At 41.7% G+C, this 61,111-nt stretch overlaps 2 long non-coding RNA genes across 2 annotated transcripts; one reads left to right on the top strand and one right to left on the bottom strand.

The window, feature by feature from the left end:
* Positions 1 to 4,923: 4,923 nt before the first annotated feature.
* Positions 4,924 to 7,639, bottom strand: LOC120372394. Its single transcript, XR_005584941.1, has 3 exons — positions 7,476 to 7,639; positions 7,178 to 7,311; positions 4,924 to 5,018 (listed from the first exon to the last, which is right to left on the bottom strand). It is a non-coding gene; the product is annotated as an uncharacterized LOC120372394 (long non-coding RNA).
* A 13,316-nt stretch (positions 7,640 to 20,955) lies between these two features.
* On the top strand, positions 20,956 to 33,405 carry LOC120372392. The gene is made up of 3 exons (XR_005584939.1): positions 20,956 to 21,054; positions 28,223 to 28,353; positions 31,190 to 33,405. It is a non-coding gene; the product is annotated as an uncharacterized LOC120372392 (long non-coding RNA).
* Positions 33,406 to 61,111: the final 27,706 nt, after the last annotated feature.

Raw genomic sequence — 61,111 nt, 5'->3', positions numbered from 1 at the left:
CTGTTGCGTGTAGCAGGGTGTCAGGTCTGAAATGCATTTCAGAACCCTTCCTACGAAGAACTGTCACAGCCACTACATTGGATTCTGCAGAGCCCTTGCCTCATTGATGGTGAATAAGGCAGCTGTGTATGTGCATGCACCTCCTTGCGTCATTCAGTTAGGATGCCATGCAAAGAATGAGACAGGGAGTCTCACAATGAGGATAAAATAAGGGTGAACATCTGCCACATTCACTGTGCACTGTCTAACTTGCACTTGAACGATGTCGGTGTAACTGCAGAAAAAACAGTATGGGCGTGTATAATTAAAGAGCCAAATTCTCTTCTCATGTACATCAGCCCAATTATAAGTGAGAAGAGAATGAGGCCCCTGTGATCTTGTACTGATCCCAAACTCTCAGACTGACCTGATCTCCCTTTCAGCCATACGACTATATAGACAAGAAACCTCTCAGGGCCTGTTTGTCCTCTTTCTCCTCACCTTCCCGCCCCACAGCTTTTAGCCCTGCTCTTGCTTGGGGCTGTGCAATTCATAAAGCATACCTTTGTGCCACTGTACACAGGGCATGTTGGCACAATGAATGTACTTTCATGGGTTTGTCAGGAACTATTCATATTTGAATGCCCCGTCTGCTGTGTGTCCGGCTTTGGATGTGATCCATGTATCAGTTCCTCTGTGAGAAAGAGAGGTGTTTGCAGGGCCCATGTTTGCTTTTAAACACTGCTGGCAGCCTACTGGGTGACCAGGCAGCCAGTGAGAGAGAGTGAGTGTGCATGATTGTGAGTCTGAGACCTCGGGTGTGAAATCAGTTTGGATATGATGATTACTAGATGTGGTGTGCATGTCTTTGCTCTCAATCTCTCTCCTCCCACCCCTCCCAATCTACTTTATTTTTAATGCTGCATGAAATAGACACCTTTTCTCCTGTGGAAATAATATAACTGAAATGCAACCCCACTGCACTAATGTGATAATGAGACTAGGGTGGGAGTTTTGTCATTGGCTTCAAAAGGTTCAGGATCAGGCCCCAGCTGCCTACTATTAATTCTTGCGGAGAAAAATATATTTTGAATATGAATTTTCAGGATTATGTAAAGATTTAAAGAGCATTTTTCATTGCAACACTTCTCTGCCCCAAATTGGATAAAACAGTCTAAGTAAGCAACCCTTTCTCGTCTCATATCCGTTTCCAAGCATAATCGCCTCTTTATGACCAACATTACATGTTCAGTATAAAGCATAAGACGGCCTATTAGCTATGTATATTGTTTGCATGCAAAAAGAGTAAGCTTCTGGAGGCATCTGACAAGTACGATAGCTGGATGTTTCGATACGTTATCACATGAATCGTTTTAAGGTTTTTACCCAGTTTCCTAGAAAGAAAAAATAACTTTTTTTTTCCTGAAAAACCTTAATCCATTTCAATGTTTTTCCAGTGGAATAAGCACCAAGAAAACAAAATCTCTGGTTACAGTTCAAGTAGCACAAATCCCAGGTGGGAGCTAGGCACCCAGGTCCCTTTAGGCCCCTTTGAAAATCTCAGCTTCTCCAACAGCTTTAATTCCTTTACTGATCCCCAACTATGAACAGAAAGAGAGATGTGGAGTCTGACTGGTGATACAAATGCACATGACTTTAAAACTACCATGGTGAAGACCTAAGGCTCAGACTCTCTGGTCTGATGGCATTTATTTATTGTAGAGGATGGGTATGAACCATTCTGCACCCTTGTAAACAGATTTGCAGAGTGTCGTTGTTCTGATTCGGGGAGGGCTCAAGCTGTGCCTGGTAGGGCTTGTCTACGTGTGGAAATTGACCAGCTTAATTTAGCAGTATCATTATTCTGCTTCAATGAGTCCAGTATGTGACCCAAGAACCTCTTAATGCCAACTGACAAGGAGGTGCAAAGGGTACATGTATCTCCTGATTCTGGTTCACCAAAGAATCTCATATAAGCTCTTAAATGAAAGCCAATGTCACACTGGTCATCAATATCATAGTGAAATGTAGGTACAGGTACTATGTAAGGAGTTGTGTATCTGTACTAGAAATTTATGTTCTTAAACATGTAAATTAAAAGCAGGTCACCAAAAGGTGATGTGTCTTAGACTGGTTCCTCCAGACAGGAGGCCAGAATTGTGTCACTCTGTAATCTATGAATAAAGACAATGAACTTTGGGGGATTTCTAGAAGGCAAAGATGGCATCCTGCTTCTAGGAAGTAAATGGGCAGCACAGTTGCATTCTTCAAAGGGGTTTCTCAACCTGCCTGGGTTAAAAATGCTGAAGAGGACTGGAGATAAAAATCTCTTTTTGACAGGAAGTTAACTTTAGTGTCTAGAAGGAGTCTTCTTATTTTGTTTCCAATATCCTTACTCACTATCTCCTGAATCTGTAGAAGAAACTTTATTCTTCTTTTCACTAGAAACATACCTGACTGCTGTGGCATTAAGCAAAGCACCGTTCCTGAGTTGAATGTTAGAAGCTGGTGTGTTCTGGTTCCTCGGGAATATCAGAGCTGGTAGATTTGCGAGTGTTCAGTGAGTAAGCGGCTGTGGTCTCAGGAGTTGGTGTGTGCCTATCGCCACTGATGCAGAGATACTGAGGCCTGGAAGGCAGTGCTTGTGCTGCTGGAGGCTGTTGGGGTCAGGGAGCTGCTCCACATTAAGCACAGACAAGACTTCTTCATTCTAAGGGCAAGTAGTGGTGAGGTGCCTCTCAAACACGTGTACCCCATGGAGCATCACTGTGGGGACATTCCGTTCTGGAATAAACATGACTTTATTGCAGAATAATTACTTCCAAAGCAGAATAAATATTCTGCTATAGCTATGCTAGCCAATTTCCGCTTCTAGACAAGCCCTAGATGGGGAGTCAGTGCTGGCACAGTTATCACCTAATGAGTCTCTAGTTTTATAGCTAAGACAGCACAGAGTAACTGGTGGAAACCTCTAGTGCCAATAAGATACTTAGAACTCAATCCTTGTTTCAGTAAGTACAGGATTAGGTCCTCAGGCAACAAGATAACTTTGACGGTAATGATCAGGACTCTCCCAGCATGCTGTACACACTGTGCACACAAAATATCGTAGGTAGTGGATCAGCTTCAGACACAAACAGGAAAACATTTACCACACCATGAAGTCATGCACTTCCTTCTGTGGTGAAGTTTTTCACTACAAATCGGGATCTGGCATAACAAGACTTCAGTGAATACATACGATAATAAAAACATAAGAAACAACCCAAGAAATACAGGTTTGATGATAGTAATCTAGATGAATGGGGTTTTTAGACACCATAATGATGTTAAAAGTGACAGAGCAGGGCTAGGGGTTTGCAGGCTGCGAATGTGAAGAGTCAATGAGGCCACAGGTGCGCTCAGAGTTCAGACGATGAACAAGACTGCTTTATTGATCGACGCAAAAGATGGTGTGTCTAAAATTATCAATGCAAGATTCTCCCGTTGAAAGACTTCCTCTGGGGATTTTGCTGATTTTTGTTTTTAAGTGGTGGTGGCCCCCTGTACTATAGCTTTCCTGGCTGATAACTGCAGACTTAAAACTTCTGTTAAAGACGCTCTGGGCTTTCAGCTGGTGAAAAAAGAATACTCTCTCTTAGAGGCATGTAAGGGATTCATTGCTAAAAGGCAGCACAGATGAGGATTATTGTTCTAGATCAAGTTTGTAGTTAGATAAAAAACTTAGACAATTCTTAGGGATTTTAGCTTCCTTTGTTTGTTTTCGTTTTCTAAAATGCTAGAATTACTGTAGCTCTGCTGTTGTCCATGTCCCCATCATGGTACTTTTTCCATTAATGACTTGCTTCCAAAGACATTTTTTTTCTCTCTCCCTCCCTTGCCCCACCATGTTGGTTTTTTTACTCATTTATATTGTAAAATAGTTACTATTGATCTTGTAATGTAATGAGTTATGTTGCTTTGAAAATAGCCTTCCTCTGATTATAAGGTAAAGTAGCCTGTAACCATCCAAATAAGAAATACTCTTAATTAAGTTTCATTGCTTACTCTTGAACAAATTCAGGGCTTAATCTGACAAGATGTTGCGCATCCTCAATTCCCCCCATAAAGGGGAAACATCTTCTGAAAGTTGAGGGCACTCAGCGCTTTGCACGATCAGACCTTACTCAGGCAAAACGCCCACTGACCTCAATGGGAGCAATTTTGGCTGAGTGAAAGGTAGGGCAGTAGGAGAACAGGCATTAAGTACTAAGTAATTCATGAGGAATGAAATCATAGCCCTTTGGTGAATATTTTTACACATATCTAATAACAATGGTACACATGCAGTTGGAACACCCTGGGAGATCTTGTAAGAGAACCACCCTTCCTGTTATCCTTCCTGTTTGTGCAGCAGTAGCAATAGACAGACTAAGTGACAAGCAGAGGAACTGCTGAGTGAATCCAAACAGGTTTTCATCTGAAAACTGAAAATGAAAATTGTACCATTCAGATAAGAGTTGGCAAGTACAGTAAGTAATATATTCATTTGAAACATCCCTTATGGCTGGTGGTCTGCTGTTGTGGTAGCAGAACAGTGAAATCACACACAGTTGATCTGGGCTAGATAAACCCAAGTAAATCCACTGTCAATACCAGGGCCACAGCTGATAGGGCAACGTCTAATTCATAGAGTAGCATCAGATTCCACAGAAATCCTCATTCACCCATGCGGCTTGTGTCATAACAGAAGACGACAGGGGAGACTGGAAAGAACAAAAGCAGTTTAATTTAAAGCTGGATGGACATCAGACCAAACTTTAGGAGCCTTCTTGTTAGAGCTTTCTTGGGAGCGGCAGTGCATCATCCACCAATTGTCAGCCAGTGCAGTGTTTCTGAGGGCAGCAGCAAGCATTATGGGCTGTCGCCCCATACAAGCATGCAGTGGTTCCAGTTCAAGAAGCCCCACGTGGCACCCCATGCTCAGAGAGATTCTGAGAGTGTACCTGACGTGTCTCTAATAAAGTGGAGTTTTAAATGAACATCTTCATTTACTGCCTCTGTGGAACAGATCATGATTTTTTTTTAAAGTACTATAAATATCTCAGTTCTACAGACACGAATATATTTACAGCCTATGTTGGACCCTATAGGAAAAACTAGAAGCAGTAATAGTAACAATCTAAGATTTCTCCTCTATTTTGAATGAGGTAAGGTTAAAAGCCAGTACCACCTTCTTATCCTTGTGAAACCTGTCACAAAGGGACTCCATTTAGGTCTTAATAAGCCTCTGGCTTAATCGCAAATATGAATGCTCAGTGGTAGTTTAATGCCTGATCTAGATTATGTCAAATCCCTGCAATTTCATGTGTCAGTTGCTAAATCTGCAACCACTTATCACTAAAAGTGATAATGGTATACAATATGTTGGAAAACAGGTGACATGCTATTAAGGCATTTAAAAGGCCATACTCTAAGAAGGCTTTTCTTAATCATGAGGGAAGCAAGCTGCTCTTGTAACACACAGCATCACAAAATGACAATGGTGGATACGGAGCCTGATTCTGATCTCACCGTAGTTCTATAAAATATAACTTTCTACTGATTTCAGTGTAGTTACTGCTGACTTACACTAGCATAAGAAGCAGCAAAGAATCCTGTGGCACCTTATAGACTAACAGATGTTTTGCAGCATGAGCTTTCTACCCCTCTGATACTAGCATAAGAGGAGGAGAAGCAAATTGTGTTCAGTGTGTGGTGGTGTGTTTGACTGCTTTTCAGTACAAATTAAATAACACGTAATCTTAGTTTAATGAAGTCATTTCTCATGATCAATGTCTATTTTACTGGAAAAAGCATTAAAAATCCTATCTAATCCATTGTCCAAAGTCTACTGGAGTATGCAGTATGATATTCGTAGCTTCTCTTTTGTAGCTTCTTCAGGCAAGCTGCCCTGGCAGTAGTTAACATGTAGCTCTGAACTAATTTGAGCAGGAGATACTGGGAATATAGGAGATACAGGGAATCGAGCAACACTGAGTGTTTCTGATTAATCAGAAACCCCTGCAAAGAACTGAGAGTGGGAAATTTGTGGGCCTGATCCTGCTCCCACTAAAGTCGTGGGAGACTTTCCACTCACTGACCACAATGGGAGCAGGATTGGGCACATATATTAATATACTTTGTGAAATCTTGGCTCCACTGGTGTCAGTAGCAAAACTCCCACTGACCTCAATGGGTCCAGGATCCTTACTATTTTATGCCTCCTAGAAATGGCCTAGGAAGAGCCTTTGACCCAAGCCATAGTTTTTTCAGTAGCTATTGGGAAGAGAGACACAAGGCCCAAACCCGCATTTCTCATTTAGGCAAAATTCTCACTTCAGTCCATTGGCATTTTTGCCTGAATGAGGAGTGTAGTTGAAGTCTCTCTCTACAGAAAGAACCCAGCCAGGAAATGTAATATAACACAACCTGACTAGTATCAGAGGGGTAGCCGTGTTAGTCTGGATCTGTAAAAAGCAACAGAGTCCTGTGGCACCTTATAGACTAACAGACGTATTGGAGCATGAGCTTTCGTCAGATGCATGTCTGGCTAATCAGTTTAAAAAAAAAAAGTATATTTTTTTCATAGGAGGCAGTAGTTGCATTCCACTGTGCATCCAACTACCTGCAATTACTAGTATATTAGGTAGCTGGTAGGAGTCGTGTTTTTTTTTTTTTAACTTGAAGTCAAAATAGTTCAGATGAGAATTCTAGCATTACCATCACTTCTTAATCACTAGCTTCTAGATGATAGTTTTATTGTCATTTGTTAAAGGTCTATATTCTACTCTCCTCCATTCTCAGGGGCTAACTGCATTCATAATATATACTTAGACAATACTGTAGGGGGCTGAGGGGTGTGGTTTTTTCTTTTTCTCTACCAAACGGATCACACAGTAATTTTGTTTTTACTATCAAATATCTAAAATTTGTGATACTGCTCACTTGTAAGCTTTTGTTTGTGTTTAACTGCTAATTCCCAGATGACAGAGGGAAAGAATGAGCAAAATGAAGTGTGTGTATGTGTGTGTGGGGGGTGTTATTAGGAGATGACGACGTCATTAAACTGCTTCCCAAACCACTTCACCTTAACACAGTTCCAAAGCCTTTGAAATATTGTCTCACATTCATCTGGGCACTGGGTATATATACAGCCAGCATAAGATAGTGTACTCACCACCTGTAGTGCCCCCTTGACAGGTTACAATGCTGCAAGGGGTCTTAGTCTCTGGCACCTCGTGCAGGCCATCTGCCACTCACTGGTTCTTCCATCGCTCAGCCCTCTTGTCACGTCACACACAATTCAGTCCCCTTTTGGGGTAAGAGAAGGAGCCTTCAGCTCTGCCCCACCCACACTTCGACCCAAAGGACGGACTGAGAAATGGCCAGTCTTTAGCCCCACCCCAGGCTCAATATTCCTTCTGTTAGGGTTGCATACCCCTTGCTCAGGGGTCGGTAGGGGAACCCAGGCTTACCCTCCACTCTGAGTTACAGGCTAGGGATCCTGTATTAAATAGCCAGGTCTGTTTCTTCAGGCATGCTGCTGTTTTCCAGACCCACTCTCTACTTTGTAGCCTCCTTGTGCTGCTTCCCCACAACCTGTGCTAAACACAGCTCCCTCCCTTTGGGTTCTCGGGCCTTTGGCTTTTCCCCAGGTTTTGCCATCTTCTCCTTTCTCTGCTACACTAACCACTCTTCCTCCCCTCTCAGGCTCCACTGAAGTGCTTTTACCAGCCCCTAGCATAGGGCCTCCTCACAGGAGCCTAATCTCTTTCCTGTGGATCCTCCTAATTGCCTTCTTTCCTGTTCAAGTCCTGCCTCAGAGCTTTCCTCTCTCCTAGGAGCTTGACCTGTTCTCTGGGTTTCTCTCCACAGGAGAATCCTATCTGCCCCTACTGAGTTCTGCCAGATGCCTAGTGATCCTTACCTATCTCCAGGCTGCCTCTGGCCAGGAGACAATCCATCAATCACAAGTAAATGTATTGGCTCTTAACCCGTTGTCTAACAGGTGATGGGACTAAGTCCCATCACAACCATGTTTTGATGGCTTCACTCATGTTGAATAGCATCTTACTCCACTAGTACTCCCACAGGCTTCAATGGGTCTCTCTGTGGAGTGATCTTACGGCAACATGAATAAAGCTCTCTTCTCCCATAGAGAAGGTTGCTTTTTAATACAATTATTGTAAGATGGCTGAACTTCTGGGTGATAAAATACTGAGTCTGGTCCCAGTCTTGCGCAAACGCACTTCAGAAACTTTACTTGTGTCAGTACATATGCCTATGTGTTTGCATGATCAGGCCCAAACTAGATACTTGATTTTAGTAGCTGTAACAGACATTTTGGTATGATCCTGAGAACCTTCCATACACAGACTGGCACTGATTTAAAGGAAAGTTCCACATGAAGAGACCTTGCAAGATCAGACCATTAATTTGTGTTGCAGTGCATTTTAAAGCCTGGAAATAAACTGAGCCAGATTCAGTTCTGTGTGTTTCTCCATTTGTAAAAATTGTAATGATAAGAAATGCTTTGTGACATTGTTTCCTTTCTCTTTCTTGATTAGTTTTCAATAACTTGTTACCTTACAGTATTGTTATGGAGGAAATCAACTGCTTTTTGCTTCCTATAAAGGAACTTTAAACAATAGGGAAAGTGAAATGGTAACGAACAAGGTAGAAAGCAGCAATAAGCTTACACAAGCTGCCTCAATGCTACAATAGTTTTAGCTTTGAAAAAGGCCAATCCCCCCCCCCCCAACAATGACCGTTTTGTTGTTTTTAAAGTTTTATGTCAAGATCCTTTACTTTAAACTCAACAAAATAAAAATTAGAATCTATGAGCGATGTTCATGCACAAATGAGGAAGTAAATAAAGCGGAACTATCTATTAGCTTAGTATATATTGAGAGGCAAATTCTTCCTCTTTCCCCCAACCCCCTCAAGCACACTATGGGGTTACTTAGGTGTGATGGAACTGAACCAGTTCTGCTGCACAGGGTGGGGAAGACTGGATTCTGGAAGGCTCAGGAAAAGATCCACACTCTTGTGAGCCAGGGAGCACAATTGTTTCAATATTTGGGTGCAGAGGGCAGAGCAGAGACATGCTGGTGTATCCACCATTATGCAAATCCATCTGCCGTCATTAAGGAATGAACTGGATCTAGAGCACAGAAGCTGTGGAAAAATTTCAGCCAAGATCCTCAAAGGTTTTGAGACACAGAACATCCATAGATTTCAATGGGTGTCTAAATACATTCAATGATTTGGGCTGAAAGGGGCTGTCTACACCACTCAGCCAACACCCCTCCCCCACCGCCACCACTACCAGTGCCCAGAATAGACAGTGCTGTCTGCGTGCTGAGTTCTAGGATTTGCCTAGTGCTGGACAACATTTTTCAAATTAAAAGGTTTTTTAATTGAAATTTTTTTTGTAAACATTGTCCAAATTTGTTCTGTGCTTTTTTTCCCAATAGTCCCTCCCATTTTTACTGAAAGTCAGCAGAATTCTTCATTAATCAAAAACCTAGTTTTGTTTAAGAAAAATGGTAACACTTGAACAATGTTTTTGATTTCATTTTCAGTAAACATTTTGAAAATATTAAATCATGAACAATTCTTTAAAAAGAATTCATTCCAAATACTTTGAAATAAAAACTTAAAGTTTCCATAAAAAATATTTAAACCCTGGGCTGAATGCATCAGTTCTTACCACTAGGACTCAAACAATACTATATTAACTGTCCCTATTTTTAATTTTATTCATGATTTGTATAGATCACATTCCAGGGAAGAAACTTGAGATCACTGATTCCTAAAACCAAAATGTCCACTGTTGCCATAAGAGTTTCAAATTTTAGTTAGGACAAAAGCATGATGCTTTTATTTGTGCTAAATTCAAATCCTATTGCGAGAGCTCTCCATTTGATATGATGCTTGATTTTCACTCAGTCTTATAAAATGCTTAAATTAAAGGTTTTACATACAGTTGGATATTGGAGTATGAGAAGTATTAGTTCTATGTAAGTGGTAGCTGCTTTAGAAGTGTCTGCTCAATGTACAAGTAAACTGAATTAGATTTTTCTTATAAATATCAGTAATTCCTGTAGAATTAAATGGTGTGGTTTATTACTGTATGTTTTATTGTGCACAGAAAATCAGTAAGAACTAAGTGCAAACATAATCAAGTCATAAATTCCATTTATGAGGACGTACAGGGCTTATTCAAGTACAATTCAGCATGAAATACTGACATTCAAAACCAAGCCAAGATTAGCTCAGAAGATACAGAAGTTGCCCGTCACTGCAGAGCCAAGTATATTCTCTCTCTCTCTCTCTCTCTCATAAAAACCAGACAAAATACCCTGAAATTACATATCAAATCAAATTGTAGTTTCAATGAAAATGATACTCATTCATCAGCTCAAGGTTATGGCTTTAGCAGAGTGACATCATAAATCCATGCCTTCTTCAGTCGCTGGAGTTTTGCCTGAGAAAGGAGTTCAAATTTAGACCTACAGCATGCACAGGAAATGTGACTACTTGGGCTTAACACACAATCCAAAAGGAAAAGTGTTCAAAATCTGTGACTGAGGGCTAGTCTACACTAACACTGTAAATTGGTGTAAGTTACACTGGTTCAGTTACATAACTGAAGTCAACATAATTTAGGGAGAATTATAGCGGTATCTCGACTGTGCTATGTCGATGGGAGACACATAGCTTCCACCACTTGGGGAGGTGGAGTACAAACAGACAGGAGAGTGCTCTGCCATCAACTTAGCATGTCTTCACCAGAACCGCTAAATTGATACCGCTGCATCAAATGCAGAAGTGCCTGTTTAGCCAGTAGTGTAGACATGGCCTTTGTTTTGAATGGAAGACGGATGTCTGAATACCCTAGATGGCTTGAAAATCTCAGACAAAGCTCATTTACATCTAGCTACTATGAAAAGTTGATGGCAGATTTATTTTGCTTCACAATGAAGCCACCATATGACTCTCTCTCTCAACAAATGAGAAAGTTACTAACCTACACCTCTTCTCTTCTCAGCTGCTATTTCAGAAAGCCTTCCATTAGAGAAATACACTTAGAATGGAATAAAGCATATATTGTGAAATGGCACTAAGGAAACACATGTTCTAAGTGGTCAATAGCTATGGTGATATCCTGGTGAAGTTCAGTGGGTTGGAGCTCATTTGGTTCACTGATTTCATATCACAAATTTGTTGCACCTCCATAATTAGTAGTTATTGACTAGTCTGCAGTGTATAGTTTTCTAGTCATGTCATTATAAAAATATGTAAGAGAACCTATCAATAAATCTAGGTAAGTGATAATAAAATATAGGCCAGTCTTTTATTGCCAGTTTCTCCCAAGTTTTGTGTTGAGTAACTTGTATTTTTTTTAAATCCTTTCATTGCAAAGAGTCACCACACTGTGTGTCTTATTGGTTAATTAACTGCATTCTTTTTTTTAAAAAAAGAGGGGGGAATGTACTTTAACTTGGTATTAAAAACAGGCTGTGTCAAGAGTATATTAGAGACATTTCCTGAAATGTAGCATGATATTGAGCTTTGTCTCAAACTGCAATCAGGAGAAAACATAGCGTAAGTAAAAATCAAACCTGGACTATTGTGGGATGTTATTATTAGCTAACTTTGCAAAAGCAGACTTCCCATTTACACACCTTTTTACAAACTTATTTTTCAGTCTCCACAGTTATGCAATGCCAAAGTTGAATGGGGGCAGGCAACCTGTCTTTTCAGGGAATAATTAGGCCGTCCATTGGGAGTCGAGTCTTTCCAGTGACTGGTGGAGCAGCTCTTTAATTTACAATATTATTTGAATGAAACACTCTGAATATTTGTATCAATTTAGGCATTTGTATTTCATTAGATACAAATGAAAAAGAAAATAAAGGAGAAAGTAATTGTGACACGGTGATAGTCTGAATAGCTTCAGACCTCAGAAGTCATGAAATATAGTTGGGAATCTCTTCTATTGATGCTGACCTTTTATAGTGCAGGATCTGCATGAACAGCAAGCTGTAAAAAGAGATAAATGCAGGTAAATATAGGGGAGCAATGTACAGGGTTAGTTAAGGTTTATGAAAATCTGTTTGGAAGCTTAATTCCACATTTCCACCCAGTAGCCTGCTTTTTACTAAAACAGGTCCAGAACTACAAGCCACTTAATTAAAGAAGAGCCCAAAGGAGTAACTTGTTAGACATAATAAAAAGTAAAACTCTAGTCCATAAAATATGCTTACAGGATCTCAGTTTACTGTCTCATGAAACAAAATTCAAGGCCAAGTTTAATTCTAGGTGTCCTAGTAACTTCACAAAAACAATAGTCATGTTAGTCTAAACTCAAGGATATCAATTAAGTAAACAGATTTACATTGTCTCTTGAAGTTCCATGAAACGCTTGCTGAGCTAGGATTGTTTTGAACAGCAAGTAATGTGAACATACGAGCAGGGAGTTGCATTATAGTATTTTATCCCCTGTGAGACTGAAATAATTAAGTAATGAAAATTTATAATTCAACGGTACATAAGAAATATTTTGCTGCTAGCTGAGGATACAAATGAAAAAGAAAATAAAGGAAAAAAAAGGAAGTAATTGTGACACGGTGATAGTCTGAATAGCTTCAGACCTCAGAAGTCATGAAATATAGTTGGGAATCTTTTCTATTGATGCTGACCTTTTATATAGTGCAGGATCTGCATGAACAGCAAGCTGTAAAAAGATAATTTAGCAGAACTTTTGATCTTCTGCCTGCAGAAATACTTTAAATTTAATTTTAATGAGACATTAAATAAGAGAATGGTATCTAGATCAATGGAGAATACCTCAGGCAGCTTAGGTGTTGAGATGATATTGTTATCCTTGCAGAAATGCCTCAATCTTGAAACCAAGTTCAGAGAACTGGACCTGAAGAATAAAGATGACGTGGGATGAATATGCAGCAGACTAAACCATGTTTAACTCAAACACAGAAGAAGAAAGATGACCGTTTAAGTCAGTGGTTCTCAACCAAGGGTCCAGGGCCCCCTGGGAGCTGTGAGCAGGTTTCTGGGGGTCTCCCAAGCAGGGCTAGTGTTAGACTCACAGGGGCTCAGGGCAGAAAGCTAAAGCCCCACCGTATGAGGTCTGGCCAGGGGCGGCTCCAGGCCCCAGCATGCCAAGCGTGTGCCTGGGGTGGCAAGCCATGGGGGGCGCTCTGCCGGTCACCGGGAGGGCGGCAGGCAGGCTGCCTTCGGCGGCTTGCCTGTGGAGGGTCCGCTGGTCCTGCGGCTTCGGCGGACCTCCCGCAGGCGTGCCGCCGAAGGCAGCCTGACTGCTGTGCTTGGGGCGGCAAAATGCCTAGAGCTGCCCTTGGGTCTGGCACCTGGGGCTGAAGCCAAGCCTGAGAAATTTAGCTTAGCGGGGGCCTTGTGGCGTGGGGCCCCAGGCAATTGCCCTGCTTGCCAGGGCCAGCATTAGGAGATAGCTTTATATGCAGAAAACCAGTTTCTGTGGCACAGGTGGGCCGTGGAGTTTTTATATCTGGGGGGGCTCAGAAAGAAAAAGGTTGAGAACCCTTGGTTTAAGCAAACACTTTAGACTCTGCTATACCCCAGTTTGGCAGACTGATACATGCTATTATAGATCTGGAAAAGGTTTGAAGGAAAGATTTAACATCTGATTAAAAATCCTTAGAGGTCTGAAGAGTATCATAAAGAACAAACATCTTAAGATAATTTAAAGGGAAAGAAGGCACAATCCTGTCATCTTTATTCTGTCAACATTGCTAGTAAAGCCAATTGACTGAGTAAGACACACAAGACACACTTTTCTTTTATGAAGGACTGCATGATTTGGCTGCTTGTGATGTTCATACAGGACCAGGAGAATTGTAAAGTGTGTTTTGGTTTTTTTTTCTAATTCTTTCTTCTCTTCCTTCCCTCCCCCACCTCGCCTCCATCAATAGTGATTTGTGATTGATCAACACAGAGTCACATAAACGAATCTCTCACCCACCACTGAAATATAGTAGGCTCAGGATGGAATGGGAAAACATTGCACAGTGAAATTACACAAAGTATGACTGGAATTGAACAATACCTTTTGATTCAGCTGAAACTACAGAGGAAAATATTATAGACAGGTGGAATATAATTTCTCAGAATAGATCAGGGGTTGGCAACCTCTGGCACGTGGCTTGCCAGGGTAAGCACCCTGGCAGGCCGGGCCAGTTTGTTTATCTGCCGCATTGGCAGGTTTGGGGGACCACGGCTCCACTGGCTGCAGTTTGCAGTCCCAGGCCAATGGAAGAGGCGGGAAGTGGCACGGGCTGAGGGATGTGCTGGCCGTGGCTTCCCACCACCCTCATTGGCCTGGGACAGCAAACCGTGGCCAGTGGGAGACATGGTCTGCCAAACCTGCTGATGTGGCAGATAAACAAATTGGCCTGGCTCACCAGGGTGCTTACCCTGGTGAGCTGTGTGCCGGAGGTTGCCGAGCCCTGGGAATATATCCTGGCCATTTCATAGGCATTAACTTTCCTCAGGAAAAGTCCCATAATAATATCCATTTGGTAAGATTGCTGTGTCACATATGTTTCATTGGAGATCCTAGATGTAAGGCAAAAAGGGACCATTATGATAATCTCTGAATATGTCTCATCCAAAATATGGCACCTTCAACAGTGAAGTGACCAAAGCACCATGTTCATTTTCTCTCTCAGCAATCTCTTATCCAAATGAAAATCCTCCCAATTTCACAAGTTTAAATTGTTGAACCTTTTGCACATTAACCCTAGGGTTAACTGTGGCCAAGAAATATGTTTTTAAATACAACTGTCCTTATCCATATTTAAGACACAATGATATTTAAAATCCCATTAATTAAATAGGTAATAATTGGAGATATACCAATCTCCTAGAGCTGGAAGGGACCTTGAAAGGTCATTGAGTCCAGCCCCCTGCCTTCACTAGCAGGACCAGTTTTTGCCCCAGATCCCTAAGTGGCCCCCTCAAGGATTGAACTCACAACCCTGGGTTTAGCAGGCCAATGCTCAAACCACTGAGCTATCTCCCCCCCGTGTGGGTTAATCTGTTTTCTAATATAATGCATTATTTTCAGTGTAGACAAAGGCCTTATAGGTTCTTTTGTCTTGAAGCATAACTTTTTTTAATCTCCTTTACGCATACAAGTTTCATTTCTTGTGCCTCTGTATATCCCATGCAGACAAGCACACAAGTAGCAAACTAAATACCTTTAAAGAGCACAAAATTCTAAAGTGCTACTGGAATGTCCATATCACAAGGAGACAGAATATGGATTATATATTTGACAACAGAACCTATGGTCAAAATTTTCACACTTGGGAATTTTAAGCACACAAATACAATGTGCAAGCATTTAGAAAGGGTCTGATTTCCAGAGATGCTGAGCAATTGCAGCTTCCACTGACTTCAATAGGTGTTAAAGACATTTAGCACTTCTAAAAGTCAAGCCAAAGGGGTGTCAGGTTTGGCACATACCCTAGAAATGAGGCACCTACACCTGTGGCCACTTTTGAAACCATCACCCTTTGGTCTGAATGAATTTGTTTGTTGTTCCAGGTTAGAATGGCTCTTGTAAGCATTTGTCAGCTTAAGAATTTCTCAAGAACTATGTAACTGTGGCTATTTATTTGCATTTGTGTAATTCACACTGCATAATTGGTCACTTAAATCATGAGATCTGTTCCTGCTTCCCTACTGCATGACTCTCAAACCCAAATAGAGCTTTCAAGGTAGCTATATGAATTCTCAGTGAGAATTTGAAAAAGTAGTCATGATACTTTTCCTTTCCTATGGACATGTTCATGAAGCGCAAATAAAGCGGGGTACTGCCTAAATGAATTTGCAGGTTTGATAGAACAGACATTCACAAATAAAATACTGTGCAGTTTTTGCCTAGTGCTGGGTGCATAGGAAGTAAGAGGAGAGGCATAGCAGAGAAGAGATGCTTGCATTTTATGTGGTGTGGAAGAGAAACCAATGTAGAAAAGGTTGAAGACACTGTCAAAGCAGCACATAAGCAAAATAATCTTTGCTGCTGCTGCATTTGGATGGACTGGAGAAAGAGAGATGGGAGCTGGGGAGCCTCATGCCTAAAGGTGATTGCAGTAAAGGCTGGAAATTAGCACAGCATGGACATTCTTAGCAGTAAGGATTGGGAGGAAAAGATTTTTTAGAGATGTTAGACAAATCCTGCCCCTATTTTCTAATGCCTGAATGTAAAAGGAGGAGAAGGAAGTAGAGTCATAAATGATTCCAAGGTGCCAAGTTTGGGTCACTAGGAGGACAGTAGGTGTTGCCTGACAAAGAGAATGGGATGAGAGAAGAAAGGATAGAGGAGATACAGAAAGCAAGCCAGGGATATAGGGCTGAACTAAAGTAAGGGTTATATTTGAGAGTGATTATCTTACAAATGAAAGCTGAACCCAGGGGAAAAGATAATTTGAGGAAGAAAGTAGAAAGGGAGATGAGATCTCTCAAGTTTGGAGCCTTTGGGGACTCTTGGCAGAAGAAGGGTGGATGAATCGAGAGCAGTCACAGAAAGCCAGGCAGGGACAGGGGGTGGCGGCTGAGAAGGAAGAGAGAGGGGATTGTCTGACTGTCCAAAGCAGCAGAGAGATCAAGAAGAATATGAAGACAGAAATACTTATAAATGGGGTTTATTAGTTAAATTTCATGGGGTAAAGTATTTTCAGTTTTGTTCTAAGGGGACTCTTCAGTCCCCAAATTTACTTTCCCTGAAAGCTTCACAAAATGGTTATTTCTACTTTAAAATATGAAAAATGGAAAGTGCTGCTCATTTCAATGCAAAATTTGATCTTCATTTTAAAAGTGTTCAGTTTTGGCTTACATTACATTTTTAGTCCCCTTTTTGATCAAACAGTGCATAGCTATGCTTGTTTTTCTTGGAACTGAAACACTTTCATGAATTAACAGACAGTGAAATTGTGGCATTAAGAGGGTTTCAAATATTTTGCACAATTTTAATTTAATTCTTAATTCCTTTTTAAAAGAAAAATAAAGGTGCCTCGCCTGTCATAGAACAGAAGCTTGCAGGTTTTTTCTATTTATTTAACAAAACATGAAGCTATTGTTAAGCTAAAATACCACAAAAAGCATACCCAACTGATGAATTTAGAATAGATTTTACTTCCAGAACCTGATCCTGGGAACATGCAAACTAGTACTAGCATGTGTAAAGTTACTAATGTGGCAAGGTGTTTGCACGATCTGCACTCTAGAAACTAAAAGTAACACAGGTTGGTTTTTAGGCCCAATTCTGCAACTGAATCCATCTGGGCATAGCCTTCACTGACTTGATTCCCCATACCAGCACACAGGGATCCACCTAGGTGGATCTGACTGTGGGTTGGGGATAGAAGGAACCTGCAAACATTGACTCATGTTCCATTGTAATAGTAGGACTACTCAAGTGAGTAAAGTTACTCTCATGCAAGGGCCCAATAATGCTGCAGACACTTATGCCCATGCTTGACTTGGAAGAATTTTGAACATTGAAGTCAATGGAATGACCCAGTGTGTATGGAGAAGCATGTGTGTAAATCTTTGCAGGATCAGGGTCTAAGCAGTTGCAGGAAGGGGCCTTCAGGAATTCAAGTACAATGGTGGCTGGCAGCTGCAGAAGACCCTAAATTAGATAAAGATTGGGGGGTGGGAGGGCAGAATTACCCCAGATGTTTTAATGCTCAGCTACTCCTAGAATACAAATATTTGCGACTCCGTTTTAGTTTATAACAATTCTCAGGACAATACTTTGGTAGGACTGGTCTAAAGCCAGAAAGATTCTCAAGAAGCAAAGCAGATTAAAGGAACATAGGGAACAATGCAACTGGAGCAGATACTATTGTCTCGGTTCCACTTTGCAAACTGAGAAGTGAGTGCCAGTCTCAGTATGAAACGCACTCCCTCTTCCCCACCCCACCCCCCTTTTTGGGCCAACCCAAATGTTTGCATCTGCCCCTGAATTCCATGAAATTTAAACAAGCTCTGACTAGAGTGGGACACATACTGCAATAGTGTATTTGTGAGCATTCATTTGACTAAAGCCATTGATACACATCAGCTTCACTCAACAGTTTTTATTTATCTTCTGTGAGCATTAATACAAGCCTTGCAGATATTCTGGCAAATGTGCTCATTCTGCATGGCCATCTTGAAAGCTCTTTGAATTATTCTGCATCTGAGTTTTCCATCTTGTCTACACAGGGAAAATGACTGTCAGACCATTAGTGGTGTAGTTATGTCGCTATAGCTATACCAGCCCTGGGTGGGCATTCTATTCCAGAACCAGAGCGACTTTATTCTAATGTCATCTCTCCACTTTAATTACTCACCCCCCCCCCCAAAAAAAAGGTTCTCTCAACCACAGAAGTTGGTCCAATAAAAGATATTACCTCACCCACCTTGTTACCTACCAGAATAAAACAGAGCAATTTTGCTGAAATAAAATCCCTTTTATTCTGGGCCAGAGTACCTGCAGAAGGAGTTAGACAAGTATAGCTACAGCAAGCTACAATACTAAGCACTGATGGCCAGTTTTCCCATCTCGACAAGTCCTATATCTGCACTATCTGGGTGCAGAAACAATGCCATTTGATTGGGACAGCCAATTACTTGCCACAAAAGAATTGTGAATAATCAGAAATGGAAGCAATTTGTTGGTAAAGAACTCACAGGTTGATAAAATGCTCAAAAATGTCAAATAATGAATAAAGTCATTTTAAAAAGGTCTCTTTGTGGTTAGTCTGCAAACACACAAAAAAGGCTAAATTACAGAAACGAATTAGGTTGTAGACTACATCTAAATCACAAAACTTTAGATTTGACTACAATCCCAGTGCCAAGGACTCTGACTCAGATAATGTGTTTTTACTTCTTACCCATGCAGTAAGGAGTTTAGAAGATCAAGCCTCAAATCACTGTTCCTACACTTAGGAAACATCAGAGCATATCTGACAGTGAAGACATCCAGACCTATTTATAATATATAGGTAGGTTGGATTCTATTCTCAAACATTAAAAAGTGACACCAAAGAATGCCCTGTAAACAACACCACATTAAAGTTAGTTAAGCTACAAAGAAAATGTTAACTGTTGGAAGGAAAATATGAGCTGCAAAGTGGTTTCAATTGTGAATGGAACCACTCATCTGTTTTGGTTTTTTTTTTTAAAACCAAAACCACATTTGTTACCTCTCTGTTAAGTGTGTGCATCATGAGGCAATGGATCAGAATGCAAGACATGATTTTATTTTTAATTTCATGAAGGTTTGGACACAAATCACAGCCTGGTAGAATTGTTTTTTCTCTCTTTTCTATTGCTTAACATATTGAGGGATTGAAAAGGAGCATATGTGAGGACAAGGCTCTGATCATAAAGGCAGAAACTTGGCAAGTTTACAGATTTTGCTAGTTAAGTAACACTATGAGCTTCCTTAGCAGTCAACTCTATTTATCAACCAGTGCTTATGGCCTTTTGGAACGTTAATTGTGTCTAACTGAGCACATTAGATTCTGTAGAATGACCCATGGCCCCTGTAAACTGGAACTAGCTAATTTTATTTTGATACAACCAAATTGTGATTGTAAGTAACTGTTGGATCTCAGAGGACCACTTAAACATTGACTTGTATGTAGAAAAGCCCCCTCCAAAATAAATCCTGCCATCCATTTTTTAAATTTATAAATTTTATCAAATTATATAAATTCCATTAATAATACCTGCAGTATTGGAATGGTAATGTTGCACATTGAAGCATTCAAAAGTCAGGAAATGTCAAAGTTGAAGTGATCTGTGCAATCTTTAAAAAGAAGGGATAGGTAAATGGGTTCTATGACCTAGGTCTGAAATTTTAATTCTTAGTGCCTTCCCCCTCAAAATAAAAAGATACCTGGGAAAAACAAATACATATTTTGCAAAGACAATCTGTATCTCAGGTTATTAAGAGGAGTATGAGCAATCTGTAGGCCATAATTGCTCTTCTTGAAGCTGTGAATTTCATTTGGTAATGGTCATGTCTCCTCACACTTTTCTCCCTTTGATTACCAAAGGAATGTCCCAGTGTAATTTAATTTACTGCTAGTTTAACCTAATAAAGGCAAAACAAATTTTCAGGAGCCATGGATCAGCGCCTTGACATCTCCCTTTGATCTTCAGCTTCCTCAATCCACTGCCTTCTGTGCTACTTCACAGTTCGTTTTCAATAATTAATGTGCTTGGACATCATTAGAAGTACTATGACTAGAGGGCATCATAATTACCTGCACTGTGAATTCTTCATGAGAGGTTTGAAAACAAAACATTGACCGGCCTACACTTTGATCGATCTTGCCACAAAGAAGCATAACAGAAATCCATTCACCTAGCACTGTTTTTCTTAGCATTGCAGACAACATGGAGCCCCATGATGGGATATCTGTAGGATCCCTGCTGAGTCAGCTACAGAGCTTTGTGATTGTAAATTGATTGCCACTGCCATTTAACAGCTGGTGAGATGGTTCTCTACAGGTGTAACCTCCAGTTAAAAATGTTTGTTGGCATGTACTTTTCTATATATAATAATGTAACGGGTTCCCCTTCCCTACTAGCTGGGTTGGAGGTGTGTGTGGTTTGAGAGACAGAGAGGCATGGGGAATAGGAATTGAAACAATGTGTTCTTTTGAGGGAGGTGTCGTGTTGCCAGTTGTAGGGCAAACAGGCACTGCTGTGTGAGGGTTGAGGCTGCCTTAAAGTTATGTTAGATATTTTTAGACCATGTGGTCTTGCCTCATTCCTTTGGACATCCCTGATGTTACAATATTCTTAAAATTGAAAGTGTAGATGTATTATGTAAAGTTTATATTTCATCCTCCTTGCCTTCTTCATGTGTCACTTGTCTTCTCCAGCCTTGATCCTGCAAGAACTTACATGGGTACTTAACTTTATGCAGCGAATACTCTCTCTGAACTCAGCTCATTGGGACTACTCACTTTGCATGAAGAGGTGTGTGTGTGTGTGTGTGTTTAACTCTTTGCAATATCAGAGATAAGCCCTGATCCTAAAAACATTTATGCATGAAGTTAATGGAGCAAGTCTTGGTAGTAAAGATGAGCATGTGCATAAGTGTTTGCAGATTCAGGGCCTTAAATAGCAAATTCTTTGGGGGCAATGATGATATCTTAGTTTTGTATAGTGTTTGGCCACTTCTAGAAGATAAATACTTAATGTGAATTGACACTTCCAGCAATGGTAATGTGGCCTATTCTCCTCTTCTTTATATTGGTGTCACACTGGTTTGAAACCATTTACTTGATGGAAGTTATTCCTGGTTTACAAGTGGGTAACAGAGGAGAATCAGGCAAATATGTTTCAGAAGCAGCAGATTTACAGTGACTGTATTTTCAATGTTTATAAGTTACTTTAATGCCATTATTAAAGAAAAAATCATTTTTAATGGCTGTATTTGTGGTAATTGCCCAACACATTAGAGACTCTTATTTTGCTCAGCACAAAGCATACTTGTTTGCTTCCAGCCTAGATTTCTGTAAATGCTGTTAGCAATCTAATGACCTATCTAATGTGGTTCATGGAAAAAATTACCAGTAATTTTAGTTTATCCCAGATGAATTATATATTTTTATTAAAAAGCATCCTCCCACTCAAAGGAAACTTCTAGTACTAAGTTAAAAATTTTGCTAAACAACAACTTTTTAAAAATGTAGTGTTTGTAGCTGGTTTAGCCCCAGGAAATTAGAGAAAAGTTGGATGAGGTAACATCTTTTACTGGACCAACTTCTGCCGGTGAGAAAGAGAAGCTTTTGAGCTACACAGCGCTCTTCCTCTGTGTAGGTCTGTGCCTTGTCTGTCTCACCAACAGAAGTTGGTCCAATAAAACATATTACTTTATCTACCTTGTCTCTCTAACATGGGTGGCAGGCATAATTAGGCAAGGGGGCAAGCCCGTGTCCCACCCACGCTTTGCCCCAAGGCCCTGCCCTTGCTCCAGTACCAGATTTTCCATGGTGCCTGGCCAACGGTCCAAAGGGGCCCAGCCCGGCCTGCTTTTCTCTGCCTCTCCCCTCTCCCTCCTGTGGGGGCAGAAGCTTGATGCTGCCGGCTCCTGAAGCTCCTGCTGCAGCAGGGCAGGCTCTGCCGGCAACCAAGCTCCTCCCCCATGTCTTCCCCCAGTGTGCTACATTCCTTTCTTCTCTTCCTGCCGCTGATCAGCTTTTTGCCGGCAGGAGAGAGGAGGAGGGAAAGAGGCGGGGGCGGGGCCTTGGGGAAGGGGCTGGAATCGGGGCATACCTCCAGCCCCCTGCGCACCCTGACTCCTGCATCCCCCCCCCCTCACACACACCCTGCCCTGACTCCTGCATCCCCCCCATACACCCCCAGTCCCCTGCCCTGATTCCTGCATCCCCCACACATACCCAGCCCCACCACCCCATGGCCTGACTCCTGCACCACCCCCCCACAGCCCCATCCTGAGCACGAAACGGGAGCTTCTGCACCCCTTCCCCATTTCGACCTGCACCTCTCGTACCAAACAGGAGCTGCCCCAGGTAAGTGCTCCACACCCCAACCTCCTGCCCCAACCCTGAGCCCCCGTCACCCTAGCTCCTGGCAAGACCCTGCACCCCAACATTTTTTTACAATATTTGGAAAGATCATTAAGTGGACCATCAAGACCCACCGTGATTTTTCAAGTGGACTGTGGAAAAATAAGTTAGACTACAAGAACAATCAAGGTACCTGACTTTAGTTTCATTTACTTGCTATTACTTATAGGCAGAGGATGAAGGAAAAAAAGAATGAAAAACGGGGCCAGGGGGAGATAAGAGAGCATGTTGGTTTTCTTGGCTTGGTCCCAAGGAGGGGCCCCAAAAATGAAGCTGAGCACAGGGCCCCACTAAGTCTAAATCCACCACTGGCTGTCACATCACCTGGGCTGGGGATACTGTGTCAGCTGATCCCCAGTCTCCAACCTACCTGGGCCGTACAGCAGACATGGCCCTGCCCACTAGCACCTCTCCACTCCCTAGCCCGCCCACCACTTGCTTCCCCCCCTTAAGGCTTAGCCCTCTCACTTTTTAAAATGATTGCTTGTCTCCCCACCACACCCCCAGGCTTTTCTGGCAGCTCTGTTGCCAGGTATCCAGTTTTAGACTGGAAACTCCAGTAGAAAACAGGACCTGAGTATCTAGTTAGCAGTGCTGACTGGAAACTAAAAGTCCGGTTATAGGAGTAACCACATTAGCCTCTGCTCCTCCCACTCCCCCCCACCCCCGCCAAGGGCTGGAAGAGAATCTGTCCTGCTGCTGTGGGAGGAGGGGCAGTTCAGTGCAGAGAGAGGAAGAGAATGGGCTAGAACCAGGTAGGTGCCACTCTATGTGGGCAGAGGTGGGGTGGGGGAGCCTGTTTACCCCCTCCACAGCCCTGCTGCACTTGCAGTTTACCCCTGGCCCCTCCCTTGCTCCAGGGACCAACCCTAGCTCCCGCCCCACTGTGCTTTTGCCCCCAGCCCCTTTTAGAATCATTCCCCAGGGGGCCCACAAATATATTTACCGCCAGGACCACAAAAAGTTAATCCAGCCCTGCCTCGCTCCCTCTCCCCCCCGAAGCTGGCAGGGGCTCAGCTTGGTGCTTGGGCTGGCCAGCAGCCCGGGGGTTGGGGATGGCTGGTGCTGCTAGGGCAGGCTGGCCAGTGGCCTGGGACAGCTAGAGAAGATGGGCCGGCGCTTGGGGTGGTTCAGCCTGGACTCCTCTAGCCACGATGGGGAGGAGGGGAACTCGGGGCTATGGCGGGCGAGTGAGGTGGAAGGGGTGGGGCTTCTGGCAGAAGGGGCAGGGCTAGAGGGCTAGCTTCCCCCAAAGGGGAGGTTCATGTACCACCCATGATCTGCAACGTAGCTATTTCGCTGAAATGGATGAGAAGGAAATTGAATTCCAGTAGTTGGTTGCCACTGCAGTGTTAGAGAATCTTTTCTCTGAAAAGACTTGATTCACAAGTCAATTGTCTCTGCTTATCTTGTTGTATTCCCAGGAAACATTGGAAGGGTGAGTAGTAGTGTCCTATTTTATAATGTTTTCTGTTTGAACAAGAACATCACAAGTCTTCCTACAAAGAATTTCTTTTTCTTGGTCTTCTATGTAGTGTCTCAGCTTACCTAACACTGAAGATATTGTGTGACAATGCCTGCCATGATTTATAGATGTACTTCTCATCAATGCTAGTGCAAATAAGGGGAAATAAGAGACCTATATATTATAGACAGGGTCTCATGTATTCCATAGCCACAAACTGCTGCACAACACATCTCTTGCTGCAGAACTGAGCTCCAGAATCTGTTGTCTAACTCTCTCTCAAGTCTGTTAAATTAACCTTGAAAACATGAATTGAGTATTTTCCTCCTCAGTCTGCAGACAACCCAAAACAATAACTGTGAAAGGCCTGGCCTGCACCAATTAATCTCAAGTTGTATTAACCAACAGACAACAATTTCAATGCCACATTAATTTCATCTGCAGATCAGCTAAACATAAACATCTAGCTAACATCCACAACCACAAACTGCCTCTCGTTCCTCTCAAAGTGCTTAAAGCACCAAATGTCCCCACTCCAGCTCTTCAGTCCTCTCCATCTTGCCCTGGAAATTTTCTATAGTGCATCTGGGGATTGTCAATACAAAAACCTGTAGCACATTTGAAACTGAAATTGTGGGGGCAGCATAACGAACACCAAATTTTAATGTACAAGTAAGTAACACGAGCTACTGTACTGATTGGATTATTCATTTTCATATTTATTTAAAATCTCCATTTCAGTAACTTAAATGAAGGCACTAAAGAATCCAGTCTGCCACAGTAGAGTGATGTAGCTATTATTTATTATTTCTATTGCAGCTGTATCTATGAACCTTAATCAGGGCCCCATTGTATAAGGCACTGTGCAAACACATAGCATAAAGACCGTCCCTACCCACTGATCGCTCACAATCTAAGGGTATGGCTACACTTACGGTTTGTTGGTGTGCTGGTAGTGCTGGGGTCATCCAGCTGTGTGTAGAGCAGCTGTGTGTGCACACCACACACACCACTCACAGTGTGTGGTGTGCCACATTGCATTTTTTGCAGTGCTGAGTGCTGCATGCATGGCAGCTATCCCAGCCAGCATTCAAGTGCACCAACGTGCTTTTCAAAGAGGGGTGGAGTGGGTGTACTGTGACACAGGGGGGGGGAGAGAGAGGGGATTTTTTGAGCCAACACTGTGTGTTAGCTTGGATTGGAAAAAAAAAAAAAATGTTCATGAGCCCTAGGGTCTTAATTCTAATTGCAAACAGCCTGCCTCCAACACAGACTGCCCCTTTCACTCTCACTCCTGTGTGTGTGTGACAGAGGAGTGGGAAGAGAGAGAAGAAAAAAAAAAAAAAAAAATGCAAAAACTAACAGCCTGCAATCAACACTGTTTCCCCTGCCTCTCATTTGATCGTTCACAGCCAGGTACAGATAGTTCCTTTGCTGCTGTGAGTTGTGTTTGTTTTTATAGCAGTTCAGTTCAAGCTCGAGCTCGCTCGCTTCTGTTGTTTTTCACATCTCCTCCCTCTCTCATTTTTTTGTTTACAGCAGGTACAGAACGAGCTCCGATCGGAGCCGTTTCACAACAAAACAAAGAGAGGCTGCATAACAAAACAAAGAGATATATAAAGCATTAAAGGATACATTATTCTCCCTTTCACCCAAGCTGGTGTGTGGTGTGTGTTGATGACCATGATGACAAGCGCAGCAACACCAGCGCTGGATCTCTATGCTGAGTGAGGTGCCAGCCAGCGCTGCAGCGCTGCAGCAGCTTGCAGCGCTGGAAGTGCCCTGCAGGTGTGGCCACTTACTAATTGCAGCGCTGGTGGAGGCTTTCCAGCGCTGCAAATCGCCAGTGTAGCCATACCCTAAGAATTAAGGGACCTTGCCACAGAATTTAGGTCCAGTTTGCCATGGGGTACGTAGGCCTTGATTTTAGGACAAAGGAAGTGGTCCAGGGACTAAAAACTCAGGTTCTTTCTACATCATATCCCAGGACATGTGATGTTGAATAGCTCTCCTTAACGATGAGGCATTTCCTAGCCTCATTCTTTCATCCCAGCCAGAGAGCTGTGAGAGGAGAGGTTTACAAAGCTTTTACTTCTCTCACTTGTTGGTCAGCAAGGATAGGACAGGATCATATGTTTTGTGCCATTAAAACAAGATATCGGACTATTCCCAAGGTAAATTGCATTAAGAGATTTTTATTTATATAAATAACAAGAGAATAATGATGGATGAGGTTAGGCTGCTATATGCTGTGGGTGGGAAGGAGATTAATGATCTAGGTGTCATGGATCCCCAGGATTAGTGTTATGTCCCCATCTTTGGAACAGTCTCTAGGGGGAACCCTTTCAATGCACCAGATGCGCCCTTCTGCCCCCCCCCCCAGGGGGGTGGGTGTCTCACTCTTTCTCCAGGATGAGCCCTGCAGCTTCACAACCTTCTTACACTGGACATCTGAGCCTTCAGCACTCCTGCTTCACACTGTGAACTCCATTCAGCGAATCTATCTGAAGTAGGCTCCTGAAGGAGACTTGTACGTTCTTCAGGAATCAAAACATTTCTGCAAGCATTTGCAGGGACACTCACACAGCCATGTCAAAACAGAAGGGTTTATTAGTCAACTGAACACAGCAAAGGAAGTCCAGAGGTTAGTATAGAGAAATGAAGGTTAAAGTATAGCCCATTCTGGGTAGTCGGAGCCCAACAAAGCTATAGTGAAGAAGTGAACCCTCTTTGTCAAAGCTCTGTCTATCCATCTGTCTGACCACCGTCTTCAGACTCCCAGGTGTGCCTCGACTGCCTCCTGTAGATCACACTTAAACTTCCACCTCTCAGTCCTTTGGGGGAAACGCTGCTCAACTTCCTGAAGAGAGGTGGGTCAGTCTATATAGCCATTGTTTGCTAGAAGCAGATGTCCCAGTGACTGGATTTGCCATTGTTTTCATGGATTTTATACTGATATGGGGTCAGCCTCAGCAAGTCCCTTTCCAATGACCCATTTAGTCCTGGACAGCTAGGTGCCATTCACACCTGTGTTTTAGTCTTCCCCAGGAGCAAATGGTCCCTCTCCATCCTTGCCATCCAAAATGCAGCACATAGGGGAAACTGGGGCACGAATACACTTCATAAAAATATTACAAAAATTTCCCACTTAACTGCATGAGTTATGGCCCCAAAATTAAATGAATGCTTTGGCTTGGCTTTCAATAACGATGATATTCTAGCACATAGGCAAGATGGCTGCTGATGATGTGTATAGAGATGGAAATTACCAAATCAGAAGTGGAAGAAAACTGGAAGAGCTTAAGGTTTCAAATTTCCATCCCAAAATACTAAAAGAACTGTCACAGGAGGTTGCCATTCCAGTAGCAAGGATTTATCTTCCTATTTGAGTGTGGGGATATATGACTAGAGAACAATTAATGTCATACCTACATTTAAGAAAGGGGAGTGGGGGGGAAGTGATCTGGGTGATTACAAACCTATTCGTTTGACCTCAGCAGTATGCAAGGCTTTGGAACAAATTTTAAAGGAAAGAATAGTTAAAAGAATGGAGGTAAATGGAGAAAGAGATGTAATATAACATAGGTTTACCAAAGGTAGATCATGCCAAACTAACCAAATATCTTTCTTTAAGAAAACTGATTTTTTTAGATAAGGGAAATGCAATAAATCTAATATACTTGGACTGACATGGTACCACATGGGAAATTATTAATTTAACTAAGAAGATAAGGATTAGTACAGGAATTGCAACGTGGTAAAGGAACTGGCTAAAAGGAGGAAGGCACTGGGTTGTGCTGACAGGTGAACTTTCGGACTGGAGAGAGTGGAGTTCCTCAAGGACTGGTCTTGAGAGCAATTTTATTTAATATTTTTATTAATATTGGCAGAAAAAGTAGGAATGTGCCAATGAAATTTGGTGATTCAAGGTTGGGAGGCATTATTAATACAGAGGAGGATCAGAATATTATACAGGAAGAACTGGATGAACTTGAAGACTGCAGCAACAAAAACAGGATGAAATTTAATAGTACAAAGTGTGAGATCATGCACTTTTAGGGTCTAATTATAAAATTTCTGTCACAAGCTAGAGACTCATCACTTGGAAAGGGAAAAAAGAAGACGACAGACCTGGGAGTGTTGGGCAATCACAAATGACTATGCGCCACCAATGCAATGTTGCTGCAAAAAAGCAAACACGATCCTAAGATCCATCAGGTGAGGCATTTCCATTATAGCTACAGAAGTATAATGCTATGGTACAAGGCACTGGTTTGGAATACTGTGTACAGTTCTGGGCGCCAGAATTCAAACTGGAACAGGTACAGCGAAGAGCTGTTAGAATGATCAGGGAAATAGAGGACCTAATTTACAAAAGGACATTAAAATAACTTGGCTTGTTTAGCCTGGTAAAACGAAGACTGAGTGGGAATATGATTGCTCTCTGTCAGTACATCAGGGGAGAAGTGTGTGATAAATACTGGGGAGGGTGAAGAGCTATTTAAGCTAATGGACAATGTTGGCATACAAATAAATGGGTATAAACTGGCCATGAACAAATTCAGGTTGGAAATCAGAAGAAGGTTTCTAACCATTGGAATAATAATGAGGTTTTGGAATACCCTTCTAATAGCAGTCATGGGGTAAACAACTAAATTAATTTTGAGAGAGAGAGAGTCCAATTTATGAGTGTGAATGTATACCAATATAGCTATAGTGTTGTAATACCATGTATCTTAGGTCCAATTAAAATCAACCAGTAGAGCTAACATTTTCCGTAATGAAACCTTGCAACAAACCACGTGGGAACAAACTTGATATTAAATATTATTTGCAGAAATAACTGAAATAACTTAATTTGAGAAAAATAAACTCCTCGTGCTCTCTTCATGAAAAGAAATCAAGGTTAAATCCATTCAATAAACTTGCTATGAATTATTTGCTCACCTTTACATGGCAATCTGCCTAAAGGTCCACATGCTGCTATCAGCATTTTGGAACAGTGGCTAATCACTAGCAATTAACACTGTATTGTATGTGCTTTGTGTGCTTTTTCACTGTTTCAATAGTCCTACAAAAAGAAGTGGAAAATTAACATCATGAGACTGAGCACTGTGTGTACCTGCTAATAGCTCTTAGAGTTATTCCTGTACTGTCACTATGCAGAGTCCTCACTTGCTGTATTCTTCTCCTTCAATTTGCTCAGAGTGAAAGCCAGTGGTTTTGTTGTAATGCAAAAATACACAACAAAGGACTTGCTAGGGTGGCTAACGCTGGAAAACGCATATTTATGAGATATGTTTTACAATGTGTTACTTCTTACTTTTCATTTTGTTTAAAGTTCATCTAACTAAAGCCATGGGCACAGGAGCAAAAATATCATTAAAAATACATGCAACTTACAAATCGGACCAATGTCCAGAACACTCATCCCTGACCACAAATGACTCCTTACAAGCACTGCAATCCACTCAACCCTTCTTCCACAGTGTAAGAACAGACAAGCTTTTTAGTGAGACCAAGTGGTTGAGGTAATATCTTGAAAGTGAGGTGACCTGACAAAGAGCTCTCTGTAGGTTGAAAGCTCATCTCCTTCACCAACAGAAGTTGGTCCAATAGAAGGTATTACCTGCCAACTTTGTCTCTCTAATAGCCTGGGACCAATATAGCTACAATAACACTGCGAACAAAATTTTTAGCGTGCCTTGAACAAAAGCAATCCCAGCTCTCATGGTCCATCTTGGAAAGGCCCCCATGGATTCTGTAACTCCATGAAGTTCCTCTTGTGGCTCCCGCAAGGGGCAGGGTTGGGGATTCATGAAGGTGGGAAAGACTGGGAAGCTGAGCTCCATATATTTAGATCTTGGGGAAGTCATGTGGAGCTCAAGCTCTTGTGCAGTCTGCCATTAACCCCCTATCACAGACAGTGTGCCTGTACGCCTCTTTTCTGTCACTGTGGCCCTCTTTTCCCCCACCTCCCACTCCAGGGAAGACTGGGCAATGCAAAGGAGAGTTAATGCACAGATGTAAGCTCAGTAAATCACCATTACATAAAAAGTACATGCTGCAAGATTGTCTGGTTCCACAGCCTGCCATTACCCTTCCAAACACACGAGTCCCAAATGTGTGTGTGTGTGTTTGTGGTGCACGGCGAGGCAGATCCTTCTGTGGGTTCCCTGGAAGGGTGGGAGAGTACTATGTATCTGCTCTCCCCTCACCTGAAAATACTCCAGCCTTTCTGCCCTCCTTCTTCTCCTTCCTTTATTAATGCAATATCAGTTGGACTGTTTTAAGCAGTTATTAATTGTATTTCTGGGCAGGAAGAATAGTATGCTTAGGTAGGTCAGTGGACTGGGAGTTGAGACCTGGTTCAGCTCATGGATCAGCCCTGTCTCTCCACCCCACAACTGCCTGTCTCTTTGGATAAGCTGCTTGATGTGCCCTACTACACTTCAGTTCCCCAACTGAAAATGGGAACAATTCATTCCTGCTTCACAAGAGTGTAGTGAGAATATGAGACACTCACAGCTGTGCTCAAATGCTATCATAACAGGAGCCATATACGTACTGAAGTAGAGATTCCCGCTCCTCCAAAAAAAATCTGCCAGAACAGCTTACTAGATCTCAGTGTTATCACATAGAATGGCTCTTCTGTGCATCTCCAACTGTGAATCCTGGCTTAATCTGAATTTGGATTCATTTCTGCTGCCCATTTCTTATTTAAAATATCACATTTTGTTCTGTTTATATTTAATGTGTGTGTTTTTACAAATACGAACGAATACAGCCATCTTCCTCCCCACCAATTTTTTCCAGTTGGATTCTAATGCTTATGAAAATTAAGCCCTGCTACTGCACATAATTTTCATAAAATATTAATGGCTACATCGTTTCTGTGCTGTATGTGGAACATATAAGGTATGCAGATATGTATTTGAAGAAGGGGCTTTTGTGAATCCCACCGCTTTTTTTGGAGTGTGTAGCCTACACAGCAGAGTTTAATATAGAAATTGTTGCAAATATTGGACAGTAAACACTTTATTTTCCTGAATAGGACTCAGTGGCCTTGATCCTTGACTGCAGCTGGGGAGTGCATAGCCCAACTTGGGAGAAGAGGGTGTATGTCGCCTGTAAGCCATGTTCTTTGCTCCCCTAATACACTGGAGGACCAGACTGGCCGACTGACTCTGAGTTAGAGCAACCTTCTGATTGCTCTACCATCAAGCCAAAACAGCAGTGAGCCCTAGAATGGTGTAGACGGTGTTGCGCTTTTCTTCCCAGCTATCCCCCCTGTGCCAAAAGAAAGAGCAGGAACCGCTGCACTAGCTCTGTGAAAGAACTTCCTAAAAGAGGATGATCTTCCTGGCTTTAGGGCCACTTAGCCCCAATGCTATGGGGGGCAAAGTGACTGCTGCATGGCCCAGGATGGGGTCATGGTTTTAGTCAGTGTTTTTCAACTTGCTGATGGCAGTTAATGTTTAAAGGGAAGACTTAAGATGCAGAATCATTTAAAATGATGTTAATTCCGGGTGAACCCCAGCAGCTACGGAGTTGACTTTGGCTGGCCCCACACCGGTATACTAGGCAAGCAGAAAAGGTGAAGGAGCCCTTTTCCATCCTACAACTCACACGTAAGGTGCAGCCAGAATTTGTCTGCAAGGCTGTTTGCTGGGCATGTTGGGGATGAGCAAGGACTGCCAGGATACTCCCAGACAGGCCCCCTCATGGCTGATGGTAGACTATGGACTCTCCCACGCCGCCCTGGCAGAGAAGCACTTGGCGAATGCTAGCTATGCTTTCTCAAATATGTAGCTAGAATCAATTCCTAGATAAGTCCTCGTGGCATCAGTGGAGTCTGTTTATTTTTCAAAGGCATAATGAATCCAGGCAACACTGCTTGAATAATGCACATCTTTCCTAGTGTACCATCACCTTGTAGGAGGCAAAATTTGGTCCCAATTGTACAAACGATTGTGACAGATTTATGTTACCAATCTGCCTGGGCCGTCAGGTGATCAGGCTGAGGCTGCAAGATCTTTAGGGGAGGAGATGGAGGAGCACACCAAGTGATTAAATTTTAAAGCTTTTATTAATAAAATAACAGTGGAGAGTGCTGGGGGTTCCCCATGTCACTCAGAGGAAGGAAGAAAGTGTTAGTGCCCCAAATCCTAACCCACTTTCGTACTCACACCTGCACTACCCGAGGCTGGCCAAGCCTGGGTGTAACATAAGAAGAAGAGGGGGAAGGGTGGATTGGAGTTCTTGTCCTGTGCATGGGTCGTCCAGGGTCCACTGTTGATCTCCGATTTGCTTTGGCTTTCAGGAGGGTTTTAAGCTCTGGGTTCTTCTTGGGGCGTTTTGTCCAGGGACCTCTGTCCCTCGTGCTCTTTGTACCAGTCCATACTGGCTTTCTGTGGCTTTCTCAGCTTTCCCAAAACACACTGGCTTCAGGGATGCAAAAACTGTTGTTTTCCCCCAGGCTGGCCTTCGCTGTCCCACTTGTTTTTTGCAATCTCTACAGTCCTGCTCAGTTTAGTTCTCCTTTTCTCATGGCTGGCTGGGGTTGGCTAAGATAGGAACACAGCTGCAGACTGCTTGTCGAGTGCCGTGACCTTGGACTGGGGCCAGCAACTTATCTTCGGACTGGGCTAGCTGAAGTGTCGAGTTAACCCGTTCTCTGCTCTCTTCGGCCTCCCGCAACCTGCAAAGAAACCTTCCACTCCACACTCACAATGCCTTGTGAAGCTTGCAACAGTGTTAGTAACATACAATGCTGACTTGCCTCCACAGGGGACCCCCCTGAGGGAGGGGGCCACTGGGTCGTGACACTATTCCTCTTTCCATGTTTCTGAGCCTCCCTATTTGTACAATGAATCTATTTAATTGCTTGACTCTGTATATCTTTCTCCCAGTGTCTAAGAAGTTGGGGTGGTGATCTCTAAATATAGATGCACTGGGCTAAATCTCATGTTCTCCTTTGCAGCTGTATGAACGTCAATGGGGTTACAATGGTGAAAACAAGATGAGATCTTGGCCCACATGTTGAATTACACAAGAATGCAATGTGAATAGGTTTAAATGGGATGCAGCAATCCCCATTTTTATGCTGTGGTTTGCATTTAATCTAAGCAAAGTAGGTTTCACTAAAACATGTTCTGTATTTGTTTTTAAGCAGAGAATGTTTGAGGGAGGATGTCATATAAGCACACTTACATCTACCAATGTGATGTGTGCCAGCAATGCCCCTCTGCCATGTACGTTGGGCAAACTGGACAGTTTCTATGCAAAAGAATAAGTGGACACAAATCAGATGTCAAGAATTATAACACTTCAACCTCCCTGGTCTCTCAATTACAGACCTAAAAGTTGCAATTCTCCAACAACAAAAAAACAACTTCAAAAACAGACTCCAATGAGAAACTGTAGAATTGGAATTAATTTGCAAACTAGACACCATTAAATTAGGCTTGAATAAAGACTGGGAGAGGATGGGTCATTACACAAAGAAAACAATTTCTCCATGCTATTTTCCCCCCAACTGTTACTCACACCTTCTTGTCAACTGTTTGAAATGGGCCGTCCTGATTTATCACTACAAAAGTTTTTTTTTCTCCTGCTAATAATAGCCCACCTTAATTGATTAGTCTTGTTAGAGTTGGTATGGCAACACCCATTTTTTCATGTTCTCTGTGTGTGTATATATATCTTCCAACTGTATTTTCCACTGCATGCATCTGATGAAGTGGGTTTTAGCCCATGAAAGCTTATGCCCAAATAAATTTGTTAGTCTCTAAGGTGCCACTACTCCTCGTTCTTTTTTGCTGATATAGACTAACACGCCTACCACTCTGAAACCTGTTACGTATCCCGTTCTTCACTTCCAGTTACATTTAGGTAATTACAAAGAGACAATAATTATTTTTAAGGTTCCATAAAGAACACAGAGAAATACCAAGTGAAAGGATTCAGTCAGGTTAAACTCATGAGCCAAATCTTCATATAAACCAAAGTCAAAAAACCTGTATATTTACACCACCTCTCGATCTGACCCCATGTATTCCTCCCTTACTAATGTAAGGGTGAAAGTCACCCTATGCAGGGGACCAACCATAAGGCCTATTTTAAACTTAGGGTTTGAGGCTTGGTCTACGCTACAAACTTCTGCTGCACAACACTATTTGAACTTAAACAAAAATCTTTAAAAAAAATAATTAAAACAATACTATTAATATAAAGATTTAGAAAAATTTATTTAGTTAACAAAAACCTCATTTTTTGGTCTAGACTACAGTGTTCCCTATCTCTATTCCTGTGTACTAATTACTAACGTTCCTCCAGGTGAAAAGTGCATGATCTTCCTTAATACAAAGCACTTAAGCACACGCTTGAGTTCCCAAGCATGTGCTTAAGTGCTTTGCTGAATCATGGCCTGTAAACAACGTTCTATCAAATAAACTTTGTAAAACACACAAATTCCCACAAAACTTTTCCTAATAAAACTCATACATATTTTGAACCAAATTGTAATTGGCACACACAGGTGCTGGAACTAGGGGAGCTGGGGGTGCTGCCGCACCCCCTTAAGTGGTTTCCATCATGTACAGAGTTCACAGTTTGGTTCAATGGGTCTCAGCACCCCCACTATACAAATTGTTCCAGCGCCCCTGTCGGTTTCTAGACTGCATAGCATAGAACTGATTCCGTGCCTTATTAATGCAAGATGAAAATCTGGATATTTTTCACATGATGACTTTAATCACAGATTAAATACAGTGGAGCTTTTGTGGCAACAAGTATCCTTTGTATGCCTGATAATGATCTAATCAAATAGGACAATGAGGAAGAGAGAAAAAAAACTTTAAGATGCATGTCTGCATTCCTGAGTGGAGGGAAGTTTGGCCTTTGCCCACCTAATGGATGTCATAAATTGCTGTCAGGTGATGTGCTTTTCCCCTTCATCTCCTAGAGCAGGACCAATATACCGATAGCCCTGTCATAATATGCAAACCTGGAGTTTGCAACTCTGAGTAGGAAGCAAGTTTATTTGAAAGAAGTTAGAACCCAGCTGAGAAATAACTGGTGCTAGTTCTGACAAATGTAAGTGACTCACTTAAACAAGTTAAGGTTTTATAGGGCAGCAAAGATGTGTAAGTCTTTATTCTATATATTTAATATTCATGAATGCTGATCTGTTCAAGAGCTGTTTTAGGAGGGTTTTTAAATACTAATTAAATGAGAATAGGGATATTGTAATTGCTGTAGCTATTTTCTGACAGATTACATTGTAAAGAAGGTTCACGCAGAGCAAATGTCCAAATGCCTACTCAGCCTTAGAGTTACAGCAAGCTGTTTGCCAGAGATTCGAACTATGATGAACAAACACTAAGCTCACTTCTTTTCATCCATTTGACTCTCAATGTAGCAGGCCTCCATTCTCTTCTCCAAGCAACACTTCTTTCTTTTTCTAGCTTCTCCATTTTTCCTGGTGTCACTAATATCTCATTTTTTTCACTTTTCTGATTGAACTAAGGTTTTAAAGTGAGGGCTTCATTAGCAACAGGGTAGGGGGAGGGAATTAAAAAAACAGTTTGCTTTTTACAGACCTATTCAATGCCTGTCCTACCGAAACAGCAGAGTAGAAAATGTTTATCTGTGAGATATCGAGAGCAGACAACTGCCTGTTTGCTTAAGGCTACAAAATCCCTAGATTAGGCCCTGGCCTTTCTCGATATGAACTAACATTGGACACTGCTTGTCTAAACGATTGCCCCCAGGCTTTTATGGCACTAAGCACCCTTTCATCCCACTGACTTCAATGTAGTTTTCAGTACCTTGCAGCAACAGACTTTTTGCTAGAGCTTTAATTAACATGGATTTGCATTGAAAGAACCATAGAAGATTAGAGTTGGAAGAGACCTCAGAAGGTCATCTAATCCACCTCCCTAGGGTAAAGCATTCCAGTGCTTCACCACACTCCTAGTGAAATAGTTTTTCCCAATATCTAACCTAGATCTCCCCTACTGCAACCATAGGCACCAACTTTCTCTTGCGCCGGTGGGTGCTTGTGCCCTCACCCCTGACCCCGCCCTGACCACCCCTTCCCCCATTCCAACCCCATCCCCAAAGTCCCCACCCTAACTCTGCCCCCTCCCTTCCCCTATTGGATCCCTTCCCCAAATCCTTGCCACGGCCCTGCCTCTTCCCGCAGCGCACCGCATTCCCCCTCTGCCTCCCTCCCTCCCTGCTCCGTGAATCAGCTGTTTTGTGGTGCAAGCACTGGAAGGGAGGGGGGAAAATCAGGATGCAGTGGCCCGCTTGCGGAGGAGGCGGAGGTGAGCTGTAGCAGGAGGGTGGGGCGGGGCCACAGGGAACTGCTGGTGGGTGCTGAGCACCCATCAATTTTTTTCCGTGGGTGCTCCAGCCCCAGAGCACCCACAGAGTTGGCACCTATGACTGCAGCTTGAGACCATTGATCCTTGTTCTGTCATCTGCCACCACTGAGAACAGCCGAGCTCCATCCTCTTTGGAACCCCCCTTCAGGTAGTGGAAGGCTGCTATCGAATCCCCCCTCACTCTTCTCTTCTGCAGACTAAATAAGCCCAGTTCCCTCAGCCTCTCCTCATAAGTCGTGCCCCAGACCTCTAATCATTTTTGTTGCCCTCCACTGGACTCTCTTCAATTTGTCCACATCCTTTCTGTAGTGGGGGGCCCAAAACTGGATGCAATACTCCAGATGTGGCCTCACCAGTGCTGAATAGAGGGAAATAATTACTTCCCTCAATCTGCTGGCAATGCTCCTACTAATGCAGCCCAATATGCTGTTAGCCTTCTTGGCAACAGGGGCACACTATTGACTCATATCCAGCTTCTCGTCCACTGTGTAACCCCCAGGTCCTTTCTGCAGAACTGTTGCTTAGCCAGTCAGTCCCCAGTCTTCTATCCTAAGTGCAGGACTCTGCATTTGTCTTGTTGAAACTCATCAGATTTCTTTTGACCCAATCCTCCAATTTTTTTAGGTCACTCTGGACCCTACCTCTACCCTCCAGCATATCTACCTCTCCCCCCAGCTTAGTGTCATCCACAAACTTGCTGAGGGTGCAATCCATCCCATCATCCAGATCATTAATGAAGATGTTGAACAAAACCAGCCCCAGGACCAACCCCTGGGGTACACCGCTTGATACCGGCTGCCAACTAGACATCGAGCTCCATGATTTTTCCAGGGACTGAGGTGAGGCTGACCCGTCTATAGTTTCCCAGATTCTCCTCCTTCCCTTTTTTAAAGATGGGCACTACATTAGTCTTTTTCAATCGTCCAGGACCTCCCCCGATCACCACGAGTTTTCAAAGATAATGGCTAATAGCTCTGCAATCACATCAGCCAGCACCCTCAGATGCATTAGATCCAGCCCCATGGACTTGTGCATGTCCAGCTTTTCTAAATAGTCCTTAACCTGTTCTTTCACCACTGAGGGCTGCTCACTTCCTCCCCATACTGTGCTGCCCAGTGCAGTAGTCTGGGTGCTGACCTTGTCTGTAAAGACCGAGGTTTTTCTTGAGTTTCATACTGGAGTTTTCATACCTGAGTTTGCTCAGAAGATGAATCATACTGCTCTCTTACATACAGTGCAACTCCTCCATCTTTTCTTCCTCGCCTGTCCTTCATGAACAGTTTAAACCCATCCATGACAGTGCTCTAGTCATGTGAGTTACGACACCAAATCTCTATTATTCCAATCGCATCATAATTCCCTGATTGTGCCAGGACTTCCAATTCTTCCTGCTTGTTTCCCAGGCTTCTTGCGTTCATGTACAGGCACCTAAGATAACTAGCCGATTGCCCTACTTTCTCAGTATGCATCAAGAGGCCTCCCCTGTTGCACCCTCCACCTTGTGTTTCCTCTTGGTATCCCACTTCTCCACTTACCTCAGGGCTTAAGTCTCCATCCTTTAGTGAACCTAGTTTAAAGCCCTCTTCACTAGGTTAACAAGCCTGCCTGCAAAGATGCTCTTCCCTCTCTTTGTTAGGTGGATTGATAGGAAGAGATGGGATCCTTCTTCCTGGAACAACATCCCATGGTTGAAAAATCCAAAGCCCTCTCACTGACACCACGTCCACAATTTGATAGTCCTTACCTGGGCCTTTTCCTTCAACAGGAGGATGGAGGAGAACACGACTTGTGCCTCAAACTCCTTTATCCTTGATGCATGCCTGTGTATATAATATTATGGCACTCTGACATGTTACTGTTATGAGGGGTAAAGGTCATGTGCATACATTTAGAATTAGTTTTAGCAATATCTGTACATAGGCATCGTTGTGGCATTAATTTTTATCTGTGCTTAAACATATCCAGAACTATTTTTCAAACCATCCAAGTATTTCAGAGACTCACTAAATGGACCAAAACACGTCACATACAAAGCTGGCCTTAACATTTTTGACTGGGTCCACAAATTAATTTTTCATCCCATAACTCAGAAACTACAGAGAGACAAGGTAGGTGAGGAAATATCATTTAAGGGACAAGGTTGTCTCTTTCCCCAACAGAAGTTGGACCAGTAAAAGTTCTCTCTCACACCTTGTCTCTCTAATATCCCGGGAGCAACATGGCTACCACATGCTGCATGAGCAAAATATCTTGTTGTGATCACACCACTAAGTAAAGAGTTGATCTAAGGAATATGGAGAGGATTAGTGAGAGAGTGAGTTTCATTTTGAGGTGTTCCCCAAAATTTGTGTGTGTGTGTGTGCGCACACGCATGTGGGTGTGCACACACACTAAGGCAGAAGGGAAATATTTGCTTCTCTCCTGCTGCAGGAGAAGTGGAGCCCAGTTGTTTGTGCTGTCTTCTTGCTCATCACACTGGGGAGTGAACCATGGATCTTCAGAGCTAATGGTTCATATTGAGCTGCTACAGCTGGAGCTACAAAGCTAATCTGTTCTAGTTAGGGCTATAACAGATCGATATCTTCTGTAGATCAGTCTCAGAGGGGGACCTGTAGCACACCAGCAGGTGACACACATGACTGGCAACACAAAAAAACAGACTTTTCAAGAGGCAATTATCCAAATACCCCTGCACCTGAGATGTTACTGGAGGGAATTTTATGTTTATCTTGGTGGGTTTTAGAACTTGGCAAAAATTTAATATTTGTCTCATGCCCCTGTGATGTGTGAAGATCATCATCATCCCCATGTTAAAGAATGGAGTGGGGGTAAACAGTTTGAGGCTCAAATTTTCAAAAGTGGCCTTAATTTTGGCTTCTGAATTCTAGGTATATGAATCCTGATTTTTCTTTTTTTCCCCAGAAGGCCTGAGCCCTTACAACTCCCACGTTGCCTGTCACAACTATGAATCAGTCAGATAGAGGGACCTGTGGGCCCTATGGCCAGCTCTGGATAGCTTTGATGTATATGGAGAATCATGAATAATTGAGGAAAAATAACAGTAACAGACTCTCAGTCTTAACCTTGACAAAGTACATCAATTATTATTTCTGCAAGGAAATCACTGGAAATACAAGCTGCTTTTTCTGTGGGAGTTAGGTGTCTAGGTGCTTTTCAATACAGATAGGCACCTAGTGGGGTATCTTTAAGTGCCTAAATATTTTTTTTAAATCTGGCTTTTAGATACAAACCCCTATATAGACAATCTGGCTTACACCTGACATATTAATTTAGTTTTCAGTGATGGGTAAATGGCAGAACCTGTTGCTCAGTTTGCATTAGGTTCTGGACCCTAGTTATCAAAGACCAGTTGAAACAGGCTCTTAATCATTTCTGGGGAAAGAGAATCTAGTTCTAGTGGCATTAAATATTTCTTACTTCTCTGATAGTCTGGTTCAGTGGTTCTCAACCTATTTACCATTGTGGGCAGCATGTGGACACAATGTGTTATATGGGCCGCATCCAATACTAACTGTATGGCCCTGAGCATGTCATGTGGGCCACAGCTCTGTGCTGATTGGGCCACAGGTTGGGCACCACTCATTTTCTCACTTTGACTGAATGTCTATCTTGTGATAGAACTGTGATAGAAGTCTGTTAAGAACTGGTTTACTTGAGAACATCGGGGAAATGAGTTACATCAGACTCAATGAAGCACTTTGGGGTACCAAAAGGAATACAGAAGTGTGCTTTTGTGTGTGTGTGCTTTTAGTAAAAATAATTGAGGGTTTCCTCCTTTATATTTGAACATTGGCATTTCAACTAGTGCAAGATAAAGACTTGATATTTTTGGTTCAGTGGCTGAACAAAAAAATTAAATAAAATAAAATCTGGGTTTTTAAAATCAAAACTGAAACATTTTGTTTTTTCTTGCCAAAATTAAAATTTTTGTTTCAGGTAAAAAGAAACCATTCATTTTGGGCTGAACAAAATGTTTTGTTTGACCTGGAACAAAATTTTGGTTTTATTTTTGTTTTGTTATGTTTTTGGGCGTTTGACCTGGAACAATTTTTTTGAACTTTTTGCTTTGTTACATTTTTTGGCTGTTTTTCACCCTTTAAAACATTCTTTAAACAGATCTAGCTAAATTTTTAAATGAAAAGTCAAAACATTTTATTTTGAAAATGTCAAAATGAAACTTTTTTTTTACTTTTTTGATTTTTTTAAAATATTTTTAAATATGACTGAAACCATTGCCCAAATTGCAAATAGTTTGTTGCTCTGAAATGGCATTTTTTGACAAATTTACTATTTGATTGAAATATTCACCCAGCTCTAATTTCAAGTGGAAATCACCAAATGTGTGATGCCTAATCAGGTAGATGCCAGTGTTAACTCTTGAAAAGTATAAAAAGGAGAAAAGAAAAGGAAGAGATGAAGCTGGAAGAAAAGGAATCCTTTCAGACTCCTTAAATTTGATCATACCTCACCTATATAATTCTTTGCTTTCCCTTTTGCTTTCCTCTACTTTCTTTCTATTTCTCCTGTCTCTCCTTCTGAACTTTAGAGCTCTGTAACTGCAGTACAACTAATTTACCTCCCCATGCCACACACTGTTCTGTTGAGTCAGTCAGCCCTTCCTGTCAGCGTTTGAAAGTACATAGCTCTTCTACAGGTGACAGTTCAGCAGAGCAGACAACTAGGAAAATACTGGCAGCAGCACCAGCAACTGCAGAAAGAGAATCTGTAAAAGGATGATTCATTGCCACTATTGTTCTCAAAGAGAAGGTGGAAAAACTTGGTCCAGTTAAGAGTTTGAACACCACGCATGTGGTGAGCTTCATGTCACTTCAGTATGCACAGGGTCTGGAATGATAGCACCTAAGCAAACTACTAAATACTAATGAATAATTCAAATTCTGCACAGAAATTATACATGATGTTGATGATCTTCTCCTAAGAGGAATGGCAAGCTGCTTTCCACTGAAAGCAAATAGTTTCTTCTTAAACAATTATCTTGTATCTTGTAGGGGCCTTAAGGTTCTCTGTAGCAATATGCAAAACTTGTGTTGAATTTTTTTACCATACATATTTTTTGTTTTGGAAGCTTTGCAGATCTCCATGTGACTGCTAGCTCTGAAAAGAAAGTTCAAGCTGTTTTGTAGGAGGTGTTGCTAAGGTGATTATTATAGAATGAAAATGCATTGGCAACTCATTGTTAACTTGTTTACAAAAGAATATGAATAAAATTTCACCTCCCAGAGCAAGGCAAGCTTCTGTGCCTGATTAACTGTTTCAGAACTATTTGAGAGCAGAATAGTCAATGGTATATATGTAAACGCCCTTCTTCCCATCAACACACACCTTGAAATATGGTCTAGATCTTTGGGATAGTGATAGGGTGCACTGGTGACTAGCACAACTGGAGTGAAATATTTTTAATGAATAACCTTAGTCTAATTCTGCCTCCTTCTGTTTTTGAGCAGATCTCAAAACTTCCTAGTTACTCCTCATTCATGATTTTTTTCTGTATATGAATGGTTTGCAAACAGTTCATTGAGAATATTCCATAATCAAACTTTGAGGTACATGTGCATTCATTATTACAGGTGTCCAAATCTGGGAATGTTCTGGATAACTTGTCTAAATGAATACTGTACAAATTGCAAACCAAAATTTGCTTTCATGCATTTTGAGCATTAAAGTTTCATTTTCACAAGAATTCACTGCAATAAAATCAGAGTGCTTAAATGTGGATGAAAGCAAACATACAAGCCCTCTATAAATACAGACAATTCAAACTTTAAAGATTATTAGCAGAATACCTTTTCCATTATTTCCCAGCAGCTGTTACTTGGCCTAAATCAGCTTATGGACTATATTTTAGGTCATGTTTGCATTTTTCCACTTTATCTTTAGCTTGAAATGTATAATTAATGAACCATGTTTACCCCTGTGCAATTTCCATGAGTTGCACTATGGATGAATTTTGTCCAATAACTCTAAAGGTCATTAAAAACTGAATGGACCATATGTAAGCAAGGGGAGATAAAGGGGATTGGGAAGGAATTTCCACTGTGCAGGGGAGTAGATGGTGGTGTTCAAATCAAGTGAAAATAGTGCTTACGTGGTGCATAGGCCCTGTGCTGGCTTTCTGCATAGGGGGGAGGTTTTATGTTCTTGATTTGCCACCTTTGTCTGATAGTATTGTTTCTGTTCCCTGACTGGCTGATTTCCAAAACAGTTGCATAAGCATTTGGGCAGCATCCTATTTGCATGAATGTTTGTGTGTGAACTCATGGTGTATGTGATGGGGCTTCCACCCTAAACAAGGTGTGAAGAATTAAAATAGACCAATTAACCATACAGGCTGCACCTGGAGGAGAACCAGAGCTAAGAAAGCCTGATGGCTGATGAAGCCCAGCTGGGGCAGGTGGTGGGCTAGGCTTATAAGGACAAGAAGTTGGGGGTAGGAAGAAGATTGCAGGAAGGAGCTCTGTGGTCACTCCCTAGAGAGGGTAGAAAATACCTTTGAGGATCAGTGGGTGGTGTTGGGGGTTCTCTGTTCAGCATTCCCTTCCAGTTCCCTGATTTTTTTCCCCTCTCCTCTTTGACCTTTAATCCTGTCCCAGTTTTTTCATTTACTGTCCCTGGTATTTACATATGCCTTTGTCCATTGGCTGTTCCCCCTCAGTTGAGCAGGCATAGGCCTGCTATCTCCCAACAACCACAGTAGGTAGAGAGGAGGAGAGTCAGCTAGGTACTAGGAGGAGAGTAAGCCCTGGAATCCTGGCTTGGACTACAGACCCTGGCAAGAACCTGTGGGTGTGAAGTAGCCACAGGAGCACAGCGATAGCCCACAGGGGGAGCTCATAAGACAGGGGGGAAAAAGATAACAAATAATCCAGAGAAACAGCAACAGGATAAGAGCTTGAGCACACCATGGTTGCTTAGCATCCAGTCCCTGGGCTGCAACCCAGAGTAGTGGGTGGGCCCAGTGGCTGCTAGGGGGACCTTGGAAAGAGGCACAGACTTGGCAGTGGATCAGAAGACTGCCTGAGACAGTATATCGAAAGGGATTTGGCTACCCCAGAAGGGGAGGACTATTGTGAGCTGGCCAGAGATGAGTCATGAAGAGGGAGCACCCTGAGTCCAGCAAGGGACCACGGGTGAGCAACCAATGAGGGGACACCAGACCAGGTGTGAGGTGATCCTCAGATGCAAGGAGGTGCCCCAGTGGTGAGTACAGCATGTATGAGCCTATCATTTTCCCTATTTGCATATGTTCTTATGAACAAAACTTTGGTTGCACTAATGTTCACAAAAAGTAAATAAAAAGGATCTCTAAAACCATCCAAGTGAACATACATTTTTATTTGAATTTGCAGCATTCACCGGGATCTAGTAAGGGCTGGGTTTTACGTGCTATTGGAAGAAGCACCTCTTCTCCAGTGCGCTATCACAACCATTATGATTCTAGAAAGCAAGCAGCCAAATTATGGCTGCCTCCTGCATAGGGATATGAGAAAAGGCTCACTGGTTTACTGAGCTAGTGGCCTGATTGTAAACCCACTGAAGTCAATCAGAGTCTGTCTGTTGACTTCACTATACTCTTGATTAGGCCCTACATGAATATTGCTTACTTCAGAATTTCACTCAACTTTCTTGTAAGGCAGTGTTGATTTTTTTTCTCTCCCCCTCCCCCCACAGTCCTAAACTAAGTAACCATATTCAAAGTAAACAACATAAAATATTCAATACTTGCTTCAGCAGGAAAACTAACTGCACTGGCTGAAATGCTGTCAAAATGCATAGCAGAAGAGACTGTCTGAATTTTTTATATTCTGAGTCTATTCTTTATTAATTGTCAACTTTTTCCCCAGTACAATCTGTCATTAAAACACATTCAAATATCTTGCGGGCTTTTTATTCACATCCTCTTGGTTTTTATTTCTGTATTTCCCTAATTTGCTTTAGGACTGTGTAGTCTCTGAAGGGCAGAGTTGCATTCTCAAGTGCTAAGATCTGACTGCTCAGACATCTGATTTTTTCCCCCTATGTTGCATAGAATAAATATTGATATTTAGAGGAAATCTATACTTGCCTCATCTTTTTTAAAAAAAAAATCTAGCACTGTTCCAATTGTGAATAAAAAATTCTGTCATACTCCAAATGTAGATATATTTCACAATTAGTCATTGCTATTGTATAATAAATGTCCAAGAGAAAGTATGTGGCAGTCTATTTACCTTGTAATACTTTGCATGTATAAGTCACTATCAAAATAGTCTGCAAAGGGGCAATATAGGATATTATTACCTAACCTGTTTCTTTATGATATAGAGAGGGACTGTTAGGTTTTTTCCTTTTCCCAAAGAAGAAAGGATAAATCTAGGAATTCCAGCAGAGGTAGACAGATATGCACTAGCTCTGCTCAGGCTAGCATGCTAAAAATAGCAGTCGGGGTAGCATGGGCAGTGGCTTGGGCTAGCTGCCTGAGTACATACCTAGGAGATCTGGGTGCATTTATACTCAGGTGGTGAGCCCCAGCTATACTGCTATTTTTAGCATGCTAGTTTGAGCAGAGCTAGCATGTCTGTCTACTTGCCCTGGGAAACACCCTCCTAGCTGTAGTGTAGATGACATATATGCAACGAGGGGGAGCTATTTTGCTTTTAGAAAGATCAGAAAAATTAAGTTTTATGTTCTCTATCGGCTCTAGCTCTCCTTGGAAGAGGGAGAGATGCGGAGTGGGACACTCCTGAGGCTTAATTAAAGTGGCAGGTTTAAAGTACAAGGTTATTTAAAAATAAAAAGGGTGAAAGGGTGAAATCCTGGCTCTGTTGAAATCAATGGCAAATCTTAAAGTGACTTCAATAGAGCAGAATTTCACCCAAGAGCTTTATTTCGAAATGTTAAGCATTTGAGTTACATAAAATATAGAGGGCCAGAATCTGCCGTCCTTACCTATGCAGAATGGGCCTTGAGTGGCGCATAAAGCTTCTGTTAGCCCTCTGCATTGAGGGCTAACACAATTTCAACCTGAAGACATCTTGGCTTCTGTGCTTCCTTCAGTAACTCAGGGAAGTCAAGTAACTTGGTCAGTTTTCACCAAAAGAGGTAGGGGGAACAGAATTTCAAATCTCTCAAATAGGAGTGAGAGAAAAGGGAAAATTTTCATTAACTGTAGCTGATTCCACAAGATGGGTGAAATCCTGACCCCACTGAATTCGATGGGAGTTTTGTCATTAGTTTCAATGGCGCCAGCATTTCACCCATTGTTTTCCAGGTGGTATCTGCCATTTTCTGGCTCTACTGCCCAATGTGAATTACAAAGGAGTAGCACAAGACTCCTGGAGGGAAAGCAAGAGCATTTAAGAACATCACTATCAGCTGGCTGGGTGTGTTTGTTTTTACCAGAAATTTGCAATGTGGGCCTGAGTTGGTGTTCCTTTCTTAGGCAAAACTTCCATTATTTTTTAATGAGTGTTTTGATTCAATGAAGAAATTGGAGGACTGGGCCCTGTGTTTGAGGAGGCTTTTCCTGTAAAGACTAAAGCATACACTTTACAAATGTGCTAAGAGCTGGGTTTTCATTGTTGCCTTTAGGATTATGACCTTGCTGTTTTCTGAGATAATAAGACAGAGATGCAAGTGTGGGAGATGCTTCACTCTCTAAGTATATCTTCTGAAAGGATTAGTATTTGTAATACTGTAGTGCCAAAGATCCTTAGACATGGACCAGGACTGCATTGTGTTATAACAGTGGCACAGGGAGAACACAGTGTTCTGCCCAAGGTTTTGAAATAGCAAAATAATAAATAAAGCAGCCCCTGTCCTTTGCTGCATTCTGTAATTTGAAAGGTTTTGTGTAATTTTTTATTATTGTTGAAGATTTCAAAGAAATCAGGTTTGGAGCTGGTAGTAATCATGTTGCTTTTCTTCAGGAAATGCTCCATTACCATATGCTAGTACATGTTTTTTTCCGGAATGAACAAAGCCTGTTGCTATCAGTATAACTGCATACTTTGCAGCCCATCTGTATCATATGAACATAAGAATGGCAATACTGGGTCAGACCAATGGTCCATCTAGCCCAGTATCCTGTCTACTGACAGCAGTCACTGCCAGGTGCTTCAGAGGGAATGAACAGAATACGGTAATTACTGAGTGATCCATCCCCTGTCCTCCGCTCCCAGCTTCTGGCAGTCAGAGGCTAGGAACTTGGGGTTGCATACCTGCCCATTTTAATATCAGCAGTGTTATTTATTTATATACCATTCCTGGAGATGTGCGTAGCACTTAATAGTAAAAATACATACACAGAAAAAGTCCTGCATGGCCCCATTTATAATCTAAGGGCACAAAGAGGCACAGGACAATTAAAACAACTGTCACAGCCATTGATGGCTGTTTTGGAATGGTTTTTATGAAGGATACATGCAGGAAGGAGGATGGATTTTTTGTTGTTGTTGTCTAATATACTTCTACGGTCAAAGGGTAACCACCAAGTTAATGAGGTGATATTCTAATGCTTTCAATTCCATTCATGTTTTTGTTTAAGTAAAATGTAAAATAAAATAACCTTTTGTATGCATATTAGAATTTCTGACAGTTGGATGTTTCCATGGATACATTCAAGCGACCAAAGATTTTTGTATCTCTGCAGAGCACTCATTTTTCCCTCTAATAGGGGAAGGTTTTAGTCTGATAAGAAACTAGTGCTGCCAATCACTTTTTACACTATGGAAGTAATATAAATCTTGAATGTTGTGTTGTATGTAAAGAGACAATTATAGCCACATGTGTCTTTATATCTTCTGTCTTAAGATAACTTTTTCATATGGCTGTGACAGCTAAAATAAACACCATTTCCATGGTGTGATGTGACTAGAGCTCCAGCAGTGTTGCAAATTCCAGTGGCGGGACAAGTCAGATCTTTTTAAGTAGCCAATGTTGCTGAATTTTCCTGACCTTCCATCACAGGGCACCAGATGTCCATGCTGGGGAAATTTTATAGGAAACAGTTCCTTTTCTGTACAGCAGAAGGTGCCCTGATGGTACATCGGGCACAGGTATGAATCTGAGGAAGTGTAGGAATCTTGTAGAGGTCATAGCTAATTGCTTTTGTGGAAGACCTGTGTCTGAGGAGGCGGCGGTCATTTGGCACAGAGACTGTTCAAAGCATAAGGAACAACATTGTGGAAGGAGAAGTGAAGATGAAAAGGATTCAAAGTAGGCTCTTAGGTCTTAGTCATGTCCTGCTCTTATCATCTCATTTCTCGATGCTCACCTTGCTCCCATGTAATCTGTGGGCATCTGGTTCTTCTTGCCCTAAATGTAGACCACAGGTCTGAGAGAGGCACATCTCTTTTCCACTCTTCTCACCAATATGACAAACTCTTGGTTTGGTTTGGTCATGGCCTTTGTGGCAAAGTACTTTCTCCTCAGCAGGCTCAGTCCTTTTTAGCCTTGGAGACCCAGGCTTGGGCAAGGCAAATCCTTACCGGTACCACAGGGTCCAGCTATTCCTTTCCCCAGTCAGTCCCTTGTGCTTGTTTTCCTTCCCTTCTGGGGAGGGAGTGCAGCCTTCCTTCCTGGAAGGGTTCGGTGCCTTGCTGCATCTAGCCTACTGGCATTCTCTCACCCCCTCCCCCCACAGGAGAGGGTTTAAAAAGGTCTCAAGCAGTTGGAGTCAGCTGAACCTAATTAGTTCCCTGGTAACCCCTTTTCCAGCTCAACCTTATTTCCCTATGGTTATCTCTCCTCACTGGGTAGGGAGAGGCCTTTTAACCCCCTGGGACTAATTACTACCCCTCCCCCTTTGTAGCTGTTTGTCCTGGGTTTACCACACCTTATACTAATTCCTTTAGAGTAAGTTGCACTTTCATTTAATTGTAGAAGATCTGTGGAGAGCCAATTGCCTGTGGTCTCCTGTCAATAGATACAAGCATTCTATCAAGGCACATATGAGTTTCTTGATTACCATCATCTCCTTTTTACATGTCAGAAAAGGGTATCCAAAAAGAGACCACAGTTGACTAGCAACACATAGTCATAAGCTGACCTGCATTGCTAGGAAAGCAAAGTTCTTGACCAACACTGTTGAAACCATGTTTCTGGAAGCCTGACGGCTGCTGATGACACCATAGTATATAAAGTTTCCTTGAGGAAATCCAAAGTTAATTTGGATAGGAAATGCTGAAACACACTGTAACGACCAGAACTTTTAGGGCCTGAACTTGCCTGGCAGAATTCAAAGGAAGGATTCCATTGATTTCAGTGGGAGCAGGAGCAGGCCCTTAGTTTTCATGAATAGATGCACGGGCCCCATTCTGTGGTCAGTGTATAGGAAAACCACAATAAGACTGTTTGTTTTTTGTTTTTTTAATTTGTAACATTTACCCTTCTCTATCCAGGCATGCCAGGTGGCTTGGAACTCTTTCGAGTTTCTTTGGAAGCCAAAAAAATTAGATTTCCCCCCTGCATTTAAGAGTAACTGAATGTGAGCCCTGTAAATGAAAGGGAAAGCTTGCCTTTGGAAGCTTTAAAAAAAAACAAAAAAACGGGGGTTGCGGGGAAGCAAACTAACACTCAGGATTCTGTCATTCAAGCTTGGAGGGTTAGTCAGGCTGCAGTGTTGTTGTGCAGTTGCTACATTAGTCAGTGAGAATAATGGCTCTTCAATAATGTGTACTGTTGTTAGTAGTGAGGATTGTATTAGCTTTGAATTATATGTCTTTATGTTACAAATTTGTGGACAGTGTAGACTCAGCTGCCTGCACAAAGCTGCTTTGCATACAGTTCTGTACAACATAACCATTTGTTTTAGGGACAGAATGTCAAATTCTGCTGCTGCTAATGCACTAGCAAAGCCTATCTGTGAGCTCTTGAGGGTAACTGGTCTAGTATTCACTATCAATCCTCAGAAATATTATGCCACCTGATGGTTTAGGTAATGGAAAGGGCAAAAAAAGATGGGACTCATGAAAACCTAGCCACTTACATACAGCCCCTCTGAGGAACTAGTACCAAAACTTGAGTCAAGCAGACAGTAAAAAGATTAAGGGGTTACACGTGATTTTGCCTTTCAGTAATGATCATTAGTTTATATAATCAGAAGGTTAATGACTCAATTTCTTATGACCTCTTTTGGTGTTCTTTTTATATACACTTTTTACAATCAAAGTATATTAACTGCATTGCATTTGCACTAAATATTTTCAGATATGTACTGAGCTTTCTAGTTATACAGCATAAATTCATAGTAATTACATTCCAAAGGAATAAGTGTAGTTACACTGTAATTACTGAATAGAACAATGCAAGTACAATGTGATGGTATCCTTGAATGGCCAAAGACTTCCTGCAGAACCCTTTATGGTATTATAGCTACCAAACTGAAGCTTTCTTTAACCATGGCAGTTTCTTTCTGAACAATAAAATCTTATCTGTAGTACAAGGAGTACCTTCAGAATTACTTATTACATGGCATATCCAACTTATATGAGCATTTGAGTTTAAAACATTTAAATCCCACCTGAGAAACCTGTTCAGTGCACTGGTATACTATACTCATTTTTCAAGTTTTGTTTCACTTGCCAATAAATAGTAGGGTACTGTATATTTTGTGTGAACTGAAGGACTACCTATACCTCCCCACCACACCTTCTTTTAATAGGAACTCCTGTTGTCCTCTTCCACCACTTCTGACAGGTAGTGACCTTGAGATCTGCTTTGTCTTGAGGTTGACAGCTGCATTGTCACATCAATAAAGCTATTAGACTTGGAAAATGGATTGTTGTGGCTTCTACGAGGTGCCCATGTCTAACAGGAGGAGGAAGTCCATAAAAAACTGTACTCGGAGAGTAGTTATCAATGGTTTACAATTGAGCTGAAAGGGCAAATGAACTGGGGTGCCTCAGGGTCTGTCCTGGGTCCCGTTCCATTCAATAGCTTCATAAATAACTTTGATAATGATGTAGAGAGTACACTTAAAGTTTACGGACAATATCAAGCTGGGAGAGGTTGCAAACATTAAGGCCTGGGCTATGCTAGCTGGGGGGGTTCAAACCAAGATACGCAACTTCAGATATGTGACTAGCATAGCTGAAGTTGAAGTATCTTAGTTCGACTTACCTGGCCATCCTCACGGCGGCGAGTCAACTGGCGCAGCTCCCCTTTCAACACTGCTTACTCCTCCTGCCGAGGTGGAGTATGGGCGTCAATTAGTGGATCAATGTATCGTGTCCAGATGAGACGCGATAAATCGATCCCCGATGCATCAAACACTACCTGACAATCCGGCGGGTAGTATAGACGTACCCTTAGAATTCAAAATGATATCGACAAACTGGAGAAATGGTCTGAATTAAATAGGATGAATTTCAGTAAGGACAAATTCAAAGTACTATGCTTGGGAAGGAAGAATCAATGGCAAAATGGGAAATGACTGCCTAGGAAGGAGTACTGCAGAAAAGGATCTGGGAGTTATAATGATTCACAAATGAAATATGGGTTGTCAATATGATACTGTTGTCAAAACAGAGAACCTCATTCTGGGATGTCTTAGCAGGAGTGTTGTAAGCAAGATGAGAAGTAATTCTTTCACTCTATTCAGCATGGACAAGGCCTCAGCTGGTGGTGTGTCCAGTTCTGGGCATCACACTCCAGGAAAGATGTGGACGAAATGAAGAAAGTCCAGAGGAAAGCAGCAAAAATTATTAAAGATCTAGAAAACAACCTATCAGGAGAGTGAAAAAAATGGATTTGTTTAGTCTGGAGAACAGAAGACTGATGGGAGAACATAAGCCTTCAAGTACATAAAAGGTTGTTATAAATTTGTTCTTCTCAACCACTGAGGACAGGACAAGAAGTAATGTGAGATCTAGGAAAAATTTAAGGATTAAGGAAAAACTTCCTAACTGTCAGGGTGGTTAAGCGCTGGAACAAATTATTTAAGGAGGTTGTAGAATCTCCATCACTGGAAGCTTTTAAGAACAGGTTACACAAATACCTGTCAGGGATGGTCTAGATGATAATTAGTCTTGCCTCAGTGCAGGGGACTGGACTAGATGACCTTTGAGGTCCCTTCTAATTCCACACTTCTGATTTTATGAATTTCTCATTATGACCCAAGACTAGCCATGGATTACAGTGCAGTGCCCCTCCCCCACAGCCATTGCTAGTCCTGTGCGATGTGGGTAGGATTTCCAAAATACTGCATGCATCATGGTTGGCTTGTGTTTTTTGTGGTAGTATAGCTTCATTCTCATTTGAGTCAACATAAAAGAATGTGAGAGCAATCAGACCACAGTGATGCCTCTATTTCCTGTGTAGAGGGATCAAGGGGACATCATCAAGCATGTGGTCGTGGTGGTTTTTTTTTTTTTTTTTTTAGAAAAGGTGATCAAGAATTTATGGAAGTCACAGTGCAGGAATATGAGTGAAAAGTGGAAAAATACTCTCCTGCAATACTGTCTCATTTTAGTTGTTAAAATTAGACTTAAAAATAAAACCAGAACCCCACAATGTTTTAAAATTCTTATAATAACTTTAATGAAGAATCAAAAATCTAAATTGACTGTATTTTGTTTCCTAGGTACATATAAACACTGAAGTTTGCCTTGTAACTTTAGATCGGGGTTTTCAAACTGGGGGTCAGGACCCCTCAGAGGGTCACAAGGTTATTACATGCGGGGGGTCGCAAGCTGTCAGCCTACACCCCAAACCCCACTTTGCATCCAGCATTTATAATGGTGTTAATATATAAAAATGTTTTTAATTTATATGGGGGTTCACACTAAGAGGCTAGCTATGTGAAAGGGGTCACCAGTACAAAAGTTTGAGAACCACTGCTTTAGATCAATAAATGAAAGTAGGAGGAATAAAGCATACTTTAAAAGAATACAGCATTGCCATAAGTGGTCTATTAGGAAAGTAAACCCAGCCCTAAATAAAGCATGGTTGTTAGTTTTATGATTTAGCCCATCGCTTTGCATTTTTGTAGCCTCCGTGTCATAGTAATGAATGAGTCATCTCTGTGTCATTCTCTATCCAACCACTTTGCAGTACTAGGAATTTTCAGAACAAAGACGTTCCCTGTTCAAGCATATTTAAGCTTTCATAAAAGAAAACTTTGAACACTATCACTTCATACTAATGTTTCTGAAACCTGAATCAGAGAGTGCCTGCTAGATACACCTACACAAGATGACATTTCCTGCCATTCTGTATGATTGGTGGGTACTAACCCATAGTGATGGTCCTAGAATAATAAGATCATCTTGTGTCTCTGGATGTATTACAGCAACTCGCCTCTGATTTGGAAGGGTTTGTTCTCAACCATTTCATACTCCCAAGATGGTGTAGAAATGATCACTGTATGTCTTATTCAGTGTTTTTGTAGCAGTGTTGGTCCCAGGATATCACAGAGGCAAGGTAAGTGAGGTAACATTTTATTGGACCAACTTCTGCTGGTGAGAGAGAGAAGCTTTCGAGCTACACAGAGCTGTGTTTCAGGTCAGGTCTAAGAATGGTCTTAGGCTAAACAAAGTAGTTGGCGCATATTCTGTCTGTTCAATCTTGTATTTAGCTGAGACGTTGAGTACCTATCCCAGACCTGAAGCGGAGCTCTGTATAGCTTGAAAGCTTATCTCTGACCCACAGAAGTTGGTTCAGTAAAAGATATGCTCACCCATCTTGTCTCATTAGGTTTTTTTCTTTTTTAGTTGATCAGTTGCCCTCTATGGGAGTACATTTCTTAATTGATATTGGATTATCCAAGGATGATGAGATATGCCTCCACACAGTTGATAAAGATTGGTTTAAAAAGTAGGAGCCAGACAGCCAATATCTCTTCTGACCTTATGGGCTGTTATCGTAATAAGCATCTGTCAAAATTCAAATAAATCTACGATTTTAAGGTTTAGCACAGCAAGTATTTTTTCATTTGACTGGCACTGAACTGACAACTGCAAATAAAACCTACATGGAAATACTCCTATTCAACCTAATGGAAGGATGACTAGTTTGGTATGCAGACATTTATATACCTGCCTGCCTGGGTGCCACATAGGACCTTTTCGCTCCAAAGCAAAACCAGGCCAAACACCATGATAGCAGGTTTCAGAGTGGTAGCCGTGTTAGTCTATATCAACAAAAACAACAAGGAGTCCTTGTGGCACCTTAGAGCTTTCATGGGCTATAAGCCACTTCATCAGATGCATGGAGTGAAAAATATAATAGGCGGTTATAAATATACAGCACATGAAAAGATGGGCATTGCTTTACCAAGTATGTAGGGGTCAGTGCTAATGAGGCCAATTCAATCAGAATGGATGTGCCCCATTCCCAACAGTTGACAAGAAGGGGTGACTATCAACACAGAGAAAACTAGTTTTTGTAGTGACCCAGCCACTCCCAGTCTTTATTTAGGCCTAATTTGATGGTGTCAAGTTTGCAAATTAATTCCAGTTCTGCTGTTTCTGGTTGAAGTCTGGTTTTGAAGTTTTTTTGGTGAAGAATGGCCACTTTTAACTCTGTTATTGAGTATCCAGGGAGACTGAAGTGCTCTCCTCCTGGTTTTTCAATGTTTCAATTCTTGATGTCTGATTTGTGTCCATTTAATCTTTTGTGTAGAGGCTGTCCAGTTTGGCCAATGTACATGGCAGAGGGGCATTGCTGGCACATGATGGCATATATCACATTGGTAGATGTGCAGGTGAACGAGCCCCTGATGGTGTGGCTGATGTGGTTAGGTCCTATGATGGTGTCCCTTGAATAGATATGCAGACAGAGTTGGCAATGGGGCTTGTTGCAGGGATTGGTTCCTGGGTTAGTGTTTCTGTTGTGTGGTGTGTAGTTGCTGGTGAGTATTTGTTTCAGGTTGCGGGGCTGGCTGTGAGCCAGGACTGGCCTGTCTCCCAAGGTCTGTGAGAGTGAGGGATCATCCTCCAGGATAGGTTGTAGATCCTTGATGATGCACTGGAGAGGTTTTAGTTGGGGGTTGAAGGTGATGGCTAGTGGCGTTCTGTTACTTTTTTTTTTTTGTTGGGCCTGTCCGGTACTAGTAGCAGGTGACTTCTGGGTACCCTTCTGGCTCTGTCAATCTATTTCTTCACTAAAGCAGTCACTACTAGCGTGGAGCAATCAGTGTACATTTTTTAACCAACCATGATACTAACTTGTACTGTAGACTCCCTGCCTACCTCTAATTACTGTGAAGGTAGAACAGGGTTACAGTATGACTTCTATGTACCGTTTTGCACTGATTTGACAATCTGTTTAGAAATTGATTTAGTGAAATCAGTGCAATGCCCTTGTGTAGGTGCAGTTGTACTGGTGTAAAGTGTTTTTTTCAGTGTGGCTTCTTATCGGTACAACTGCATTGGTGGGGCACCAATTTAACTAGACCCATTAAGTGTCTCTGGAAGGATGGTACTTTTGTGAGAGATTGCTGCACAAGAAATGCTGACTTGGTATTGAAGTGGGTGTTTCCATGAGGAACCACTCTTGAAAAAAGCATTATGACTGGGGAAAAATGAGGCACTATAGTGAGTAAGTGATTTCTGCTAATACCTGTAGCTGCTGGGTATTTCAGTAATTGTATTGTGCAGTTATGAAAGCTTTTAAGACCACTTTGTAGAAAGGATACTTTGAACACTTCCCTCTAATTGGCTTTTCCAATCCAATATAAATGTTAATTACAGTATTAAATATACATTCAGAATAAATGTTGCACAGTAACCTATTAGGAAAAAATACAAGTTGACCATTGTTTTCTTACTAAAATGTGAGTGTCTGAGTCTATGCATTTGTTACTTGGCTTCTTCATTACACAGAGCAGTGAACCAGCAGTTCATGGATATGCTTAGACAGCTAAAGCTGAGATTTTGTTGTCTTTATTTTTTAAAAGTGGATTTGGTGTTTGGGACAAATGAGAGTTTAGCTACATAGAGACTGAACCAAGGCAGTGGCAGTATGCGATTATTCACTCTGTCCTACTAAAAGGCCTCGTCTGATCTGGAAGGACAACATTTAGGAGTTAGAGAGGAGTTCAGACTGTCAATCTTGTGGCTCTTGTGAGCATAAGAATTACCATACAGGAGAATCTCAGCGATCCATTTAGTCCAATATTCTGTAACTGACCATACTCAGATGTTAAATTGAAGTGCAGTATTGTATACAATTGTGGAATAACTGCCCATAAAAGAAACATATTCTAAGCTTCCATTAGTTAGTGATGAGCTAATGCCCTGAAGCCTGAGGGTTATATCCCTTCTTAAAAATAAATCTTATCTCATGAAACTGTGGATGGTTTTATTAGACATATAAATGTCCAATCCTCTTTGAAATCCTACTAAGCTTCTGGCCTGAGTGATAACTTGTGCAACTCACTGCCACTAGATACTTGTTTTAAAGTATTTCCTTTTATTAGTTCATGGTGCCATTGTCAAGATTGTCAGGTTCCTAGTGGAATGTACATAATGCACAGAACTTGTTATATTTTTTGTTGGCAATGTGATCAAATGAGAAGTATACCATCCTCCCAGCAAGATCAAGAGCAAGATTTTCAATGGTTCTGTACATGCTGTAGAATCCTGGCTCCCAGAAAGTATGGGAAACTAATTCAATCTACTTTAGTGTCTCATCTTCAGTTGACAAACAGTTAATATTAAGGGTGAGTTCAGCTTTCAGAAGAGGGAAAATATAAAGTATGCAAGACTGATGTCTAACTAAATCTCCAATCAAAACTTATGACACTTTTTTTCCTGAAGCGCCCTCCAAATATGCATTCCTACTGGAGTGCACCTAAATTATAGCACAAAGTTTTTGCATGTGCAAAATGAGAAATATGGATGCACAAACTAGTTGGATAGGCTTGTACAAACATTTTGAAGTACTTAGGTTTTTGGAAGTGTGAAATGAATGATGCAGATGTGCAAACAGTAACTACCAAAAAATAAACACTAGAGGCCAGATTTTCAAAGGTGTTTGGGTGCCTAAAGATGCAAATAACTACTTGAATTTTCAGAAGGGCCTAAATTGGTTGCCTAATACCTGTCGAATTCAGGCTTTGCTGCCTATCTGCATTTTTAGGGGCCTAAATACCTTTAAAAAGTTGCCTCCCATACTTAAGCATGCCATTTTGAGCACATGTATTTGGTGATTGGGTTGGGACCCCTCTGAAAAATTTGCTCACATACTCCATAAGCACTGTCCTGCACCTTGTGATGCAATATGGAGCCTCTCTTTTACCAAGAATGTGAGAGAAGCTGAGCTAAGCATCTCTCATTTGGGAGTTGTTCTTAAATGTCTTACAGCTAGATTTAGCAAAATAACAGCACACATTTATAATGTATTCTTCTCAGGATGTCTTTCAATCATAAAAAAAAATCTTCTCAATGACTGGATACAGGAAGAAGAGGTAACTATCTCATCGCTTCTGCTTATCATGTAGGCTTAGAGAACTGCATGTGTGACTGAGACCTCAGATGACTTGTTACCCCCTCTACACTGCAGATAAATGAATAACAGCACAGATTGTCTCTATTAAGCATTAGATTAATTCCTTGGCCTGCTGACAGTTGGAGAGAAATATTTTATTATTTGTGCTGCTGCTCCTGTAGCTGTGCCTGTTTCCAAATCACATCTGAACTATTTAGCCAGGATAAGCAGTTGAAATCAAAATATCTTCATTCCAAGGGCATCTGGGCAAAAAAGATGCATCCATCAAAACAACTCGGTAGTCTTGAACCATCTTATTTATCTGATCTCTTTCCCTAAACTCCTGATGGGTCTTTGGAATAGTCTCATGCTTTCTCTCTGTATGTGTCTCATATCATTGTTATGCTGGGAACAGAATATTTGCTAGTATGTAGTATAGTCATACCAATTCTATCTAATGCTCTCATCCTGGAATACAGCGAGTGCACTCTTTAAATGTTAAATTGACACTGAAAAATAGATGGAAGTTTCAATTAATATATATTAGTGAATTTGTGACTAGTGCTGTACCAAGACCTTTGCTATTGTGAAGACCCTATTAACTTGAACGGAGCTGTGCAGGTGCCAGTGCCTGCCCATGTGGTTCTCGGTGCAGAATTGGAACCTTAGTGCTGGCAGGATTGACCCCTTTACACTTTGAGTTTTTTCTCCTTCATCCATCAAGGTGAAAACTTCCCAAAATACCAACCCACTAAGATGTCTCAACATGATGCAGAAAGTTGTTAGTAGGTAGTTCAGTCTTCCTACACATCCAGTCCTTGGCTTGCCACTGAAATTCTAAGGAAGGTGCCAGTTCTGTGTGGTGGTGGTTTCCAGTTCATAGAATCATAGAATTCGAGATCAGAAGGGACCATTATGATCATCTAGTCTGACCTCCTGCAGTTGTAAGCATGTCCTTTAGGAATTGGACAAGTATCCAATGGCGTTCTGTCTGTGTGCCACGTTATTCATTTCCCCAGTTCTTGCTTGAGCAGCACAAAGTGTGTTTAAAAAAAAAAAAAAACCCTCAGCAAACACCTCATGATAAAATCAGAAATTCTGAGTCATTAAAACTTAAACCAAATCCATAGGTGCTGGAGCTGGGGGTACTGCTACACCCTCTAGCTTGTTGTGGTTTCCATCCTATACAGGGTTTACAGTTTGGTTCAATGGCTCTCAGCATCTCCACTATACAAATTGTTCTAGCACTCCTGACCAAATCATTTTTAAGGTTCCAAAAATTGTTTGACTTTGGCTTTGCACCCGTTCTTTCTTTAAATTTCACCAGCCCTCCAGGTGTTCTCTCTCCTAGCAGCCACTACACATCAAGATAGAGCTGTTCTTACGGCCTCCCCCCGTAAACATAAGTTAATATTGGAACACCTGGGTTTTTTAAATCTATGCTAGAGAAAATACAGGATGTAAAACATAGCTAAATTAGCAATGCCACTGAAACCTCAACTTCTGCATTTCCTGACTTATAAAAATGTTAATGTTGTAACCTTAACATCAGTAAGGGGAGCAGAATCTGTTCCAGTATGAATAAGGGAGGCAGAATGAGGCCCTAAACTCTTGGCATGAAGTACTTCCTGTTCAAGGAAGTTTAGAAGTTTTACTGCTAAGACTACTTCCAAGGTTGGCAGGTATAGCCTTATATGATTTATAGACAATCCCTTACAAGGTCTATCATCCTAACTCTGTCACCTCCATGCTTACTGCTTGGTAATGTCTTAGAAAAACCACTGGCTGTGTGCAGCCTTGTTTCTGGGTTCATCCTGCCTGGGGTGTGTAATGAGGGTCATGCTTGTGCGCTATGCCTTAAGGACCCATCCTTCTAAACAGGGATTGTTCTTTAGAACCACAATCTTAATACATGCCAGTAAAGTTGGGAATAAGGATTGCATAGTACTAGTTCTGACTGTTCTTTCACACTAGTTAGGCATTTGCAAGATGTTTTCTGGATCATATGGAATAGTGTCTGTGCCCTGTAAGTTTTATTGGTATGTATACGTTGTATTGTCTATCCACATTAAGCTTTGACAATAATAGATGAAATGATTGTTTTATACAACTGTGGGTTTCCATCCCCTCCCCTCCAAAATGGGGTGCCCTACTATGTGAATGTCACCATGCCTCGGGAAGGCTATGGCCCAGAGAGGGGTTGATATAGTACAAAGGTTATAACAGGTCTCAAGTGTCTAATTAGAGGAAAACCCCAGATAGATTAGACTGGACTGTGTGCCTCTCAGATATGAGATATTAATGTTAACTGCAAATCTAATTAGTGTATATGCTGAAGCAGGAAAAGTAATTGATTTTTTTTATTTGTTTTTTGCTCTGCTGGTGGTGGTTTTATTCCATGTTTATCACTCTAGTATCTGAGCATCTTCCAGTAATGCATTAAATATCATATGGTATTTGTTCTCTCATCCTCTCCCCCGACATGGAGAAGTGAGTGCCGTGGAGTGTTTTGGAAGGTACAAAATATCTAAATGCCTATATTACACGCTGCTATGTACTTGTTAGAGAATGCAAGGTCAAAGAAATGCTCCTTATACTTGGAGTGGAAGATGGTAATATTTTGTGACCGTTCTTTAGTTCCTGTAGAAGTTCATTACAGTCTTGGACCAGCCTCCAAGAAAGCTCTGTCTGCCACACAGATAAACCTTACCCTTGTGGTAGAGAGTTCTACTGTGCCTGACAAGTGGAGTTGCTAACCATGGTATTCACCGTGAAGCTTTAGATCTTTTGGGAGTGCTGGACTGAGGTCACGGAATGTCTTGAAGATAAGGATCAGGACCTTGAATTTGAATTGATATTCTATGTGAAGGGAGTGGAGGACATTTAATTTTGTTTGCAGTAGCCATTGTTGCTGAAGAGATGCACTATAGTGTTCTGTAGTAGTTGGAGTTTCCCAAGGGCTGAAGACTTCATGCTGATGTTTATAGGTGACAAAAGTGGATATAATTGAGTCCAGATAATCATCCGCCAGGATGGGATGGAGTCTACTAGCCAACCAAAGATGATAAAAAGCATTACTCATGGATGCTGCTATGAGAGAGCTTGGCATCAGGGAGGAATCTAAGAGCACTCCTAAGATATAGACTGAATTGACCAATTGCAGGTGTACACCCTCAACCAAAAGAGACTGCAGCATGGCTGCAAATTCCTTAAAGTGCTTCCCTGTCTCTACCAACATCATTTCTGTCTTTCTTGGGTTCATTTCATCCAGGAGCAGACTTTATCCAAACGGTGGGCCTTCTTGAAAGCGGTGCAGTCATTTGTCAGGGAGGACAAGTAGAACTGTGTGTCACTGCATATTGCTGGCACTTAAATCCATGTTGTCTGATCAGTTCACCTACTAGCTGCACGTAAATGTTGAAAAGGACCAGAGAGAATTTATCCTTGTGGAACTCCACAAGGGAGGGGTCTGCTAGTGGAGGTGCAGTTTCCTATCATTACTCATTGGGCGCTTCCCTCCAGGAAGGACTCTCACCATTTTAGCATGTTATCTTGGATCCCTGCCAGTATCTTATGGTCACCAGCATCAGATGCTTCAGAGAAGTCCAGGAGGATCAGATAGGATGTCAGCCCTCTATCTATTGACAGTAGAAGATCATCCATCAGTGCCACTAAAGTGGCTTCAGGTACTGGCCTGAATCCAGCTTGTGCTAGGTCTAGGATATTTGCTTCTATTAGATGTAGATGAGCTTGTTAGTTGAGCTTTGGCTAGCTTTTGTGTGATCTTGCTTTGTAACAGGAGACTTGATGTGGGCAGTAATTGGCTAGCACCAAATTTCATTCAGGGAATGCCACTTCTAATGGCACTGTACCTCCATAACATTGCAGTGCAGCATCTCCATTGGGTCTGAGCCCAAACCCTGATCTGGGATTTCATCCATAAATTTGAAGCTCACTAGTGAGAATGCAACCATCTGATGTGTAGTGACATTCTTTCAGTAGCTGTGTAATGAACTGCACCAACAGCAAGCCTGAGTTTCTCATTAAACATAGTCGATTATTTGTATCAATTTGTGCTGTGATCTTGACCTCTCAACCCAGCAGGTTTTAATTCATGCTCCGTTTTAGGATGGAGG

This window comes from Mauremys reevesii, linkage group 9, assembly GCF_016161935.1.
Source record: "Mauremys reevesii isolate NIE-2019 linkage group 9, ASM1616193v1, whole genome shotgun sequence".
Classification (NCBI taxonomy): domain Eukaryota; kingdom Metazoa; phylum Chordata; order Testudines; family Geoemydidae; genus Mauremys; species Mauremys reevesii.
The sequence above is the reverse complement of the archived record's forward strand: the minus strand, read 5'-3'. Positions and strand labels throughout refer to the sequence as shown.